At 42.8% G+C, this 71,017-nt stretch overlaps 4 protein-coding genes across 7 annotated transcripts in view; 2 read left to right on the top strand and 2 right to left on the bottom strand.

Moving 5' to 3' along the window:
• ZNF589 (zinc finger protein 589) overlaps window positions 1-5,742 on the top strand; it is a 10,898-nt gene extending 5,156 nt beyond the window's left edge. The window contains 4 exon segments of the mRNA XM_088023356.1: window positions 3,085-3,176; window positions 3,179-3,467; window positions 3,470-3,592; window positions 3,595-5,742. Of these exon segments, the coding sequence (XP_087879482.1) occupies window positions 3,085-3,176; window positions 3,179-3,467; window positions 3,470-3,592; window positions 3,595-3,785 (695 nt within the window). The 3' untranslated portion in view covers window positions 3,786-5,742.
• Window positions 5,743-14,663: 8,921 nt separating this feature from the next.
• On the bottom strand, window positions 14,664-21,866 carry NME6 (NME/NM23 nucleoside diphosphate kinase 6). Of its 4 annotated transcripts, XM_028124360.2 has the most exons (7): window positions 21,393-21,563; window positions 19,804-19,949; window positions 19,316-19,412; window positions 17,499-17,601; window positions 16,518-16,557; window positions 15,941-16,101; window positions 14,664-15,662 (listed from the first exon to the last, which is right to left on the bottom strand). In XM_028124360.2, exons 3-7 carry the CDS (start codon window positions 19,403-19,405, stop codon window positions 15,496-15,498), a joined length of 561 nt encoding a protein of 186 aa, XP_027980161.2. In that variant the 5' UTR covers window positions 19,406-19,412; window positions 19,804-19,949; window positions 21,393-21,563; the 3' UTR covers window positions 14,664-15,495. The 4 variants fall into 4 exon arrangements, with proteins under 4 accessions (XP_027980161.2, XP_027980162.2, XP_027980163.2 ...); XM_028124361.2 differs by lacking the exon at window positions 19,804-19,949 and having other exon boundaries at window positions 21,471-21,866; XM_028124362.2 differs by lacking the exon at window positions 19,804-19,949 and having other exon boundaries at window positions 21,527-21,608.
• Window positions 19,763-36,279, top strand: LOC148165126 (uncharacterized). The gene is made up of 5 exons (XM_088023355.1): window positions 19,763-19,799; window positions 21,431-21,681; window positions 21,974-22,015; window positions 34,966-35,042; window positions 35,912-36,279. Exons 1-5 carry the CDS (start codon window positions 19,763-19,765, stop codon window positions 35,922-35,924), a joined length of 420 nt encoding a protein of 139 aa, XP_087879481.1. The 3' UTR covers window positions 35,925-36,279.
• Window positions 36,280-39,156: 2,877 nt separating this feature from the next.
• Window positions 39,157-47,839, bottom strand: SPINK8 (serine peptidase inhibitor Kazal type 8 (putative)). The gene is made up of 4 exons (XM_028124309.2): window positions 47,701-47,839; window positions 45,709-45,755; window positions 44,802-44,923; window positions 39,157-39,232 (listed from the first exon to the last, which is right to left on the bottom strand). Exons 1-4 carry the CDS (start codon window positions 47,837-47,839, stop codon window positions 39,157-39,159), a joined length of 384 nt encoding a protein of 127 aa, XP_027980110.2.
• Window positions 47,840-71,017: the final 23,178 nt, after the last annotated feature.

Below are 71,017 nucleotides of genomic sequence, written 5' to 3'. Positions count from 1 at the left end.
ATCGAGTCCCGCATCAGGCTCCCTGCTCCTTGGGAGCCTGCTTCTCCCTCTGCTTCTCTCTCTCTCTCTCTCCCCCTCTGTCTCTCATGAATAAATAAATAAAATCTTAAAAAAAATGTTTTAAGTGAAGAATCCTATTTATTAGAAATGTAGAATAAAGATGGAAGAGGGGCACCTGGGTGGCTCAGTTGGTTGAGCATCTGACTCTTGATTTTGGCTCAGGTCATGATCTCAGAGTCACGAGATTGACCCCCTGCCTCAGGCTGTGTGCTCAGCATGGAGTCAGCCTGAAATTTTCTCTCCCTCCTTCTCCCCGCAACTCTAAGAGGAAAAAAAAAAAAAGGGAAGAGAAAGAATTGGCTTTATTCACCACTCCCACCCCTTTCCTCTATTCCTGATCTCAGGGCAGAGCTCTCCAGGCTCCAGGGAATACTACCTTTTGAATGGGTGAGGGTCCTGGTAGGATTGGGTTCAGTAGCTCCTCTGGAGCAGCATGACTTAGCTACCCCCCATTTTGTCCTGAGTCAGTGCAGTTGGGCTGGGTGTTTGGAAATCACCTGATCAGGATGTCTTGGTGGCAGCTTTGCAGCCCTAGACTGCCTCCAGATTTAGTTTAGACGCCAAATTTGGTTAGCTTTTCCCCCAGAAGACTGTATCTGTGTCCAGGGCTTAATTCTCATTGGCTTCTTTTCTACAAAAACCTAGTCAAGGCAGCAAGAGTGTCATTTTTTGCTTAGAAGCTTTTTTTTTCTCCCTTTAAGGACAGATTGAGTAGGATATAAGCCTTTGTATGCTAAGTAGTCAGTTATCTGTGGTTTGTTTAAGAGCACATCCTGAGACCTGTCTTGTGTTTTCTTAGTTTGTAACTGTGGATAAGTTACCTAGCCCCTCTAAACCTCAATTTCCCCATCTATGAAATGATAATAGCAGAATTAAATTTGATTTTCATGAAAAACATTGTACAGCAAAATGCTGGGCCATAGCAAGTGCTATTTATTATGGCAAATACTAATGGTAAAAACAACTCTTACAATCCAAATGTCAGGTCATAAAGCAAAGACCACCAAAACTTACTAAAAAAAAATTCTGAATTTATTTAATTGTCAGATAAAGATATAAATACCAGTAGAAAACCTTTTACTGAATAGTTCACAGAGAAATGTCAGGGATGTTTAAGGACTAGAAAGGCAGTTTTATGGCATTTGTGCTAATAAAAGTATAAAAAATTAGCATTCTGCTAATGGAATGAATCTGGAAAGAGTCTTCAGTTAGGGCCAATAAAGGGTCTTCTGGTCTCCCATGATTTCAAAAAGTTCATGATTTGGGGCATCTGGGTCGCTCAGTCGTTGGGCGTCTGCCTTCAGTTCCGTTCATGGTCCCAGGGTCCTGGGATTGAGCCCCACATTGGGCTCCTTGCTCAGTGGAAGGCCTGCTTCTCCCTCTCCCACTCCCCCTGCTTCTGTTCCTGCTCTCACTATCTCTCTCTCTGTCAAATAAATAAATAAAATCTTAAAAAAAGTTCATGGTTTATCATCTTTAGATGGTTAGAAACAATTGCGATCCAGTTTTGATTATTTCTTAGGTAAGTGCAGCCAAATGGTAAAATTTGTGTATGTGTTGATTTTTGGAAACAGAGAAGAGCATATCTTGGACTAATTCAGGAGGCCAAGAGCCAAGATCACTTAAGTCAGTTGTGCTTACCTGTCTTTTCTGTTGCTGAATCTCCACTCCCTGGTAGCATGATGCATACTAGTCCTTTAACTAGTATCTCTGAATGGATGGGGAAACTCAAACGTAGATTTCACATATGCTCTTTTTTTTTTTAAGATTTTATTTATTTATTTGACAGAAAGAGACACAGCGAGAGAGGGAACACAAGCGGGGGAGTGGGAGAGGGAGAAGCAGGCTTCCCCTGGAGCAGGGAGCCTGATGTGGGGCTCGATCCCAGGATCCCGGGATCATGACCTGAGCCGAAGGCAGATGCTTAACGACTGAGCCACCCAGGCACCCCTCACATATGCTCTATAACCACTGTTCCATACTACCGTCTACATTGGAGGACATCCAGACTGAGTGACTCTTATGTCAATTATTCTTTCTTTCCATAGGAAAAGTCACAAAGGACATTCCCATATAGGTCATAAAGATGGTTCTCTCTTGTTGGGAACAAATGGTTGTAGCTATTTGTGTCAGTGTAACTGGTTATGGCCTATAATATAATTTTAGTATAATTACAGACGCTTACAGAGCTGAAGATGCCCCTGATGCTTACTTGGAGGATTCCTTGTTAGGATAATATGTACAATATTAGGTAGATAATAAGTTTTGCTGTGGGTTTTTTGGGTTCAAGTAAAAGATGTAATATGTAAAAATTGAGTACAGTGCATAATCTGAATCTAATCATGGGAAAACATTAGGAATGCTCTCTCTATATTCTAGACCATGAGGAATGTTCTCTAAAAATAGGGGAAGGAAACTAAAGAAATGTGATAACTAATTATAATACCTAATCCTAGACCGGATCCTGTACTGCAGGGAAAGTGCTATAAAAGGATATTATTGGCTCAACTGACAAGATTGGAATATATATGGAAGTTAGATACAGGTATGATATAGATGTCAAATCTACTGAAGTTAATAACTGTATTGTAGTTATGAAAGAGAATACCCCACTTTTATGAGATACACATCCAAGTATTTAGGATTAAAGGACCATGATGTATGCAGTATACTCTCAAATGGTTCAGAGAATAAATACACATACATAAACCTATACACACATACACACAAATATAACATACACATGTTAACAATAGGTAATTTGGGTAGAGGGTGCCCAGATGTTCTTTGTATTGTTCTTAATCTTGCAACTCTTCTGTACATTTGAAACTATTTCCATATAAAAAGTTTAAAGACGTTGAATGGAAATGTGGGTCCTGTGAAGTTCATCTTGGGGAGACAGACATGAATCATTGTGAATGATTAATGGATTAGATCTTAACCGTAAGACAAGGAAGAAGAGCCCAGTGAGCCTTTCCTAGGACTACTCTGACTCCGAACTTCATTTCTTCCTTTCTTCAGCAGAATCAAAACCGGAAGTTCATCCCTGGCCCTCCTGCCTTCTGGCCTTTGGCAAGCAGCAATTTCTCAGTCCAAGTTAACTACTCAGTCATCCTATATTCCAGATTTACATTCAGTAAGTCCACTCCAACCAGGAGATTCTTGCCGAGAGGATCAGCAGTGGCAATGGCAACGGCAACGGCAACGGCAACAGCGTTCTGATAAAAACCACCGGGAGGCCAAAGCAGAAGATCGAGGAAGAGGAGGTTCTTAACCCTTGTCTGGGAGTACAAATGAGAGGGGGACTTCCAAGGTTTTCCCTAGCTCACCCCAGGGACCATCAGTAAGCTCCCAGGCAGGCAACTGAGTATTGAAGGTAAAACTCAGTCTAGCCCATAGGACGAGCTCTGGGGTGTGCACACGGTTCCTGAGAGGGTAGAAACCTCAGGATTTGGAGCAGTTGAGTTTGCAGAGCGTGGACTAGATTTCAGCCAGAAGACAAACCTATTCAGACACAAGGCAGTCACAGGGGAAACGTGTGTGGGGAGTGTGGGCGAGGCTTCGGCAGGAAGTCACATCTCATCAGACATGAGAGGACACACACAGGGGAAAAGCCGCATGTGTGTGGGGAGTGTGGGCAAGCTTTTAGCCACAAGACAGTCCTCAGCACACACCGGAGGACACACATGGGAGAGAGGCCTTACAAGTGCATGGTGTGTGGGTGAGACTTTAGCCCCAAGTCTACTCTCAGCACACATCAGAGGACACATTCAGGGGAAAAGCCTTATGTGTGCAGGGAATATGGGTGAGGCTTTAGCTATAAGTCAGCCCTCATGAGACACTGGAGGACACACTCAGGAAAAAGGCTTAGGTGTGTGGAGAGCGAGAGTGTGTGTTTAGCAACAAGTCATCCGTCAGCCACACCAGAGGATGCACTCAGGGGAGAAGCCTTGAATTGTAAGGTAATGTGGACAAGGCTTTAGCTGGACATCACTCCTCATCACAGAGCAAAGGACATACTCAGGGAGAAGCCTGTGTACAGAGAGTGCAAAGTGTTAGCTGGAGGTGACCTCTTAAGAAACACCGAGAGTCACATCTGTCCTCCATACATGACCAACCCCGTGCCAGCTCGGAGAGGGCTTCAGGAACAGTCTTCTGACCCCTGACCCCTTCTGTGAGTGTGAAGGTGGTAGAGGTCTAGCTTCTGCGAACAGAGATACCAGGTGATGCTCCCCTTGGAGAAGCGGACTTCACACCTCATCGACTACTTCTTGCTTCCTTCTGCAAGTCCATTAACTTCCACTGACTTCTATGACACTCTCCTGTTCCCTTTTTTTCTATGTCCCTAACCTTTGCTGCATCCTCTTCTACCCCTCCCTTTAGGGATTGCTCAGGGTTCAGTCTCTAGCCTGTAATCTGAGGGACTCCTCAGCCATGTCTTCCTGCTACCCCTCCAATCCCAAACCCAGGTCCCTTTAACCACACCCCAAAGTTCTTCGGTCTCGGGACTTAGATCTCGTAACCATGCTGCTTTGGTCCTCCCCTGGCAGGTGTAAGATCACTAGCAATGCCCACCATCAGCCTGACAATACCAGGTTTTGGGGCTTTTAAGCACGGCCCCTCTAAAGCGCCCCTACTCTCTGGGTCCAGTCTTTTAGCCACAGGCTCATATCTGTCCTCACTATGTTGCTAAAGCTCTTTGAACCGGAGCCACTCTTGCCTATGTTACCTCCCCAGGGCCCAAATGACCCTTCCTGACCCACATGATGGAAAGAAAAAATGTTCGTTTTCTATTAAAATCCACACAGACATCGTAGAGACACCGCACGTGCCTGTGAGACCACTGTCAGATTCAGGAATCACAGGAAGAGATGCAGAGGGGACCGATGTCCAGGCCAGGGCAGATAGCTTCGGGTTCCTTTCGGTCAGGAATCAGTCCCTCCTGTGTCTTCCTCTTTTTTTATTTTTTCTTTTAAAATTTATTTATTTATTTGAGAGAGAGAGACAAAGAAAGAGAGCAGGGGAGGAGCAGATGGAGAAGGACAAGCAGACTCCATGCTGAGCACAGAGCCCAATGCAGGGCCGCATTCCAGGACCCTGACGCCTGACCCGAAATCAAGAGCCAGACGCTCAACGGACCAAGCCACCCAGGTGCTCCTAGCTGAAGTTTTGCTGTAGGGGCAAATGGCTCATTTCTGATGGATGATAAGAGACTTAAAAGGCTGCAGGGCCTGAAATAAAACTGAGACCAGGACAGCTCCTGTGTTCCTACTGGCATTGTCCTTCAACCTCACCCCAAAGTTCTCTGGCTCTGCCCCTTTTGAAGCAATTTTCCTTAGCCCTACAAACGCTTCACCCCCTTTTTTTCTCAGCTTTGTCCCTCAGTATAGACTTCTTCCTTCCTGCCCCAAATTTTCTTTTCTTTTCTTCTCTTAAGATTTTATTTATTCATTTGAGAGAGAGAGAGAAAGCGAGCACAAGCCAGGGGAAGGAGCAGAGGGAGAGGGACAAGCAGACTCCACGCTGAGTGCAGAACCCAACGCAGGACTCAATCCCAGGACCCTGAGATCATGACCTGAGCCGAAACCAAGAGTCAGACGCTTAACTGACTGAGCCACCCAGGCGTCCCAAATTTTCTTTTAATGTTGAAGTACCTGCAGGCTGGGACTGTGGGGAAGAGTGCTTTGTGGGGGTGGGGGTGGGGCAGAGAGGGCGCTAGAGGGGCTACTCACTGTTTCTGCCCCTATCCCAACTTCTGCGGGGATGAGATAGAAGCTTCAAAGTTCAGCTCTAGTTGCTGTAACTGATTCCCTACCCTCTGCCTCCCCGAGTAATGGAGGTACCCTCATTACCCCACCCCACTTTTGCACAGTTTTAACATCTTAAGAGGTCTGTGTTTTGAGGCCACTTTCCCATGAGGCTTTGTGGGAGTGCTCTATTGACTCAGTCCAGGGGTCCTGGTTTTCTGCAGCTGTTTCCATCATCATTCCCACATCCCTTGTCTCTGCTCCTACTTTCCACACTTGAGAGGGCCCTTCATATCCTGTCTCTTTCTCGGTCTTGCGGTGAGAGATGGGAATTAAAGTCCCCATATGTGGCTCCTGTAGTTCAGATGCTGGGCCCTAGGGCGAGCCTCTCTCCAGGGAGTGAGAGAGAAGGGTGGAATGAGGCTCAGGCATATATGAGTCTTAAAGGGATCATGGGCTCTCAGAACCTTAGAATCCAGGACAGGTGAATCCTGGATGCTCTTGGAGAACTGGGATAAATGTGGACTCAGTTTAGGCATCCACGCTGCTCATCTGGGGAAGTGAATCTCACTCTTCACCCTGCCCTTGGATGGTTCAAGGGCCCAGGCTCCCTAGGCCCATATGTGACCAAGAAGAATAAGCCTGAGGGAGAATTTGTTGGATAATGAATGCATGGGAGGGAATTCTTGGGTAGATGAATGTTTGAATTTAGAGATTACAATTCCATGGGAGAGGATTGTGTGCAGTGGGGGGAGGCTGACAGGTGAAAAAATTTTTTGAATGTTGTATAGCTACTGTGAAGAGGAAATTGTCTTTGAAATGTCCAAATTTTGCTGGATTTCTATGTTACCACCTGTTTTCAAGCTGAATCTGTGCTAAAGATATTTTTTATTAATCTGGAATATTTTTATTAATCTAGTATATTTTTATTAATCTGGTGTATTTTAGTCATAAGTGTTTCATTTGATTTTAAGTAAAGTTGCGGAAATAGAAAATGAATTTACTTGATTTCAGGTTAAAACAAATACATGTAGCCATCTTCTGTAAATAATCATTTTTAAACCTTGGAAGTTATTTTCTTACAGAAAATAATGGTCATATGGAGCCAGATCTGTGTCTGCACAACATGTAGTATCTATTATGATTTCTTTTCACTGTCAAACTTCTCTTTGGATGATGAACCAGTTCTTAAAGCCCAGGGTGCCTAGGTGGCTCAATCGGTTAAGCATCTGCGTTCAGCTCAGGTCATGATCCCAGGGTCCTGGGATCGAGCCCTGAATCAGGCTCCCTGCTCAGCGGGGAGCCTGTTTCTCCCTCTCCCTCTGCCCCACCCCTCATGCGCTCTCTCTCTCTCTCTCTCCCTCAAATAAACAAATAAAACCTTAAAAAAAAAGTTTGAACCAGTTCTTGAAGCCCAGCTCTCAATCCAGTGCTCTCTCCTTTCTGTCCCATGGATTATCTATAGTCCATTCTTTTTTTATTGCTGAGTAATATTCCATTGTGTGAATAAGTCATAATTTAACCATTTACCTGTTGATGGACATTTGGATTGTTTCCAATTTGGGCTGTATTATGAACATTCATGTACCATTCTTTGTATGGGCAAATGCTTTCAGATACCTTGGGTAAAAACATAGGAGTGGAATGATTGTGTCATATAATGGGTGTATGCTTGACTTTTTACTATAAAACTACCAAACTTTTCCAAAGTGGTTGTCCCATTTTTTATACTCACCAGCAGTGTATGAGAGTTTCAGTTCCTCCACATTCTTACCAACATTTGCTATGGATAATATTTTTAATTTTAGAGATTCTAATAAGTGTATAGTGGTATTTCATCTTGGTCTTATTTTACATTTCCCTAATGGGTAATAATGCTTAACATCTTTTCATTTTGCCCATATTCTTTATTGGGTGTTTGCTTTCCTATTATTGAGACTTGAGAGTGCTTTATGTTTTTGATTCAAGCCTTTTATCAGATATGTAATTTGCTCTCAAATTAATGGAAGACATAAAGGTAAGAGCTAAAATTATAAAACTCAGAGGAAAACATAGGCACAAACCTTTGAGATCTTGGGGTAGGCAGTGAAATCTTAGATCTCCAAAAGCACAACAAATGAGAGGAAAAAATGATAAAATGGATTTAATTAAAATTTAAAACTATTGTGCTTCAAGAGACACCATTAAGAAAGTGAAAGTAAAAGATGACTTTTTTGGTATGTATTTATTCACTTTTTAAAAAATATTTTATTTATTTATTTGTCAGAGAAAGAGAGCACAAGCAGGGGGAGTGGCAGGCAGAGGGAGAAACAGGCTCCCCTCTGAGCAAGGAGCCCAATGCAGGACTTGATCCCAGGACCCTGGGATCATGACCTGAGCTGAAGACAGACACTTAACCAACTGAGCCACCCAGGCATCCCAGTATCTTGATTGTATTTAGTCACTTTTACCTTGGAACTGTACCTTGGATCTGGACCTTTAACTTCATATGTTAGACGTGACCTTAGTCGTAGATATTGGATCAGGACCTTAGGTCTACACATGTATGTTAGGCATGCACCTTGGACCTGGATTTGTCTAGTTCCTTGGAAATGCTCATAAGCTAGATATTATAAGTGGATGTGAAACTTTTACTTAGACCTTGGAATTTGTCCTGGACTTAGACCCCTGGACCTTGGTCAATATTTAGATCTTGGGCTCCAACCTGTATTTTTCCAGAATCTTGGACCTGAGCTTATATCTGGACCTTGGTCATGGGCCTGAACTTGGATCTTGATCTGGAGCATGAGTGTTATATGGTAGGGCTGCTATAACAAAATACCACAGACTGGATCACTTAACCAACAGAAAGTTAGTGTCTCAACAGTTCTGCAAGCTAAAAGTTCAAGATAAGCTGTTGGCAGGGTTGATATCTTCTGAGGGCTGTGAAGAAGAAATCAATTTTGTACCTCTTTCCTGGATTCTGGTGTTTTTCTGGCAATCTTCAGCATTCTTTGGTTTGTAGATGAACTGCCCCAATCTCTGTCTTTATGTTCACATGGTAGTTCTCCCGTATGTGTGTCTGTGCCAAATTTCTTCTTTTTATAAGGATGCCAGTCATATTGAATTAGGGGTCCACCTACTCCTGTATGAACTTCATCTTAATTAATTCATCTGCAACAACCCTATTTCCAAAAAAGGTTACATTCTGTAGTACTGGGAGTTAGGACTTCAACATATGAATTTTTGAGGACCACAACTCAATAATCCTGTGAAGTGGTATCTTTGGGACATTGACTTGGACTCTGTATATGAACTTGGAATTTGGACTTGGAACTGGATGTTGACCTGACCAGAACATTGAACCTGACCTTAGACCTAGACCTTGACTTTTGGAAGAGTGCCTGAAACTTTGATTGGAAGAAAATCAGACCTGGATCTTGATGGACTTGGACCTTGGACCCAGTACCTGGATTTGGACATGGACCTAAATTATTTTTAAAAAGATTTTATTGATTTATTTTGAGGGAGAGAGAGAGAATGAACGAGGGGGAAGGACAGAGGGAGAGAGAAAAGCAGGCTAGCAGGATCCCCGCTGAGCAGGGAACCTGATGAGGGACTCAATCCTAGGACCCTGGGATCATGACCTGAGCCACCCAGGCACCCCTGGTTGTTGAATCTGAACTTCTAACAAAGGACTTGGACTTTATACTTGGACCATGGATCTGACCCCATGCCTAGACTTCAGATCTGGATGTGACATGACCTTGGGCCAAGTATTTAGACCTGGATGTCCATCCTGAACTTTGACCTTCTCCTGGACATTGAACCTGAAACTTAGACATACACAGGACCTGGAATTTTTACCTGACATTGGACTTGTACATTGGACCTGGATCTCAGATATGATCTTTAGATATGCACATGCACATTGGACCTGAACTTTGGACCTCGATTTTCCCAGTATCCTGCATATGACCTTTACCTGGAATTTGGACCTGAACTTGGATTTTTGACTTGGACATTGGAGCTGGACCTTGTATGTGGACATGGACTTTGAACCTAAACCTTGGAATTCAACCTCAGACCTGGATTTGTTCAGCATTTAGGAACTGACATTAGACCTGGACTTTGGTCAAGGATCTGACCTATGCTTCAGCCTTGGACCTGGGACTCAGATTTCAATCTGCATCTTGGACTTAGGACCATGATCTGGATGATGTAAATGGACTTGGACTTTGGACTTGGACCTTGAACCAGAATTTGTACATGACTTTGTACCTAATCTTTGGATCTAAATCCGGACCTGGTTTTGGATGTTGGACTTAGACTTAAGGCTTTGATTTTACCTGGAACATATACTTGACATTAGACTTGGTCATTAGACAAATACCAGGACTTGAGAGAGAGATGTGGGGGGAGGAGCAGAGGGAGAGGGATGAGCAGACTCCACGCTGATCATGGAGCCTGACACGGGGCTCAGTCCCACGACCCTGAGATCATGACCTGAGCCAAAATCAAGAGTCAGACGCTCAACTGACTGAGCCACCCAGGAGACCCTGAATCTCAAATTTTGCTTTTTCTTGGACAATAGGCCTTACCTTAAAAATAGAAATTGTGCCTACATTTGGATCTTTGACCTGAACCTGCATGTATGAACAAGATTTTGGATCTTACCAGTGAGTTTTAGCAATGAAATTGACTTTGGTCCTGGACCTCACACATAGATGTAGTTCTTAGACTTACGCTTCAGTCCTGGATATGGATCTCAAATGTGAAATCAGATCTTAAAGCTGAACCACATTTCTGGACCCTAACCCTATAATTCAGAATGGATTATACATGACCTTGGAACTAGAACTTGGATTTGGATCTTGGAGCAACCTGGTACTAGATAGTCAACCTGGACTTTAGACATGGATTTAATCTGGATCTTGGACTCATCTTAGACCTGGGAAGTGGACCTAGAATTAGACCTTGGACCTGGTCCTTGAACCTCAGGTTTGGATCTGATTTTGGGTCTTGACCTAAACCTGAATTTTGGAATTGGTTGAGTGTACCTCAACTTTGAACATTGGGCCTTGAATCTAGACTGTGATCCTGGACCTAGATTTGACATTAAACACTAACACTGGACCTGAGACTCAAATATGAACATAGGTGTTGGACCTAGACCATGGACCTAGACTTGGATCTAGATCTTAGATATAATCTTTGGAACTGAACACCTACCTGCTCCTGAACCTTGTAGATTTTGGGTGTGGAATTGGCCTGTAAGTTAGTCCTGATATTAAACCTGGTCCTTGGACATGGACTTGGACTTTGATATTAGAACTGTATTTTGGACTTCAGACTTGACACTGAACATTTTAAACTCGGATCTGCCCTTTGGACCTGAATGTAGGGTGTGAATCTGCATTTGATCTTGGATACTTATGTTGGACCTGGGCTTTGGAAATGGACATGGATCTTGGACCTGGACCTTGACCTGTTATGTTGTAGACTTAATGACCTTGTTCTCAAACTCTGGACCTGGACCTTGAACCTGGAACCTCAGCCTTGGGCCTCGATCTTGGACTTGACCTTTAGATCTCAAACTGGTCCTTGGACATAGACTTTGACCTTGGACTTAAACATCAAATCAATTGTGGAACTCTGTTTGTCTGTGATATTGGACCTGTCCTCAGACTTGGTTTTTTGGAACTTACTTGAACTTCAACCTCTAACCTGAGACTTTGACATCATGTCAAGTCCTCAGACCTACACCAGGACATGACCTTGGACCTGGAATGTTGATCTGAACCAGAATCCTAGACCTAGACTGGGGGACCTGGGTCTTAGACTGGAACCTTACTTTGGAACTCAACTTGTCCTGGACATTGAACTCAGACATGGGATTGACTTGGATATTGGAGCTTACCTTTGACTTTGACTTAGATGTCTAACTTTGGTCACAGAACTTGGACTTAGGGCACTTGTTTCAGTCTCTCTTGTGGGTGTTAACCCACCACCTTAGTATTTTTCCATGGGTGATGGTAGCCTCAGACCTGGCTAGGAAATAGAGTGCTTCCCCTGGCTGCTTACTGATAGCTGGTACTCCTGATCAATTCTCCTTTGTCAGTTTGCCTGGTGTTTTGAGCTGGACTTTCTACTTAGTCCATTTAGTCATGGGAAGGAATAGGCCAGATGGGCTGTCATCTGTTTCCAGGTTAGGGTTTGGGAAATTCCTAGTCTGGATCACCTTGTTCTGTTGTGTAGGGAGACCTAAGATGCCCTGCTGCTGTGTTGTTCCTCTAGTTTGGAAGTCTCCTTCGGAGAACCTTTCAGAGTTCTCCTTGATTGTTTCTTGCATTATTTTCAGGTTTATAGTTGTACTCAGCAGGGAAGAGCAGAGATAAATGGGTCTACATCATTTTGTCTAGACTGAAAGTCACTGGTCATTGCTGTTCTAGGTTACTCTGTTGAGAGTTTTGCTATAAAGGTGAGCAGAGATATGGGACAGTGGCATGAAGGAGATGTGATGTTAAGAAAGGTTTGCTTTTATTTATTTTTATTTTTTAAAATATTAAGTAGGCTCCATGCCTAACGTGGGGCTTGAGCTCATGACCCTGAGATTATGAGTTGCATGCTGTACAGACTGAGCCAGCTGGGAGCCCTTATTTATTTTTTAATGAGAGAAACTACAGCATGTTTGTAAGATCTATCTCCTGATGATGCAGGAAGCATAGGAAATAATTACTGGAGAAATGCCTTGAATAGGTAGCAGACAATAAGCTTTCCTGCACAAAATGGGGAAGCCTTTAAATAGGAGGTTGGAAGGTTTGTCCATTGTTCATCCAAACAGGAGGGAAGCAGAGTACATGAGCACAAAGGCAGGTGGGTGCTCAGTAAGGTCTTGGAAGTCTAAGGAGTTTCTTTCCTGGCTGTTTCTGTTACCTTCCTGAAAGAGGAAGCAGGGTCAACAGCTGGACAGTGAGGAAGAAGGAAGAGGTTGTTGGAGGTTCGGAGAGAGAATATATGAAAGTTACCTAGGAGAGTAGATGAGCAGATGGCCTAGGTTTAGAAGATGTGAGAGAGCAATATAGAAGACTATGATTTAAAAGTAGGATTTAAAGACTTTAGAGATGGAGGGATCCTAAGTGATGTCAAAGACCAGGATATGGATGGCCTAGTGCTATTTACAAAGTAATGATACCTATGTCTGGCACTGTACTGGGCAATAGTGATAAAGGCATGAGGAAACCAGTCTCCTCTGGAGTGGTTACTGTGCAAGCCACACTGGAGTGGGCTGCTGGGAAAATGGGGATGAGCCTGTTAGAGCAGACAACCGGTGTAGGTTTGTTTGTACACAGATGAAGAAACAGAGGTAGCTGAAGGGGAAAGGGGGGCTAAAAAGATTTTGAAAGATGGGAGACACCAAAACATGTTTGAATTCAAAGGGAAGGGACTCAGCAGGGAAAGGTGAAAGTGCAGTAGAGACCAGAAAACCAAAACAGCAAGGTGGGATTCAGAGCACATGGAAGGACTGGCTTAATGGGAAGCAGGACCCTTCCTATGTTGTAACAGGAAGAGAAGAGGGAAGCATATGCAGATACATTTATAGATTCAGATGTGAGAAGCTTCTCTGACTCCCAGACATCTCACTCTAATCCCAGGGTACCAGGACATTATAAATGCTTTGGCCCATTATCTTCCATGCAAGGTAACCCCTCTATTGGCACAGAGGTGCCGCTCTTGCCAAGGTCACAGTAACCTCCATGCTGCCACATTTAGAGGGTATTTTAAAGGCTTCATCATTTTGGACTTTTCAACAATATTCAACATTGCTTCATTCTCCAGAAACACTCTCTTGACTTTCCTGATGCACACATCCTTGTTTTTTTTCTTTCCTTCTCGGGCTATTTCTTCATCTCCTTTGTTAGCTTGTACAAATATTTTTCAAAATTCTATATAAATTCAAGGTTCCTCACTACTCCCCGTATGGTAGATTATCGTAGTAATGGTCCCCCAATGATTCACAGCTGCCAGTATCCATGCCCTTATGAAATCTCTTCCCACATGGACTCTGGGCTTGGCCACGTGACTTGCCTTGGCCAATGGGATATTAGCAAACATGATATAAGCAGAAGCTTAATAAGCTTGTGAATGGGGGGCCTGCCCTCTTGGAACTCTGAAACAATCATGCTATGAAGCAGCTAAGGATAAAAAACCACATTTGACCCACCTGCTGAATGCAGCCACATGAGTGAGTCCAAGTGAGACCAGCAGAATCACCCAGCCAATTCAGAGACACATAAAAATTAATCAGTTTTTTTTTAATTTGGTGTGTGCCACTTACCCTTTTTTTAAGATTTTATTTATTTATTTGAGAGAGAATGAGAGATAGCACGAGAGGGAAGAGGGTCAGAGAGAGAAGCAGACTCCCTGCTGAGCAGGGAGCCCAATGTGGGACTCGATCCCAGGACTCCAGGATCATGACCTGAGCCGAAGGCAGTCGCTTAACCAACTGAGCCACCCAGGCGCCCAAAATTAATCATTGTTTTAAACCACTAGATTTTGAGGTGATTTGTAATGCAGCAATAGGTAACTGTCATCCTCATCTACAACAGAGACATGGCTAACTTTAGTGGCTTTATGCAAATCAGAAAAAAAGTGAGTCATAAAAACATGCCTCTACTGGGCAGACACACCTTTGTTCAAATAAAAAGCGTCCCTCTAGGATGCAGCCTTAAGCCAGGTGCACAGCATGGATTTGGACCCACACTCAGCTCTGTCACTGGGTGCCTTTATGCACTAGACAAGCTTGCACACTGTGTGTGAACCTTCTCGGAGATTTCTACACAATTCTCTCCATTTAGCATAGACCAGAAACTTGGCTTCAGGACAGTTGTTTTTTTAATTTATTTATTTTATTTATTTTATTTTATTTTAATTTATTTATTTGACAGAGAGACACAGCGAGAGAGGGAACACAAGCAGGGGGAGTGGGAGAGGGAGAAGCAGGCTTCCTGCCAAGCAGGGAGCCCGATGCGGGGCTCAATCCCAGGACTCTGGGATCCTGACCTGAGCCGAAGGCAGACACTTAACCGGCTGAGCCACCCAGGTGCTCCTTTTAATTTATTTTAGAGAAAGAGAGAGAGAGCAGGGGGAGGGGAAAAGCGAGAAAGAGAGAATCTCAAGCAGACTCTGCACTGAGCATGGAGCTTGATGTGGGGCTCGAGCCCACGACCTAATCATGACCTGAGCCGAAATCAAGAGTCAGATGCTTAACCGACTGAGCCACCCAGGCACTCCTGTGACAGGTTTAATTACTTCACTTAAGGAGAGCAAGAAAGCACCTCGAGTAGTGCTCCTAGCCTTGAGGATTTAGTAGAACGTTGACTTTTATTGAGGAAGACAGGCCACATGGTGCTTATTAGAGAGTCACTGCATTTTTCAGGCAAGTCAATTAGGCAAATTCCTTGAAAAAGATGAATAGTTTTCAGAGAAAAGAGGAACCATTATTCCTCTGAATCACCCATGAACATTCTGGAAAAGAGGTAGATAGAGAACTAGGTTCTAGAGCAGGTGGCAGTGAGGAGCTAGATCCTCAGGTGGGTGTGGTGCCCAGCAGAGATGGCGCCATGATCCCCAGGCCTCCCTGGTCCCAGGACGTCTCTGAGAAAAGGCTGGGCAATGCCACCAGTCTTCACAGACCACCAGGCTTGCATCAGGCTGGTTCTGGGCCTTCTGGTCCGGCTGCACAGTGGATGCCTCCCTCTGGACTGTAGCGCACAGGGCCACAGCGCAGCTGGGGCTCCTCTTCCTCATACCAGCGCTGTTCACTAAAGTCAGGGAAGAAGGCTGCAATCTCTCTACTGGCTGAAACCACAGAGTCTGTAAGGGGAGGTAAGAAAGAGAAGGGGTTCTCATAGGGAGTGCAGGATGGAGGCAAGGGGCAGTTATAATCAGATTTAGAAACCTGAGCCTCTAGTTCTGTCTGACCCTCAGTCCTGGGGCCACATCTGCTGAGATGGCCACAAAGGACCAGAAATGCAATTGGGAGGAAGGTTCACGGCAGGGTTACCTGGCTCTCAACTCCAAGATATGGCCTAACCACCAACCACAAACTATCCTCCCTTATTTGTGGCTGAGGACAGGGGAGGCAGACTCACCAGAGCCATGGGTTGTGTTGCGGGTGTCAGTGAGGCCGAAACTTCCACGAATTGAATCTGGGGCCACATGACGTGCTCGAAACACTCTGGTGGGTCCCATCAGTGTCCTCCAGAGCTGGATGGCATCCTTGTGGGCGAGGATGTAGGCTCGGATTGGCCCGCTGTGTGCCAAAGGAACACATGTGAGGAACCTGGCTGTGTGGTCAAGGAGGGCACACAGTAAGCAGGGCACGAATAAAAGCACACTACATCCTGAGAGCTACCCTGCTAAATACCAATGCTGCTTCAAGTTGCAGGTGATGGAAGGCCACTATGGGTGTACAGAAAAGGCCACGGAGGTCAGCAGAGTTGCTAAGTAGCATTCAACGATACTCTTCTATAGCCATTGGACCAATAACCATCATGGGACAGGTGCTACCAGGTCAGTGTTGGCTTAGTCATGGTCCCAAGCCATGTTTCTTCAGACACTTAACACTGATTACAACTCTACACAAGGTCAAATGAAATCAACAAATTTAGGGAGCAGGGGAAGGTAAATCTTGGTGGATAAAGATGCCGAAATGAAAATTAGAAGTACCTGGCCATGAACTCCACCAGCCGCTGATAGAAAAAACGCCCTGCAAAGAGAGAGTAACCATCAAGACATGGTGCCCAAGAGAATTTTTTGTACTTCTGCCTCCTTACTTGGAATAATAAAAACTGTTTTATTTAATTTTATTTTTTAAAAGATTTATTCATTCACTTTCGAGAGAGTGTGCAGGCGGGAGGGGCAGAGGGAGCTTCAGGCTAAACGTGGAGCCTGACATGGGGATTGACCCGAAAACCCTGAAGTCATGACCTGAGCTCAACCAACTGCACCACCCAGCACCCCAATAAAAACTGTTTTAGAGAAGGACCTTGGAATCTGACATATCTGGGTTTGAATCCAGGCTCTGCCACTTACAACCTGTGCAGTTTCGGGTAGGTCATTAACTTCCCTAACTCAGGTTCCTAATCTGTGTACTGGAGATATAACAATACCTATGTCATAGGGCACTAGAGAAAATTCAATGAAACCATGAGCATTAGGACAATGTCTGAAAGCGTAAACACTCACTAATAACTACTGATATCATCAGGACATAAAACTAAATTTCTGGTCGGGACTACGAAGTGGAACCCTCCTAGAAAATATATATATTAATAGATTTAAGTAATTCATTTGAATGAGAGAGAGAAAGAGAGAGCACAAGCGGGGGGAGAGCAGTGGGAGAGGGACAAGCACTCTGAACTGAGCAGGGAGCTGGCGCAGGGCTCGATCCCATGACCTTGAGATCATGATCTGAACCGAAATCAACAGACACTCAACTGACTGAGCTACCCAGGCGTCCCCTAGAAAATATTTTTAAAAGATTGATAATCATGAAAAGTTTGTGTATAAAGCAAAGCTTTAGAAGAATGTCTGCAATTTGACAGTTGGTAGGTCAGAGACAGCCTGCCATTGTGCACCCAGCTAAAATCTCTCTTGCACACGTCTTGGGAGAGAGAAGCCTCCCATTCGGAGGATTGTTGATCCTACCTTCATGCTCTTGGTAAAACTTCTGGCATTCTTCTTTTCTCCACAGAAGTTCTCTCATTCGTACAATAAGGAACTTGTTGCTCAGAATCTGCTGATGAACAGCCTGGGTAACGTCAGAGATAAAAATCGGTCAAAGGGACCATATGTGTGAATAGGAGACCCAGGATGACCAAAAGAACCATGAGGACCCATCAGAGCCCAGGACTTGAGGGCCTGTCCCATTGTTGGGTCAGAAGAGCAGGAAGGTGGGGTGAGGTAAAGACCTTTCGTCACGCGGCCAGAGCATGAGCCTCGGGTGCCATCTCTGCCCTTCCGTTCCTCCAGCCCCTTGAGCTGAAGCCCACATGACCCAGCCTCAGACCATCGAAAAATCTCTTGATAGTGGTCCTGCCTTGAGTTTGTCCCACTCTCTCCAAACCATCACACTTGACAGATTAAAAACATAGTAACTTACACGTCACACTCTGGTCAGAACCTTATTCATGGAATGAGGTACAACTATTTTAGCCCAGTGCTCAAGGCTGTACTTTCCTTGACCTCCACCTCTTCCAATTCTCCAGCCTGCCTGTGGCCCCCAGATCCACCACACACATTCCTGCCTCAGTATCTCCCTTTGTAGAACTTCTGCCCTCCTGTGCACTAACCGAAGTCTACCCCGCCTTCGAGCCTGGCCAGGTCCCAACACTTGCGGGCCACCATTCCTGAATGCTCTGGTCTTTCTCTGCACCACAGTGAGCTGACCTAGCAGAGCTGCTCAGTATTTATCGACCCTCCCCCAGTTCCAACAAGATTCTGCACCCTTCTCTCCAGGACTGTGAATAGGAAGTAATATGATTGTTACATTACATGGCAAAAGGGATTCTGCAGGTGTAATTAAGGTTGCTATCAGTGGACTTCGCTTTATTTTTTAAGGTTTATCTATTTATTTTAGAGAGTGAGAGCATGTGTGGGGGAGAGAGAGACAGAGAGAGAGAATCTCAAAAAGACTTCCTGCCGAGCGTGGAGCCCAACACACAGCTTGATCCCATGACCCTGAGATCACGACCTAAGCTGAAATCAAGAGTCAGACGCTCAACTGACTGAGCCAGCCAGGTGCCCCATCAGTTGACTTTGCTTTAATCAAAAGGGAGATTATCCGGAGGAGCCCAATTAATCACATGAGCTCTTTAAAAGCAGAGTTTTATCTGGCCAGGGGCTAAAGGAGAAGTCAGATTTAAAGCGTGAGAAGCACTAAACACACTGTTGCTGTCTTGAAGATGGAGTGAACCATGTGGTGAGGAACGTGAGTGGTCTCTAGAAACTGACAGCAGTCCTCTCCTGAAGGCCAGCAAGGACCTCAGTCTTATAACCACAGGAACCAAATTCTGCCAACAACCTGAATGAGTTTGGAAGTGGATTCTTCCCCCAGACCCTCCAACTAAGGACCTGGTCAGCTGATACCTTGACTTTGGCCTTGTGAGACCCTGAGGAAAAACCTACCTGAGCCTACTGGACCTCTAAATTTTAGAATTGTGAGATCATAAACATTGTTTTAAGCTGCTAAGTTTGTGGTAATTTTTTGCACAGCAATAGAAAACGAATACACATACACTGTCTTGAGGTTTGGTTCTTATTGTATTGGATCCTTATATTTTTAATCTGCCCCAATTCTCCAGTAGATTTTTAGTCTTTTTAGGGTCAGAGCCCATAGCTCCTAGCTTTGCCTCCACAGCATCTTGCACAGGACTGTGCTGTCAGTCTTCACAAGTGGCCCTGTGGCACCAGAAAGAGAAGCAGTGCCCAAGGCATACAGTAAGAGGCTTAGGATTCCTTCTTACCTCCAGAATCAGGGGGTGAGCAACAGCATCAGGCTTGATCAGGGCCAGAGTAAGCTGGAGAGCCTGAGGGCTCCGCAAGATTGAGGTCATCTCACTCCTGCCATCAGAAAGCTGGATTAGGGACCTATCAGTGCTGTGCTCCCCACCCTCCCTACTCCAGAGCCATGCAGCCTTGCAAACCCACAGCAATCTCACTCCCAAAGCCTGTGGCAGTTACATACAAAGGAGTTACCTATTCAGGAGAAATTCAAGTTTAAACTTTACCCATCTCTGCCAATATTCCCTTCACTTCCTAACTTTTCTTTGTGTTTTAGAGGATTTATAATTTACATTGCTAAACATCCTGGCCACAAAGGTACAATAACTGTTTCCTTTCCTAAGGCCTTCTATCCCATAGTGTGCTCTCATCAGTTCTAGAATTGGAAGATTGGATGGACAAGAATTGGGATGTTGCCAGAATACCCCAAAGAAGTCTGCTGGATACGTACCATCTCTTATCTAATCTTACAGATAGGTCAGGATCTCCCAAATCAAATCCTTTAATACACTCAGCTATCCTCAATGGCAAGGCTTGTGGACATGTAACTCCAAGGTCAAGGACCAGTTGTAACCATTTTGGCAGCTGAAACAGTGCCTACGACAAAGGTCAGTTTAATTGACTAATTGAACGTCTACAGCCTTATTCTGTCCATCTTTGTATTTCTAGTGTCTAGCATGGTGTAAGAGCTCAATAAATAATTGTGGAAGTGATATAAGGAACATAAAGGTATTTTTTAAACCGGACTAAGAGAATTTGAGGTCTCTCCCAACTGTGAGATTCTATTCAGATGTAAGAAATTGATCATCTGATCAGGACTAAGAACTAGGTCTCAAAAGATTACCTGGTGGAGCTCCTAAATTTGCCAACAAATATGGAGAAGGCTTCCATGAACACACACAGGGACAGTGTGGACAACACTCTCCTTTCTCTTAGGCTGAAAGTAGCCTGACAATCATGTTAAAGGCAGTGCTAGGGTCTCCCCTACTCATGTCCTTTCTACAGTTTTCAGCTGGATGCTCCACTCAAACCACAAAACTAAGTCTAGTCTAACTAGTGCAAGATCAGCCAACCCTTCCTAATATCCCAGTTGTGAGTAACCCAAAAGCAAATGGAATCTTCAACGTAATCTAGGGAGAGATATCCTTGACACTTCCCTTCCCTCACTCTCCACATCCATGTTAATCACCAAGTTCTGGCAATTTTACCTAAGCAGTATATCTCAAATCCATACAGTCCTCTCCTTCTCCAGGACCACCACCCAAGTCCAAGATTCATTATCAACCTTCCCTGGACTTCTGCAACAGCCTCCTCCATGGCCTCTCAATTTCTACTCCTCCGAGCCTCTACAATCTGTTCACACAACGGCCAGTGAACTGGAATGGAAAATGGAAATCTAATCATATCATTTCCCTCCTTAACCCTTTGCGAGAGATGTTTCCACAGTCCACAATGTGCTTCCTCTGGTTACCTCCTATTCACCTACTAGATCTTACCTCACTTCCCCTATTATATAGCTTTTTGGACATTTTCTTCAGTTACATCTTCACCTGTTAGGTCAACTCTATTAAAGCAGGGGTCTGTTTTGCTCATCATCTTATTCCCAGTACCTAAGCAGAATGAATGTTGTTGAATGAATGAATGAATGAATGAATGAACCTCATCCAGCTATTGCAAGGCGAAGCTGCCAGGGGCTCTCCAGGGAAGGATGTGGTTCCTTTCCTAATGCCAGCTAAGTAATGACTGTCTTGGCCCTTGGTTTAAAACAAATGCTGAGGTTAAGAAACTCGCTCAATTTTAAAGTTACTCCACCAGAGAACCACAAATTTCATAAGTCGCCTGGGTATTAGCCTTCACACCTGAGGTGCCCATTCCTCTGCTTCCGGGAGGACGGTGACCAAGGCCCCGCCCCCCCAGGCTCCGCGGGGACCTGGAACCCCCCAACTCTGTCTCGCGTCCCCATCCCCTACCCTCCACCCCGACACCTGAGGCCCAGCTCCCCAACCCCCCAGGCTCTCAGCCCCATTTCTTGACACCAACCCCTCTCCTCGCTGCCCCTCATTTCTCCGGGCCTGCAGCCGCGCGACTCCTGGCCCTCGTACCAGGACCTAAGCGCACCCCAGATTCAGGGCTGTTCGGGCCCCAGCCCAGCGGGAGTTCTGGTCTGGATTCACCTGGTCCTCCACCGCGGAGCCCGGCCACCAGGCACCGCGATAGCTACCCTGCGCGGCCCCAGCGGGGTCCTTCGGGCGTTCGGCCGGGCAGCCCTGCTGGGGGTCCTTGCCGGGAGGCCGCGGAACTACGGGGCCGCGGAGGCTGGGTGTGTGAGGTCCGCGGGGAGACGGCGCAGTGGGAGCGGCGGGCCGAGGCGAGGCGAGGCGAGGCGGCCTGCAGCCCGAGGGCGGGCCTTGCCGGTGGCCCTCTTCTCTCCCCAGCGCTTGTCCTGGGCCGCACGAGAGGACAGAGCCGTCTTGGGCGGGAACAGCCCCTCCGAGCCGGGGCTCGGGCGCCCTCAGGCGGGAGGGAGGCCGGCGTTTCCGGGCGGCCGTGCGCGGGGGGAGGTGGCCGTCTGGCGGTGGGACGGACCTTGTCTGACTGTCCTTTCTTCCTTTTCTGTCTAGGCTAGTGCCTGGCACGTGTTTGGTGGCCAGTACTTGTCGGAGGTACGTGGAGGGCGAAGGACTTGTGCGCTCGATCGCGATCGCCGAGGCCGCCGTTGAAAGTCTCGAGCTGCGAGCGACACGGAGACGCGAGGGAGCACAGCTCATGTGGGGGTGATGACCCAGGGTTCTTGGCTGGGGTCCAGGTGTCCGTAGGCCGTGAGGGGAGCTAGTCGTAAGGGCCTTGAACATGTCGCTAAGAAATTTGGGGTGCGGTGGGTTACCCAGGAGTCTGTTGAAGCAGTGCAGCGTGAGATGAGAACTGCGGGTATTCTTGGTGTGTAGTCTGAGTATGGAGAGGGAACAGTGTGGCAGGTTGAAGAAGGGTGGTAAATTTTTTTCTTGGGAAGAGTCACTGACTTTGCAAAGAGTGAAAATAAGCCATAACTGTCATCAATGTAAGTATATATGTATTTTTAACTGACTCTGGTGCCAGATATACAGGTGTTGCTCTCCTGGAAGGTTGGAAGGCAGGTCGGTGTTTCTGGCACCTTGTTTCCACCAGGTGTCTTTGGGAAAGTCGAGTCCTGCCTGGCTGGTGAAGGCACAGGTCCATTTCTGCCTTCACAGGATGAGAGTAAACTTAACCATGTGATACTGCCCAGACATCAGGTTTAAGTTTTATTTTCCAAGTACACCAGGTCCAATTTTGTTTTCTACCTTTTTTTTTTAAGACTTTATTTATTTATTTGAGAGAGAGAGAGAGAGAAACAGCATGAGAGGGGAGAGGGTCAGAGGGGGAGAAGCAGGCTCCTTGCTGAGCTGGGAGCCCGATGTGGGACTCGATCCCGGGATTCCGAGATCATGACCTGAGCTGAAGGCAGTCTCTTAACCAACTGAGCCACCCAGGTGCCCTCTACCTTTTTTTTTTTAAGGTTTTATTTTTAAGTAATCTCTATACCCAACAGGGGGCTCCAGCTTAACAACGGTGAGATGAAGAGTGGCATGCTCCACTGGCTGAGCCAGCCAGGCACCCCGTTTTCTACCTTTATCTTCATTAATATACCTTTGAACTAAAGGGACTTTGCCAATTTTTAGACCATGGTCATTAGTTCACCTGTCTTACACACTGGAGAAGGCTTTAGTTCCATATTTTATAGTTGCTTTGACTATCCTCAGCAACAAGCCTACATAATGAAAGTAAGGCAGATGTGATTTTAGGAGGAGACCCAATAAATAACACCCTTTTTCTGAACTTGGGCTCAGGACCAACAGAAATAGAGGAATGGCAGGCAGGTGGAGACCAAATATCAGCTTATCTAATACTGATGGAGTTGATGGAGAACATAATTTAGTGTGAGAACCAAATTCGCCTGCCTTCTAATTCTGTGCTGCCAGAGTTCAATGCCAGGTCTCTTAAAAGCTTTAAAGCAATAGCAACAACAAAAAGAATCTAAATCGTTAACGGCATACAAAATGATCGCAGTATTGCCCCACATTCACTGAATTTAAAAAGTGGACCACCCCTCGCTCGTAGCAGATTTTGTCCCTAGAAACCTGTCAAAAGACTCTGATACTCAGTGGTATGTGAGGGAAGGTGAATAGGCTGAAAAGGTCTTGATTCAATGTCACTGGGACTCAAGTAGTTCTATACCAGTTATTCAGTCTCCTAACTTGTGAGTCTAAACTCAGTTGGGAGAATCACCCATTATGAGGTTAATTATGACCTGTGTTCATTATATCCTGAGGGGCATCTACCTGTGTCTAGTCTTGTCTTTAGCCAGTGGTATTTAAGATGATGCCACCTTCTTGCATTGTTAATTTACAGTAGTGGCAGCCCCAAACCAGGTCTTTGAGATGCCTTTCTTTTTCATCCAGCATATTCAAATTTCTTAATACCATTTCTCTTTTGGGTCCTTTGTTTCTGGCATCCCCAGGCTGCATTGAGAGTGGGCTCTTAGGACCTAGTTTACCCATCCCCACTGTGAGCAGTCCTCAGTTGGCCACTGCTTTCTGCTGTTGAGTTGGTCAGGCCCAGGACACTTGGCTCCTGTGGTTGGAGGGCAGGAGGGTGGTCCTTTACCCCATGAGTTTCAGTTGAGAATCACTCTGGCAGGTTTTTTTTTTGTTGTTTTTTTGTTTTTTTAACCTGAAGCTGATGTTATTTCTTCTAAAGTTTGTTGCTTCAGGGACCCAATGAGAATCGAGACCTCTGCCATTCCTCAAGATACTATCTTCGGCTTCTGGATGGATCACATGGGGAGTAGTATTTCTTTGAGACACTTCTCTTTTGGCAGTTTTTTCCCCCTGTGTTCCCCTACTCCTTTCCAGAAGGCTCATTGAATTTCTGGCATTCTTATTGTTGGAGAGAAGGAAGACCTTGGAGCCAGCTCTTTGCTAGGCTACAGAAAGTAGGGGAGGAACCAGGGCCATGCCCTGGAGATTGTCTCTTAATTGTTTTCCAAGATGTCAACTTTCTTTTAAGAAAATCTCTCTTTAAAAAAAAAAAATCTCTTGTCCTTTGTTTTCATTCTTGTACTGCTTCTAATCTGATGGAGTAGGTTTCTAAAGCTATGCATTTCTTCCTGGACTTCCTAAACATACGTGATTCCTTAAGACTGTGTGCCAGGCACAGGCTTTTCTCATCTTGTCAACCTCTGTGGCTGTGGTTATTGCATTGAGTGGTTTTTCTACTTCAGTCTGAGAAGATGACATATTCTATTTGTAATAAGGGCATTGTTTTTGTTATAAATAAAACCTACCATCTTTTTAAGATTGAAGCTGCATTGTAAATCTCAGAACTATAAAACCCTAGCCAGAGTTATTGACAAACAGACTTGCAAGTGGGGAGTGACCCTTAAACCATGGAGAAAAAAAAAACAACACATGAATTCTTCTGGTTTTAGCCTTTGGCTTTGAGTCTAGCTCAGAGCATAAGGGATGGAATTTGGGACAGCCTTTTCATGGTTTCTGCTGGACTGGGACTAACAAAGTTTGGAGCTTACACACTTGTGTTCCTTAGCATGTGTGGAATTTAATTGCATTTTAAAGCCCCTGGCCTGTCGAACTAGCTAAAAAACATAGTAAAGGACCAAGTACTTCTTTTACCCCAATATCTAAAAGGCGTGTATAGGGAAAGACTTCCCTGTAGTCCAGGCTGTGCCTCAGCAGGGCCTGCTCACCAAGGGTCTTCTCTGCTGCTTAGGCTTTGCAGATGCCCCCACAAGGGAAGGCAGTGGGTCTGTGCTAAGGCCAAGGTCAGTGCCCACACCTTAACTCTGACGTGCTTAAGCCGTAGTGCTTGTGTAAGGACAGTGCCTTTGCTGAGCCATGTGACTGGCATTTCACTAAGGTACTCATTCATCCTTGCCTGTATATAAAATCGGAGTTATAAAAACTCTTGCCAGTGAACAAAGTGGCCAGCATTTCCACATGGCCAACTTGGGAAAAGTGTTTGAAATGCCTCAAGTGCTGGTCCCATCATAGCCTCAACTTGTATGTGATATTTCACTCCCAAATTCCTCACCAGGTTTCTCTTTTATGTTCTCTGCCAAAACAAGAGATCCTAACATTCCTTTGAAAAGGAATCTTTTCATTCATTAATCCCATCCCTCCACCCCTGCCAGAATTTTACAATTCCTGTAAAACTTCCAACACAGAGCAGCAGAACTTGTGGGCAGCTGGCTTCTGAAATAAGGAACAGAAAAAAGGGCAAAGCTACACTTAACCTGGCTCTCTGTCCCTGAAGCTTCAGCCAGGGGACGAGAGTTACCCTAAGAGTTCAGGAGTGTATAGAGGAAATCCTCGTGGACCCAAGGAATCAGTCCAGGAAGCATTCCCTTTCTAATAGAGTTGAAAATAACTCTTTGGTTTCAGCCTGTGTGTTTGGGAATTGGTTAAGAGGTTGGCTTAAAGATGAAAATGAATTCATTTGGGATGTGGTGAGTTTGGAGTGATGGTGGGACATTCAAGCAGAACTAGCTTGGTGGCGGTTGGATAGTTAGGTTTGGGAGTTATCAGAGTGGTGATAGTCGGAAATACGTCAGTGAAGAACCGACCATGGGAAAGAATGCAGACGGAAGACAAGGTCAAAGACCAATCCTTCCCCTGTCAGTAATTTAAAAACTTGTTTATAAAGGGGCGCCTGACTGGCTCAGTCGAAAAATCAGCAACTCTTTGATCTCAGGGTCGTGAGTTCAAGCCCCATGTTGAGTGTAGAGATTACTTAAATAAATACATAAACTTAAGAAAAACTACTTGTATATAAGGGAAAACAATAATTGATTTAATCTAGCAGCAAAAACGATTTATGTATAAGAAAGAGTAGAGAGGGAAGAAGGAAAAACCACAGATTGTGTGAAAGTTGTAGCTTTTGTTTCCTGTGGGTAGACTGCTCATCAGCTAGCAGCCAACAAAGAGCCAGTATTCTTTCCTGGGGCAACTAAATGGATTATAAAATATCAACTTCACTTGCTTCTGGGTTCTCCAGAAGACCTCTAGAGTTCCAGTGAGGTGTATGTGTCAGGTTGTTTCTGGATGAATAATGTCTTATCAGTATCCTTTGTAAGCCCCATCATCAGGCCAGGTCTGCTATTTCCCTTCTCAGAATCTCTGACCTTCTCCCTTTTAATCAGACTCAGCTCTGGTCCACGTTAGCCCTGAGGGTTTCAGTTTCCTTCCGAGGTGGCAACATGAGTTGAATGTTGTTTTGGGGGCATTGGCTGTATAACAGTATTTAAACCCCTGAATATTAGCAGACAGTGCCCAAAAGAGCAAGGGAATCCTAGATACTAATACAAAAATTTGGAACCCATTTTATATCCTGTTTACTCACTGGCCTGTTTAATCAGGAGATTAAGTCCCAAGGGTTAGTTTAGTCAGGTTTAGCTAATGAATATTCACAAACCAAGTGGATCATAACTGAGAGCATTTACTTTTAAGAATAAAAATCCTGATAGAAGTTTCTAACTTTGAATCACCATCTCTGCTCACAACTGCTGAAACATATTTTCCATTAAAAAAAATATTTAAACACTCTCACACTCACTTTTTAGATGAAGTGTGTATTGTTTCTTTTGCCATAAATGTTATAAAACAACTTTCAATCCCCTGAGCTGCACTCCTGCCGTTAGCCATCCAGTTTTCCAAAAACTCAGGCATGATTCTTGGTTTCATTTTTTGCCAGACTCCCCTCAACAATCCCTCAGCAAACCTGTCCACTTAACCTTCAGCTGTACATTAAATCAAATCACCTCTGGCCATCTCCTAGCCGAAGCCAGCCTCATCCCTTCATGTACTGTCTATCCCTTCTGTGGCTTGTTTTTCATACAGCCATCAGATTGATCTTTTAATTTTTATTTTTTAAAATAAATATATATTTTTAGGTAATCTACACCCATTGTGGGGCTCAAACTTACAACCCAGAGATCAAGAGTCACACGTTCCACTGACAGCCAGCCAGGTGCCCCCATATTGATCTTTTTAATGCATAAAGCAGGTCACATCACTCTCCAGCCTAAAGCACTTCCGTGTTTTGCTGCTCTACTGAGAACAAAAGCCAAACTCCTCACCATGGCCCTTAATGCACGACCTGACTTGGCCTTTGCTGACCCCTGTTCCTTCCTCACAAACCGCTCTTCCCTCACTCCTACCATTCCACCACTTTGTTCCCACCTCAGGGCCTCCACAGGAGCTGCTCATTCTGCCTGAAGGCTCTTCTACCCAGTATTGCTCCATTCGCTCAGCATTGAGTCACCTCCTCAGAGAGCCTGGCCCGATTTCACGGCCGAAAGCCACACCCTCGCCCAGCATTCTCTTTCCCATTACCCTTCTCTGGTTTTCCTCAGTACCTGTACCTATCTTTGTTACTCTAGCCCACCCTTTCTTCTGGCTTTATTAATGAGAGGAAAATCCGGCTAGCTGCCCTCCAGATCCACTTGCCTCTTCGCTGCGTGTGTGCGTGTGCGTGTGTGTGTGTGTGTGTGTGTGTAGGCTGCTTTGGAGGAGGAAAGGTGAGTCCCCTGAGCCAAGTGCAGGGGACTCCAGAGTTTTCGGATCTGGGGAAGTGCCCGCAGGAGACGGAGATGGGCCTCGCTCTCCTCCTGATCTTTTGAACCTCCGGGCCCAGTGCTGCCACAGTCAAATCGGGTGTACAATGGAATAGTTAGTGTGAAACCGTGACATGTATCCTCTGGGAGCTGGGGCTTATAGAACCGTAGAACCTGAAGCCTCTATCTTCCTGGACGATCTGCCCACAGCAAGGAAAAAAGAGAAGTTACCCTCACTCTGCCTCCCTAGCCCTAGCAAATTCCAACCCTAGTACGTAACCTTTTACTCTAAATTCTATATTCTGACCCCTAACTGCACCTCTGGCAGTGATCTAACTCTTAACTTGTAACCTAAACCTTGCTCTTCTGACCCTGACTCATTCTCTTCTGACACTGACCTTGTAACTCTGACCCTTGATCCTTAAACTGAAGCCCTAAACCTCAGGCCTTTGCCACAGCCCTAACATCTAATCCACCACAGTCCCTGACCACCACTCTAACCTTAACTCCTCTGATACTACTTTCTAACCCTAACCCAAGCCCTAGTCCCTAAACTTCTAACCCTTTAACCTTAGACCTGGTTTCTAGATCCTGAGGCCCTGATACTTATCTTCTAAACTTGTAATCTGCCCTTAATCCCTAAATCCTGACCTATGGATTCTAACCTTTGAACCCTCACCCATAAACTGCTAACCTCCAGGATCCTGGAACCCCAGACCCCCAACCCTGACTGCACAAATGACAAGGCAGTACTTCACCCTACCATAAGCCACAGACCAGGGGAATTGCAGCAACTTAAACTGCGTAGGTCAGAGGACATAGTGAATGAATGCCAGCAAATTAATCCACCAGGCACAGAACATGAAACAACAGGACTCCTAGAAAACCAGAAGAAAAAAAAAAGCCAGAAAAACCCTAAATACAGGATGTGTTAGACTAGCAGCAAGCCTGAACAAGCCTTCAAATCTCAGAAGATGGGCAATGAAAGTCCCAGTCATTGTGACCATACTTCTATGTCCCAACACAGTAGCCTCAGTCAGCAGGTCATCCTAGACCCATGATGGAAGAGAACTGTCCTTAGTAAGTGGTAAAGCTCTCAGACACAGATGAATGGCTCAGTAAAGCCCTTGCCCTAGGACACAGCAAAAGAAACATGGATGGCTCAATAAAGCCCTTGTCCTAAGACACAGCAAAAGAAACCTCGGCAATACAATGACCACCATAACCCAGGAGATAGAAGTCATAGCCAGCATTACCATTCCCCCAATTTCCCTAGCACAATCACTGGGATTCCAGGAGAAGCCCAGAAACCAGCTAACAACCCAGCTGAACAAAAACAGGAACCTATATGAAACCAGCTCTTTCCCCAAATTCCAGACCCTCACCTAGAAGGGATCCCAGAACTCAGTCTTCCACCATGAACCAAACTTGAAGAAACAGGCACAAATCTTCTTCCCTCATGGAGAGGACAGAAGAAGTCCATGCTCTGATAAAGGTGGAATCCCAGAATCCTCCCCTTTGTCCCATTCCCAACCCCTTCCCCACCACCAGGGTCCCTATGCATACATAAGAGGCAAAGGACAACTAACAGTAGTGATAGAAAACATTTACTAATAGTACTGAGGAGGTGCTTTATCCTGCTTAAGCTTATGTGACTTCTGTATGTACCTTGCCCTTAGGTATAATTTGCTTTAATTTGAAGAATACTGCTGAAACCTAAAATACATATATTAGAAAAGAAGGCTGAAGAATCCATCATCTAAGCTCCATCCATCTCTACAAGTTAGAAAAAATAAAAAAGGCAGAGTTAATAAGCAAGAGATTTTTCAAAATGAAAAAAAATACAAGTTTATTTTAAAATTTTTCTGTGGTTACACATACAGCAAAGTGAACAAATCTTAAGTATGCACCTTCTAAATATATCTACACCTGAGTAACCATCACCTGGATCACAATACAAAACATTTCAAGCATCATGCCGGCAGTTAAAAGCAATATTACAAATGAGATCGGGGAATATTTAAGAAAATATTTTTAAAGATGACAGGAAAAAGCAGGAAAGAAAACCTTAAGAAATGGGAGTAATGAGATAGTGCTTAGATATTAAATGTAAACTGCAATAATTAAAATTTTGGCATTGGAATAGGATTGTCAGTCACGGACAAAACTTTCAGAATGAGGGTCTTGTGTATAGAAGAATAAGTGTTTGAAAAACAGTCAAAATTATTTTTAAAAAGAAAAATGATTGGGTATAGACTTATCTTACAAAATATATTTCTTATAAATATAAGAAACTTCCATCAAATAGTGAAGTATATGTATATATAAAAGTCAATGGTATTCCATGGGAAAGAGTAATGTTCATAAGGTTGAGAATTCATCTGGAAGGAAACCTACACTTTAACCTCAACCACATACATGATAAATTCTGCCTGACTTTAAATGGGTAAAAGTGAAATATAATGATGAAAATGTTGGAATGAAATTTAAGAAAATATTTTTACATCCTTCGTGGTGAGGAGACTTTCCCAAGCAAGATATGGTCTAGAGGCCATAAAGGAAAGGCTAGGCCACTTAAATAAGTAAATAAATGTCATAAAAGACCAAGAATGAACTATAGACTGTATTGTAAACAATTATAGCTTGTTGGCAACTACAATAAATAAATGTCCCTTACCCAATGGCTAATAAATACGACTCTACAAATTGATAAAGTGAAAACATGTCCAGGCAAATTACAAAAGAAGAAATGAGTTGTCTTCTGCTCTTTGGATTAGAGTTCTAATTGTCTTGAATGGAGCGTCCGGAGGAGTCATTTCTTAATGCAGAACTAAAGACTTGTGATCTATTAGGCGAGGGTGTATGACTCTCCCTGACGTTCTTTGGAGCTCCAGTCGCTCCCAATTGCCTGCAGCACATCTGTCCTTAAAATATAGTCCTCATCTCAAATCTGTTATGTCCCCCACAAAGTCCAGCATCTCCCTCAACAATTACCAACTGGATTATAGCATTTATGTAGAGTTCTTGTCTTTAGCCTTACCGTAGCCAGTCAAGATACTGTTCCATAAAATTACTTAGCTTGGTTATTTTCTTCCCTACCCCCTTCAGTGTGGTTCTGCAATTTAAAACACAGCTAGTGCAATCCTTAGTGTTTGTATTCCATCTCGAGTCCCCCCACATCCTGGTTGGTTTTAATTGTTTATGTTTGTGTATGTGAAACATAACTGTGGTTTCAAGGGAGCTGTACCAAAAGATATGCTCAGAGAAGTGCTGCTCCCCCCTCATTCCTGCTATCTTGTTCCCCTTCCCTATTTCTTTCCATCATTTCCCCACCTACTCCCTACAGGGAACCATTCTTTTTTGTTTCTGGTTTACCCTGGGAGCCTGATGCGGGGCTGGATCCCAGGACCCTGGGATCCTGACCTGAGCCGAAGGCAGATGCCTAACGACTGAGCCACCCAGGCGCCCCATTTGGGTTGTTCTCAATTATTTGCAATAACAACGCTTCAGTGAATAACCTTGCACATATATATTTTTGTATAGAGGTGTGTCTTCAGAGTAGTAGATTCCTAGGAGTGAGATTACTGGCTTGGAAGCGAAGTATGTACCTAGGTTTGTTAGGTATTTGCCAATAGTTTTGTTAGGTATTTCTTAGGTATTTCCTTCTGCTATTGATTTCTAATTTTAGTCCATTGTGATTAGAGAATATATTTAGTATGATTTCAATCCTTTCAAATTTATTGAACATTTTTAATGGTCCAGGATGTGGTTTATCCTGGAGAATATTTCATGTGCACTTGAGAAATATGTGTAATTCTGCTGTTGTTGGATGAAGCGTTCTATAGATGTCTAGTTAGGTCTGTGATGTCTGTACAGGGATAGTTACTCCAGTCTTCTCTTTTACTTTGGATCTTCTGCTTAGTTCCTCTATCCAGGACTGAAAATGGAATGTTGAAACCTCCAGCTGTTATTGTGGAATTGTCTATTTATTTCTTTAATTTGCCTCATGTATTTTGGGGCTCTATTTTTAGTTGCAAAAATGTTTATATGTCTTCTTGCTGGATTGACTCTTTGATCATTATAAAATATCCTCTGTCTCTGGTAACAATTTTTGGATAAATTCTACTTTGTTTGATATTAGTATAGCCACATCAGGTTTCTTTTTGTTACTGTTTTGTATGAGTCTTTTTTCATCCTTTTATTTTCAATCTATTTGTGTCTTAGAATCCAAAATGTGTCTCTTGTAGCTGGCATCTAATTGGATCATGTTTTTATTCATTCTGTCAATCTCTGCTTTTGATTTTAATGTTTAATCCATTTATGTAGTTGTGGATAAGGTAGAATTGTCCTCTGTAATTTTGTAATTTGTTTTCTATTTGTCTTATGTCTTTTTTGTTCCTCTGTTTCTCTGTTGTTGCCTTTTCTTGTGTGTTAAATATTTTTCAGAGTACTGTTTTAATTCCCTTGTCATTTCTTTTACTTTTTTATTTGGGGTGAGAGAATGTGTGTGCGCATGTGTGAGTGGGAGGGGCAGAGGGAGAGAATCTCAAGCAAGATCCACACTTAGCACGGAGCCCAACATGGGGCTTAATCCCATGACCCTGAGATCATGACCTGAGCTGAAATCAAGAGTTGGATGCTCAACTGACTGAGCCACTGAGGCGCCCCTCTTTTATTAGATTTTTTAGTTATTTCCTTAATGATTGCCCTGGGGATTACAATTAACATCTTAACATATAAGAGTTTAGTTCATGTTAATTCCAACTTAATTTTTTTTAAAGATTTTATTTATTTATTTGACAGAGACACAGCGAGAGAGGGAACACAAGCAGGGGGACTGGGAGAGGGAGAAGCAGGCTTCCCGCAGAGCGGGGAGGCTGATGCGGGGCTCGATCCCAGGATCCTGGGATCATGACCTGAGCCAAAGGCAGACGCTTAACGACTGAGCCACCCAGGCGCCCCTCAACTTAATTTTAATGCTGTATAAAAGTTTGCTTCTGTGTAACTCCATCCACCTCCTCCTTTGTGGTGGTATTATCATACAGATGTCATTTTATGCATGTGTTCGGGGCATGTTGGAACAGATTCAAGCCCACTAACATGAATTCAGGGGAGGTTTCTACTTTGTCCCTTAATCTCATCTCCTCTTTGCCTCTTTTTTAAAAAAAGATTTTATTTATTTATTTATTTGAGAGCGAGAGAGGGAGGGAGAGAGAATCTGAAGCAGACTCCACACTGAGCACAGAGTGTGATGTGGGGCTCGATCCCACAACCCTGAGATCATGACCTGAGCTGAAATCAAGAGTTTGGTGCTTAACTGACTGAGCCACTCAGGCGCCCCTCCTCTTTGCGTCTTTTTTTTTTTTTTAATATTTTATTTATTTATTTGACAGAGACACAGCGAGAGAGGGAACACAAGCAGGAGGAGTGGGAGAGGGAGAAGCAGGCTTCCTGCTGAGCAGGGAGCCGGATGTGGGGCTCGATCCCAGGACCCTGGGGTCATAACCTGAGCTGAAAGCGGACACTTAATGACTGAACCACCCAGGTGCCCCCTCTTTGCATCTTTTTTTTTTTTAAAGATTTTATTTATTTATTTGAGAGAGAGAATGAGAGCTAGAGAGCATGAAAGGGAAGAGGGTCAGAGGAAGAAGCAGACTCCCCGCTGAGCAGGGAGCCCGATGTGGGACTCGATCCCAGGACTCCAGGATCATGACCTGAGCCGAAGGCAGTCGCTTAACCAACTGAACCACCCAGGCGTCCATCCCCTCTTTGCATCTTAAACAATTTTATCTTCATATTAAATCTCTGTCCACTTCTTTTATTTCTATAGACATTGTCTGGTCTCTCATATCTGAGGAAAAGACATGTTTACACTAACCACCCAGTGCCATCAGATATAAGCAATTTTCTCTTTAGAATTGTAGGACTCTTGTTTTTTTTTTTTTGTAGGACTCTTGTTGCATGGGACCTCAAGAAGACAATTGAGTCCAGTGGTTCCTAATTCTAGTTTTGCATCAGAATTTCTGAGTTTGGGAGGCTTTTCATTCTTACTGCATGTTGCCTGGGGTTCATTTCAGAACTTCTGATAAGAATCTCATTCTATTCTTTTCATTCTTTTTATGCTGTGTCCTAAGAAGTGACAAGAAATTGGAGCAAATGACTATAACTTCTAGATTGTGTCGAGTAAATGTCCTTAGTCTTAAGTGATATCATTAGTCTGCAACTTACAATTTTGGGAAAGCGGAAAAGCATTAAAGCATGTTAAGAAATAAACATATATTAACACAAGCATGTATTTCCTCATCCTTTCTCAGTTTAATGTGTACATGTGTACATATGTGTTTCCCTAGGACCATTACTGTATGTTCTATATAAGGATCTATGCAGTTTGTTCTAGTAGAATCCTCAGTGTGGAATTGTGTGCAACTCTCTAAGCCTCCATTCCTTTGTCTGTAAAATGAGGATGTACTTCTTAAGTTTGTAGTGAGGCTTAAGTAAGTTAGTGCTTGTATAGTATTTAGAAACCATACTGTGGCCAGGCAGTATTTGTGCCCAATATGTTTTCTTTGGATAAAAGTCTCTCTTTTATGGTATGGTTGAAATTGCTGAAACCAGATCCTGGTGTATTGAAATCTGTGTCACTCACATGACGCATATTCAGCTCCATAATGACCCGAGCCCTCGAGTTGTATCTTTAGCTGCTCTTGAGGCACCTGTCCCATCGTTTAGATTTCTGGGGTCATTTGCTCACAATCTGTATGAGAACAGAGAGAATCTATGGCCTAAGTCCTGTAGTTTTGGGATGCGAACACAGAATAGTTGATATTTTTAACAGATTCTGATTAACGAAGAGAAATATTTGCCAGCCAGAATTTCTACTGAGAATCATTTATTGAAGAAGCAAACATCAAGGAGTTTGATCCTCTAACCATTGGTTTCCTCCAGCATCAGCATTCTCCTCCACAGGGGATGATACTGGAAGTGACAACCATTAAGTTTCCCTTGATCGTCGGGGGATTCAGCAAGTTCTATAATTCTTCACGGTAAGTTCAGGAGTTTTCCTGCAAGGGAAGTATCGGCTTAGAGAAATCAAATTTGGGAAAGTTAAGAGAAAAACTACCACATTGATAACTACACCCACAGTCCTGCAGGAGGAATGGCTAAACCATTATTCTGTGAATTAAGGCAGACTAGAGACATTCTAATGTCAATGAAGAACAGGAGCACAGAGTGGAAGTGGGAAGAGAAGAGGAGAGCTAAGGACGCAGATGGCTATGTGAGTCTTTGAACCCCAGGAGAGCCAGGGGGCAGAAAGGTGGAGGATAGAGGCAGTGACATTGGTGAAGTAGAATCTGGTCGGAGGCCTCTGAGGGTGCCATGGGCAGCATAGAAAGTGCTATTAACAGGGTCTGGAGGCTGACCAGCCAGGTTCAAGACTCAGCCCTGCCCATTCCTAGCTGTGTGGCCTTGGGCAAGTCACATCCCTCTGTAGACCTCTCCATCTTTCAATATGAAATGTAGCTAATAGCAACACCTGCCTCATGGTGAGGGCTGTAGAAACATGGGGGAGGAGATACAGGCAAAGCATGGGACCCAGGACAAGGTACACAGCTAGCAGTCGATAAGTGATAACTGTTAGTCCTCCCACCAAGGATATTGTTATTTTCTTTTCGATCTTGTCGAAAACAGTTTCCACCGTGCTTTGGTAAAGGGCTGTGGGGAGGGGCCACTATTCGTTCATTCATTCATTTATTCATTTATTCCCTTTCTCCTCATATTACAGCCAAACATTTTAATGAGTTCAGTATGTCTCTTTTTATTTATGTGTTTGCATAAAATATGTACTGTTTGTGGTTATTTTTAGTTTACATAATGGTAGTGAGGTACTTGAATTATTCTCTTTTTCGCTCAGTGCAATATTGTGAGATCTACTCACACTGCCAAAGTGGACATCTGTTTTATTCTGAAAGCTGCATGGACCTCTATGAAGACACCTTCCACAGTTTACTAGTTGATTTCTGGACTAGTCTCACCCAGGCTGCCTTCAAAATGGCCACCTGCCACCACAAATAATACTGCAATAAACATGTATGTCACTTTACAAAGCTATGAGAGAATTGCTTTGTGATTTCCTAGGTTTGGAAATGCTGGCCCGCTAGATATGCGTGTATTTAATTTCTTACTTTGCCTAGGAAGTGGTCGATTGCTCCTCAAGAGTGGCTGTAACAGGGGTGCCTGGGTGGCTCAGTCGGTTAAGCAGCTGCCTTCAGCTCAGGTCATGATCCCAGGGTCTTGGGATCAAGCCCCACATTGGGCTCCCTGCTCAGCAGGGCATCTGCTTCTCCCCCTCCCTCTCCCTCTGCTCCTGCTGTCTCTCTAATAAATAAAATCTTAAAAAAAAAAAAAAAAAGAGTGGCTAGGACAGTCTTCACTCTTACTACATGTCATGAGAGTACAGCATTGGACATGACCCAGCTTTCTGATTTTTACTCGTATAACAAGTGCAAATTGGTATCTTGTTTCAATTTGAACCCGTCTGGTTATTCACGAGCTTCTGAACATCTTTCTTATGCTAATTAGATTTTATCTTTCTTGTATAAAACCATAGCCTCTGCCTATTTTCCTGTTGGTTTGCTGTATGTTTTCTTGCTGCTTATTTAGACACACATTCTCAATATTAGCTTATTGTTTTTAGGAATGGCAAATATCCTCTGGTTCTGTCAGCTGTCTACTAACTTACCATAGTGTCCTTTATTTATCAGAGATCTTCAACCCAACTGAAATATTGATTGGGAATGAAATGAATTTTTAGAATAGTTTAGAAAAAACTAACAATCATATTACTTAAGTTATGATCTAGGAGCGTGGACAGTCTCTCCGTTATTCATATGATTTTAAATACCCTTAGAGTTTTAAAGTTTTTTTCTTTGGAAGCCCTGAGTATTTTTATTCTTTATAGTTAATTTCCAGATACTTCATAGTTTTTGTTTCTATTTTGAGTGATGTATTATTTTTTATTTTTTAATTGGGTGTTACTGCTGTAAAGAACTCTTACTGATTTTGTGGACTGATCTTGCCTCCAGCACAATTTCAGAATCCCCTTAATAGTGTTAATAGTTTGTGGCTAAGCCCACCCTGCTCCCTGCTCAGCCAGGAGCCTGCTTCTCCCTCTCCCGTTCCCCCTGCTTGTGTTCCCTCTCCTGCTGTCTCTCTCTCTGTCAAATAAATAAAATCTTAAAAAAAAAAAGAATGAAATCTTGCCATTTGCAATGACATAGAACTAGAGGGTATTATGTTAAGCAAAATAAGTCAGAGAAAGACACATACCATATGATTTCACTCATCTGTGGAATTTAAGAAACGAAACAAATGAGCAAAGGAAAAAAAGACAAACAAGAAACAGACTTTTTTTTAAAAGATTTTATTTATTTGAGAGAGAGAGAGAGAGCATGAGGGGGGGAGGGCCAGAGGGAAAAGCAGACACCCCGCTGAGTGGGGAGCCTGATGTGGGGCTTGATCCTGGGACTCTGGGATCATGACCTAAGCTGAAGGCAGATGCTTAACTGACTGAGCCACCCAGGCACCCCCATTAGCTCTAGAGAACAAACTGATGGTTACCACAGGGAAGGTGAGTGGGGGCGATGGGTGAAATAGCTAATGGGAATTAAGGAGTACGCTTATGATGAACACTGAGTAATGTATAGAATTGTTGAATCACTATATTGTACACCTGAAACTAATATAATACTGTGTATAAACTATATTAGAATTTAAAAAACTCAATTAAAAAGACATTTAACATTTAATCCAGGATTACCTGCTACAGTGTGGGTGGACCTCATCCAATCAGCTGAAGGTCTTATTGAAACAAAAGACCAACCTTTCTGAGCGAAAAGAAATTCTGCCAGCAGAAAGCTTTCAGACACCATCTTATTGATATTCTTAAGATTAAAAGCATCTCTTTGAAGTTACAAACTTGAAAAAGACATAAGACCAGAAGTTTAATTGGAAAGGGCTATGGTCCAGATATAAGAGAAGGGGATTCAGCAGGATTTTTTATGAATTAGCCCAGGCAAAGGCATCTGACAGAGGTAGAGGAAATGTAAGGTCTCTTTATAGTTACCCCAAATCATGGAAGTGCCTAAAAGTCTTTATATTTCTCTCTAGTAGAACTAGAGAACTTTCAGGTTATAGACCTTCCCCAAGTGAGTAATATGTATGCTGGTCTATACATCAGTTGAGTCTTGTCAACTTGTTGAGATTGTGTCAGAAGATATTGTCATAAAATTATTACCAAAGTATATAATTTCTTTTTTACCTGCTTTACCTTCCACGTTTTTTATATTTTGTTCCAAGATGACTTTCCCCAGTCTTGTTTCTGTGCTTCATAACTCTACAATGATCTTTATGGCATCAGCTGAGTTCTTGCTTTGGCCCTATGACCCTGAAGTCAAAGACACAATATCTAGGCCAGAGCTAAGCAAGACCTGGTCCATTCACTCTCTGAATAACCTTTCATGTTCCAGTTAGTGTCTTTTATCAATATACCAGAAATTGGGGGGGGGAGCCTGGGTGGCTCAGTTAAGTGTCTGCCTTCGGCTTAGGTCATGATCCCAGGGTCCTGGGATCGAGTGTCCCCTGCTCAGTGGGGAGTCTGCTTTTCGCTCTGCTCCTCCCCTCTGCTCGTGCATGCTCTCTCTCTCTCTCTCTCAAATAAATCTTTAAGAAAAATATCCCAGAAATTGGGTATGGCAGGGAACAGAAAGGTGGACTGGATGTTCTTAACTACTGAATTATTAGGCAGAAATACTCTTATTTCCCCAGAAGATATTATATTTGAGATGGCTCGGAAAATTTGAACATGAAATACATATTAGAAGATGACAGGGTACTAATTAGGTGTGATTACAGCATTGTGGGCATGTAAGGAAATGTCCATACTTCTTAGTAAAATGACCTGATGTCTAAGACGTGCGTTAATATATTTAGACAAAAAAAAAAAAAAGAATAATGAAGGAAATGTGGCAAACACTTTATACTTTGTTGGATTGGTATGATAGGCATATGATATTATATTGTATCTAGTTTTATGTTTGAAATTTTTTATAGCAAAACATTTAAAGCTCTCTACAACATATCAGTATATCTGGTTTACTCCTAAAAATGAAAAATGAGAGTGACTTTACTTACACATGGTCCATCGTACAGTTTAGTTATGTTAAGCCCTTTGTATCTGAAAGAAATTATATTTTGAAATGGTTATTTTTGCTTTATGGCATATTATAAATTATGACTAAATTTCACTTGATAATCTTTAGCTAAGTTTGAGAAGGAAAAACACTGCTTATAGTGAATTCTTATGTAGCAAATATTTAAAAATCCCTATTGTTATAGATCTTTATTTGTCAAAGATATTTGATATGTGAAACATACTCAGCCTTAAATATAGAAAATTAAAAATAATCTTGAATATTTAAGTAGAAATCCAGAGTATCATAAAAAGAATATGCAATAAAATTAAAGTATGAATTTGATGAAAGATAAGACTAAGACATTACTACTGACCTTACAGAAATAAAAATGATTATAAAGGAATACTATGAACAATTGTTATGTCAACAGTTAGATAATCTAGATGAAATGGACAAATCCCTAGAAAAACACAAATTAGAAGAAATATGGACAAATTACTGAAACACTCTGACTCAAGAAGAAATAGGAAATCTCAACAGACCTGTATCAAGTAAAGAGATTGAATCAGTAATAAAAAACCTCTTAATAAAGAAAAGTTCAGGACCAGGTATCTTCTTCATTAGCGAACACTACCAAACATTTAAGAGCAAATACCAATCCTTTTCAAACTCAAGTAATGGAGGAGGAAAAAACACGTGCTAATCATTCTATGAAGCCAGAATTACCATGATAGCAAAGACAAAAACATCACACACACACACCCACACACACCACCACCACCACCACCACCACCACCACCACCACCACCACCACCACACACACACACCACCACACACACACACACACCACACACACCACCACCACCACACACACACACCACACACACACACACACACACACACACACACAACTATAGACCAAATCCCTTATGCATATAGATGTAAAAATTCGCAACTAAACTATAGCAAGCTGAACCCAACAGCATATTAAAAGAATTAGACACTGTGACCAGGATTTATCCCAAGAATGCAGGGTGGTTCAACCCAAAAATATCAACCAATGCAATAGCATCACATTAATAGAATGAAGGAGGTAAAAAGCTCATGTTCATCTCAATTTATATTAAAAAAATCCCTTATTTGACAAAATTCAACACCTTTTCATAATAAAAACACTCAGAAACAAGGAATAGAAGGGACCTTCCTTGACATGATAAACAACACTTACGAAAAACCCACAGCAATATCATACTCAATGGTGAAAGACAAAGATTTCTTTCTAAGATCAGAAACAAGACAAAGATACCCATTTTCACCATCAATATTCAACATTATGCTGAAAGTTCTAACCAGGGCGAGAAAAAGAAATTAAAGGCATCCAAAATTTCATTTGTCAATTTTACCTCAATAAAGCTGGGGTAGGGGGAGAGATCCAAATTGGAAAGGAAGAAGTAAAACTATCTCTATTTGAAGATGACATGATTCTACATATAGAAAATCCCAAAGAATTCATATAAAAACTACTAAAGCTAATAAATTCAGCACTGTTTCAGGGTACAGATCAACACATGAAAATCAGTTGTGTTTCTATATAGCAACAATGAATAGGCTGAAAATAAAATTAATAAAACAATTCCAGGGGCGCCTGGCTGGCTCAAGTTGGTTAAGCATCTGCCTTCGGCTCAAGTCATTATCCCAGTGTCCTGGGATTGAGCCCTGCGTCAGGCTCCCTGTTCAGTGGGGAGTCTGCTTCTCCCTCTGCTCCTATACCCCCCACCCCCGCTCATGCTCTCGCTCTCTGTCTGAAATAAATAAAATCTCTAAAAAAAAAATTAAAAAAAAAATTCCATTTACGGGGGAGTCTGGTTGGCTCAGTTGGTAGAGCATGCAACTCTCCTGAGGTCATAAGTTCAAGTCCCATGCTGGGCATGGAGCCTACTTAAAAAACAAAGAAACAACAACAATCCCATTTACAATAGCATCCAAAAAAATAAAATACTTCTGAATAAATGTAGCTCAGGAGGTGAAAGACTTGTACACTGAAAACTAAAAAACAGTTCTGAAAGAAATTAATGAAGTCCTGATAAATGGAAACTCTCCCATGCTCATGGACTGGAAGACTTAATGTTGTTGAAATGTCCATACTACCGAAAGCAATCTACAAAGTCCATGTAATCCCTATCCAAATACCAATGGCATTTTTTTTTTTTTGTAGAAATGGAAAAGCTTACTTTCAAATTCATATGGAGTTGCAAGAGGTCCTGCGTGGCCAGAACCATTGAAAAAAAGAAAAGTTGGAGAACCCCAAAATCCCAATTTCAAAAACTTACTACCATGATACAGAAACTGTGTGGCACTGGCATTAGGATAGACCTAAAGAACAATGGAATGAGATTGAGAGTGCAGGATAAATTCAAACATCTGTGACAAATTGATTTTTGACAAGGGTGCCAAGGCCTCTCAGTGATAGAAGGAATAGTCTTTTCAACAAATGGTGCTGGGACAACTAGATAATCACATGCAAAAGAATGAAGCTGGACCTCTGTCTCACACCATAACAAAAATTAACTGAAAAATAGATCTACAACCTAAATTTTTTTTAAAGATTTTATTTATTGGGGTGCCTGGGTGGCACAGATGGTTAAGCGTCTGCCTTCAGCTCAGGTCATGATCTCCAGGTCCTGGGATCAAGCCCCACATCGGGCTCCCTGCTCAGCAGGGAGTCTGCTTCTCCCTCTTCCTCTCCCTCTCCCCACTGCTCCTGCTCTCTCTCTCTCTGTATCTCACTGTCTCAAATGAATACATAAAAAAATTCTTAAAAAAAAAGATTTTATTTATTTGACAGAGAGAGAGATAAAGCACAAGCAGGGGGAACAGCAGAAGGTGAGGGAGAAGCAGGCTCCCCCCTGAGCAGGGAGGCCAGTGGGACTGGATCCCAGGACCCTGGGACCATACCTGAGTTGAAGGCAGATGCTTAACTGACTGAGCCACCCAGGCATCCCTACAACCTAAATGTAATAGCCAAGACTATAAAACTCTTAGAAGAAAACATAGGGGTAAGTCTTCATGCCCTTGGATTTTACAGAGGCTCCTTAGGTATGACACTGAAAGCAGAAGAAGCAGCTGGAAAAAAAAAAATATATATATATATACATTGGACTTGATCAAAATTCAAAACTTTGTGCATCAAAATACATTATCAGGAAAGTGGAAGACAGTCTACAGAATGGGAGAATATATTTACAAATAATAATATTTAGTATTAAGAATATATAGAGAACTCTTACAGTTCAAAAATAAAAAGACAGAATGAAGTAAAAAAAATGGGCACCTGGGTGGCTCAGTCGTTAACCGTCTGCCTTCGGCTCAGGTCATGATCCCAGAGTTCTGGGATCGAGTCCCACGTCGGGCTCCTGGCTCAGTGGGGAGCCTGCTTCTCCCTCGGACCCTCTCCCCTCTCATGCTGTTTCTCGCTCGCTCTCTCTCTCTCAAATAAATAAAATAAAATCTTTTTTAAAAATGGGGCAAAAGACTCAAATAGACATGTCTCCAGAGAAGGTATACAGATGGCCAACGAGTACATGAAGATGCCTAACATCATTAGTCATTAGGGAAATGTAGATTAAAACCATAGTGAGATATCATTTCACATCCACAGGATGGATATTAAAAAACGTTGGGGAGAAGGTGAGGAAATTGGAACCCTCAATGTGGCTGGCAGGGATTTAAAATGGTCCAGTCCCTGTGGGAAACATTTGGTGGCTTCTCAGTAAGTTACACATATAATTACTACAGGACCCAGCAAGTTCCGCTCCTAAGTTTATACCCCAAACATTGAAAACAGGTGCTCAAGTACATACCTTCACATAAAGGTTCATAGCAGCACTATTCACAGTAGCTAAAATGAGGAAACAACCCAAATGAGAACTTGTTGCTTCAAAATACTAAAGACAGTCCTTCAGGCTGAAGTGAAAAGACACTAGACACTAGAACCTCAAATCCACATGAAGAAACAGAACCAGTAAAGGTAACTATATAGGGAAAAAGAAAAGATAGTATAAATGTATGTTTTGTCTATAATTTTTTCTCCTCTCTGATTGAAAAGGCAACTACATAAATTTTATGTAATAAAATAGCAATAATTACAAATCTATATTGATGGGCATCCATGCATGAAGGTGTAATTTGCATGATAATAATATACAAAGGAGGGGATAGAATGGAGCTATCAGGAGCAAAGTTTTTAAAAATACTTTGGTAATTAATGTGGTATCAGTCCAAACTAGATTATTATACATTAAAATCCTTTCATTCCCCTATTAACCACTAAGAATATATTTCAGAAAATACTAGTCAGTGTGAGTTCTTTGAAAGTCATCTATCTCTCAAGTATCTCCTGGTTTTAGCCTTCTATGGGTCTGTGATGTTCTAAATTCCCCAGACTGTACATTCTGATTGTCAGCTGTCTGTACCGGTGATGGAGGCTGACACTAAAGTTGTTCACCTCACACGTTTTTTATGGGTTCTGTAAATTTTGGTATTTATGCAGCAAGGCATGCAGGAAAGTCCAATCCTGCCCAGCTTGACATCTCTTACTGTGACCAGGATTATTTTAAACAATAAATCTTATTTTATTTTTTTAGTTTTTTAAAGATTTTATTTATTTAATTGACAGAGAGAGAGACACACACAGTGAGAGCAGGAACACAAGCAGTGGGAGCGGGAGAGGGGGAAGCAGGCCTCCCGCCGAGCAGGGAGCCAGATGTGGGGCTCAATCCCAGGACCCTGGGATCATGACCTGAGCCGAAGGCAGTCGCTTAACTGACTGAGCCACCCAGGTGCCCCCGTGACCAGGATTATTATTTCTTCTTTTAAGGAGAAGACAAGAGGAAGGAGAGAAAGAAAATTTTATCTACACATCCTGTCTGCTTTTTCTCTCTCTTGAAATATTGGACTTAATCTCTAAAATTTAGTCATCCAAGGGTGTTGCTTTTTCCTTAAAGGAGAAAGCAGATGTCAGGGAATCCTCCTCCAAACTCTGTAAGGCAGCCTCCTTGATGAAAACCTCTGTACCTTGCTGTTCCTCTTGAACCAAAGCATTGGCCACTTCATGTCTAACATATGGTGGGCCCAAAGACCAAGCCGTGAAAGCTAAAGTGTGAAAGCTAAAAGAAAGTTGGAAGCTAAAGAAAGTTGTTTGAGAGGATAATACCGATTCAAGAATCAATAAAGCGACAGCTGGGAAGATTCTTCACCCGGCACCTCTTCCTCTTCTTCATCAGGCTTTTGTTCTTTGGCTTGAGGGGCTTGAGGGTAACCCTCATCTGCAGTCACATGATCTGAATGCTGTGGCTTGTTGCTGCTGAGAACTTTCCACTTGATACTTGTCAAGGCCAGACAGAACACTCTAGACTCAATGGGTTTCTGTTTCTGTAATTGTGTGAATGGGATCACTTCTGAGAGCATAAGGGAAGATGGAAGAAATGGAGGAACAGATCATGGAGGAGTCACTGGAGAGAAGATCTAACCAGTAGGAAGCGTTCTGAAGAGGTTACTCCTATCTTGGCTACCTTTAGCCTCCTGACTGGGAGAAAGAATAAAAAGACTTACAGGATTTGGGAGCAGAGATGGCATTCACCACTGTAAGTAACCTGGTCACTGCCACATATGGGTTCACTTGGCTTGATGTAAGAGAAAATCCAGCACTTATTTATATTCCCAGTGCACTCCGCCTGAAAATGAGACACAGATTACTGCTTCAGATGCCTTCCTCCAGGACCTCTGGCCATTGTCACTGGTAGTGGGATAGGGGGCTTGAAGAAGGAATGCTAGACCAAGCATCCAGGGAACAGTCTTTAGCAGCTTTGGGGTTTGACCCCTGGAACGTACCCAACAATATGACTATAATATAATATATACTATAATGTAACATATAATCTGTGAACTCCCCAGTCTAAGATGTAAGTTCCTCTGGATGAAAATCCCTGCCCTACCAACCACAAAATGTGATTGTTAGATTACAGAAAGGAACATGTCCTGAAGGTTAGACTTTTCTTATGAACATTACTGAGTGACTTGTGTGTGGTGCTTCAGACAGCAGTGATGTCAAATTTATCACAGCAGAGGTAGGGTGTAGAAGGAAGGGGACAGAGAGACTATTTGTGGGGCTTTAGTGTGGGGGAGGCAGGATGTACATTTTAGCCTATCTCGGCTGAAAGAATGTCCACTGCAGCACAGGACTGACCTGAACTTGAGCCATGACTTCATCATCCATTTAATGGTTCAAAATACTTGGCTTCTATCCCACAAGAGAGTATGAACTGATTGGAATAATGCATGGGAAGAGGGCTCAGGAACATATGAAATGTGCTACACACAGTTGATGACCCAGCTTTTACTGTGGTGTTATTCCCACACAAGTCCCCTCTGCCCCCACCTCTCAGAAGAAAGCTCTGGGGACTATCCAGGAAACTGGCTTACTCCCCATTATTCTTGGGAACCAAGAAGTAGAGCTCACCTTTGTCTCTTGTAGGCGAGCCCCTGTGCCTGTAGGAAGAGGGAAATCTGGAAGACAAAAACACATTCGGAAGAGTTGCTGCTCTGTCTTCTGACCTTAGGGAAAAAAAGCTAGGGTGAGGGAGACCCTGCTTGGCACACGGGAAGCAACAGATCCCATCAGAAGGTAGAGATTAAATTAATCATCAGTGGCCCATGATTTAATCATGAGTGCCTTTGTGGAATTGTATAAAATATTTAGACAGGAGAGATTCCATTTTGAAGCTCTATTTTCCTTTCTAACTAATGAACTCTTGAACTGGGCCGGAAGGGGTCATTGTATTACAAACAGTTGCTTGTAAAATCCAACAGAACAACAGGTCCTCAGACCATAAAACTGTTGACATGACCTTTATGAAGACAGAAACATTGACTAATGCATTCCAGGAGGAGTTTTGTTTGATAGCACCTATAAAATAATCGACTAGGTAGTCACCAAAAGCAGCTCAACTGGTTAGCACTGAATTCAGTTCTTTTCTCCTCTTTATATCCTGTAGTTACCCTCTTTCTTTCTCATAAAACCCCTCTTGCTTTCCCATGTGAGCAGGACACTTTTCTGGTTACTCTGGAAACTGTGCTTGCCAAATGGCAATTCCGAGACCTCAGATAGAGGTCTTTTTCAGTTTTGCCTCTTTTTCTCAGTTGACACTGTTATAATGGAACCTCCATAAAAATCCTAAACCAAAAGGTTTGGAGAGCTTCCCAGTTGAACACACTGAGGTGCTGGGAGGGTGGTATGCTCAGAGAGGGCACAGAAGCTCTCTGCCCCTTCCCATATACCTTGCCCTATGCATCCATTTGGCTGTTCCTGAGTTGTGTCCTTTATAATAAACTGGTAACAGTAAGTAAAGCACTGTCCTGAGTTCTGTGAGCCATTCTAGCAAATTACTGAACCTGAGGAGGGGGTCAGGGGAACTCCTGACTTATAGCTCGTTGGTTAGAAGTACTGGAGGCCCAGTCTTGTGACTGCTGTCCCAAGTAGGGGCAGTCTTGTGGGACTGAGTCCTTAACTGTGGTGTTTGGATGGATGCCAGATAGAAGTGCCATAATTATATTAAATTGTGGGATACCCAGTTGGTATCCACAGAAAATGGGAAGATTGCTTGGTGTGGAAAACCCACACGTTTGGTGTCAGACGTGTTAGAGTAGAAAGAAATAGTTTTTTCTTCAGTAGAAGAAGAAAAGGGGTTTTCCCCATAAGATATTAGAGGCAGGAAGAACAGTTTTCAATTTGTTACAGAGCCTCTTAAGATGTGAAAAAAATGTTTTAAGTGAGAGAAAGCACCAATAGAAAGTAAAAAATTGAAAGTAAATGAGAATTTCAGAGTCCAGATGGAAACAGGAGCTGTTGAGTGTAGAGGCTGCTTTTAGGCAACAGGCTTGAGCAATAGAAATCTGAAGAAGGCAAGAGGGCCCACAGTGACCACCGACAACCAAGTTAACACAAACAGGCTCGTGAAGCAATCCACATGAAATAGCCATAGGCCCTAACTGACCAATTACAGCCACGCACAGTTCCTCAGATTACCAAAAAAAGGGAAAATTCCGTAAGTCCCCATACTTCCTCATTCCGCCATATAACTATAGCCCCTCACCACCACCTCCTGGCAGTCTGTGCTTTGCTGTCCTGCCTGATACTCCCTTTGGGGTTTGAGAAATGTAAATATACAGATTCTGGAAATGAATGTTTTTAAGGCTTGAATGCCTCGGTAGTAATCAGGTATTTTGGAAAGTTCGTGGTCCTGGGTTTGGAAGGTCTGGATTTGACTCCCAGCTTTGATACCAATGACATTGAGGGAATCCTCTCTTCCTCTGGGTTTCAGTTTCTACATCTGTAACATAAAGGAATTAGTATTAAACAAAACTGAACAGCACTTCCACTCCTGCCTCTGCTTTTCCTGTAATACTGGATATACCCCGGGAAACGTGGGCAGAGCAAGGATACATAACTCACCAACTGCAAGGGCAGCCCACACAGAAATGGCCAGGACAAGGGTGGCATTCGAGAAAACCTCCTTCATGGTGGCAGAAGAGCTATGAAAATACGCAGCCTTTGATGGTAGGAGAGAGCAAGTTCCATGTGAAGTACGCATTCTCACAGAGATCCCACATTGACCAGGAAATGAAGTCTAAATCCTTCAAGTATGTTCTTTCCCCAGGCCATTTGGAATGAATTTTGTCTGATGCAATTAAGTGGCTTCATTTATTTCTCTAGAACAATTGGACATTAGAAGAAAATGATCTCAAAATGGAATTTTAGAAGATGCCAGAAAAAGAGCTAGTAAAGACTATCTGCAGGGGATCATTTGATAAAGAATAGGCACCAAGAACTTTGCGATTAAATGTTTAAAAGTTGGTATTTATCTCTGAGGTAAGAAGGGCAGTCACTAGGAAGTTCAGTGACACGTGTTAAATCAACAGACAATAAAAGGAAGGAACAAAACAACATTTCTTAATCCTTTCTTAATCTTCCATATTATTACTTTGGTGTTAATATTTAGTAATCAATATCAGTATTGAAGGGAAAACCGTAGAGTATTTACCAACAGCTTACTTGCATTATTGAAAATATTATAGTACAAGGCAGTTGACATTATTTATATGGTTTTGATACATTTTCCAGGCAAATTATATATCTAGGTAATTTCTGCCCAAGACCCTCCCTGAGTAAAAACAAATAATAAATAATATAACCCTTTTCCTACTCAAAAGTTTGCAAATTAGTATGTCCACTTTACCTGCTGGGACTCCCATAGTTGCTGTGAGAAACAGGCTGGACGAGATATTTTTTATTTCCAGTTGGTTGATAATGAAATTACGACGTGTATGGGAATGGTTGGGTGAGGGAGGGAATGTCTTTTCAAGGCTGAGATGCCTGGCAGCAGAAGAGAGTGACCTTTGTTTTTAAAGATTTTTTTATTATTTTTGAGTGAACTCTACACGCAATGGGAGGCTCGAACCCACAACCTGGACATCAAGAGTCACACACGCCACTCACTGAGCCAGCCAGGCACATTCCTGAAGTTAGGAATGTGGTCACAACTCATACCTATTTCTTCCAACTCCAAATTCTGTCATGCTTAAATTTCGTGAATTTCTATTTCAGTTTTTTAAGGGTGGTATGTACTGTCCACTACCACTCCAGAATTTAGTCGTTCTTGCCAAACCTGGACCTAGCAATGTAGAGATGTGTCCTACCCAAATACTGAATTCTTATATTTTTATCTGTATAGCAATCGTTGTATCTAGGACAGCTTTGGGTGTGTAGACCGTACTATAAATTGCCACAGCCTCATATGCTGTTACTTATTTCATCAGTAGTCAAAACTCTGTATTCAGTTTATTGAAACCTTTAATTTAGAAGGTTTCTAATACTAACTCACAGAATCTTAAAGTGGAAAGTTACCTTATATGGAATCTGCCAGGTTCAGCCTTGTTGAGTAGAGTTGAATCCTGGGATGGAGTGCTCTTTCCATGAGCACTAAACGATAGTTCTTTCTACCACTTGGAACAAAAGTCCCTCAAAACACCAACTTTTGGGGCTCCTGGGTGGCTCATTCGTTAAGTGTCTGCCTTCGGCTCAGGTCATGATCCCAGGGTCCTGGGATTGAGCCCCACATCCGGCTCCCTGCTTGGCGGGAAGCCTGTTTCTCCCTTTCCCACTCCCCCTGCTTGTGTTCCTGCTCTCGCTACCTCTCTCTCTGTCAAATAAATAAAATCTTACACACACACACACACACACACACATACAGACACACACCAACTTTAAAGGAAAAGTTCAGAGGTTATTGGGTATCATAAATTCTGTAGGTCCCAGTCCTGGATGAATGGCCTTAAATAAGGACATGCCACATAGTTCTGGGAGGTGCAGTATACTTTCTCAGTACTGTTTTTAGTTAGTTAGTTTGTTTATTTTTTAAGTAGGCTCCACACTTAGCATGGAGCCCAACGTGGAGCCCAACCTGGGACTTGAATTCAAGACCCTGAGATCAAGATCTGAGCTGATATCAAGAGTTAGAGGCTTAACCAACTGAGCCACCCAGGTGCCTCTACTTTCTCAGTACTGTTCTGATTGACCACAGCATGTACCATAATAGTCTCCAAAATTTTTGCTTTCAATCCCTCTGAATTTGGTGCCCACTTAGATTTTTTTGAAAAGATTTTATTTCATTTGAGAGAGAGAGAGAGCAGGAGGAGCAGAGGGGGAGGGAGAAGGAGAGGAGAGAACCCCAAACAGACTCCACACTGAACACAGAGCCTGATGTGGGGCTCGATTCCACAACCTGAGACAACCTGAGCTCAAACCAAGAGTCAGACACCCAACCTACTGAGCTACCCAGGCACCCCCACCCCACTTAGATATTTTTTAAAAATTCTCTCTCTCTTTTTTAATTTATTTGTTTATTTGACAGAGAGAGAGAGAGAGAGAGACAGAGCACAAGCAGGGGGAGTGGCAGGCAGAGGGAGAAGTAGACTCCCCACTGAGCAGGGAGCCTGATGCGGGACTCAATCCCAGGACCCCGAGATCATGACCTGAGTGGAAAGCAGATGCTTAACTGACTGAGCCAACCAGGCGCCCCCACTTAGATATTTTTTAAGTGGCATGTAAAATATTTCACCCTAAGTTTAAATGGTTACAAATGATTAAATGCAAACGTTTTAAAATAAAAATGTTGAAAGTGAAAGTCATTCTTTAGGATGTATCCAGTGGAATCTACATCCTATGGTGATTTGACATAACCAAACACATGGATGAGCTCACAGTTTGAAATTTTACATACTTTTCTTCCTTGAATGAGTAGAATTTTCATTCTACTTTCCCTACAATTTTATACACAATGTTATGTTACAAATGTTTACTGGTCAGGCTTTTCTAATTTTCTTCAACAGAAATATGCAATGAATTGATGTTTTCAATTTCCTGTGACCATAGGATGTAAAGTGTTAATAAAATTCTTTTGGGTTGAGTTATCACAAACAGCAGTACACATTGATCAAAACAGCATATATTATAAACTTTGATATTTAACATAGAAGTAAATTTTTATTAAATCTCTCTCTCTTTTTTTTAAGTTTATTTATTTAAGTAATCTCTATGCCCAATGTGGGCCTCTAACTCACACCTCCAAGATCAAAAGTCATACGCTCCTCCAACTGAGCCAGCCTGGCGCTCCTAAGTATATGTCTCTTAATGAGATGCATGGTGCTGATGTTTTTCAGTTATTTGTGTATATACCCTCGAATATTACTTGTTGCTGGAATTACTCGGGATCCAGCATCAGTTCTATATTTACCCTTTGTTTTCACAGATACACACTGAAAAATCATGTTCACATTAAAGAAGTAGATGGGGGTGGGGTGCCTGGGTGCCTCAGTGGGTTTAGATCTATTTTAATTATCAAAACAAACTCATGAGTTAGATACAGTGTTATCCTCATGTCACTGATCTGGAAAATGCAACACTGTCAGATTAAATAACTTGCCAGTCTTCACATATCTGATGAGTAGCAGAGCTGAGATTTGAACTGGCTCTGGGGTCTTTCACTTCTACACTCCACAGGCTCCCATATTAGTAGCCTCATTATATTTTTTACCGAGTATATAAGAACCTAGATGTTTGCTGATTGCAGCTTTGTAGCAAGCTTATTCTTGTTTCTTTATTCTTACGGCAGATTCAGACTCACAGGAGTGGGATGCTGCTTTAGAGAAAGGAAAGAGGGAGAGAAGGAAGGCTGGGAGAAACGGAGAAGGGGGAGGGAGACGAGGGAAGAGGACAAGGATCATGGATTTCCGGGTAGGTTGAAACAAATCAGCGTTCTACCAGCAAAGTAGGAGTGTGCGTTAGTAATTTCAGTCTTTCCCTCAGTTTGGCGAGTAGAAGGTGATAGGGCATTGTTATTTTATTATTATTTTTAAAGATTTTATTTATTTGAAAGAGACAGAGAGAGAGAGCATGGGGGTTGGGGAAGAGGCAGAGGGAGAGGGAGAAACAGACTTCTGGCTGAACACAGAGCCCAACATGGGGCTGCACGCAGGGCTGGACCCTTGGGCCCCAAGATCATGACCTGAGCCAAATTCAGATGCTTAACTGACTGAGCCACCCAGGCGCCCTGCCATTGTTACTTTAATTTGCATTTCTTCACCCAAATGTATGTGAATATTTTTCTAGGAGGTTGTGTCTTTTGGGGTTGGTCTTCGTGAACTGAAACTTCATACCTTTTCCCCAGTTTTCCCTTAGTCTTTCCTCAGAAAATCATAAGAATTACTACTTCTGTGTAACTAATCAAATTTTATAATCTGCAAAGTACATTTTTACTAGATCGATTATGTGCTAATTGTGTATTAATTGTGTTTATAGAACATATTATCACACAAATAGTTTTACATGGTATTTAATCAAGTAATTCCATTTCATTATTACATAGTTTCTGCTTTCTTATCTTCTTTGATATGGTTGTCCCTGCCCCTAAATTTTAGATGTAGTCATGTAGATTTTTTTTGCAAAATCTTATTGCTTTATATTTTTAATTTAAATATTTAAGTTGTCTAGATATTTTAAATTTAAATATTTAAGCTCAGATTTAAATATGGAGTAAAATAGGACTTATGAAAAATATTTTACACATACAGAGCTATGATGATGAAGCTCTTGTCACCAGCTGTCTCAGTCAGTGGAGCATGTGACCCTTGATCTGGCATTGTGAGTTCGAGCCCCACGTTGGGTATAGAGATTACTTAAAAATAAAATATTTTATTTTTTATTTTTTTTTATTTTTTTAAAGATTTTATTTATTTATTCATGAGAGACACAGAGAGAGAGAGGCAGAGGGAGAAGCAGGCTCCCAAGGAGCAGGGAGCCCGATGCAGGACTCGATCCCAGGACCCTGGGATCATAACCCGAGCCGAAGGCAGATGCTTAACCATCTGAGCCACCCAGGCACCCTTAAAAATAAAATCTTAAAAAAAGAAAGAAAAGAAGTAAATAGATCTTTATAAGCCAACAAATAGCTTTAATAGTTTTGAAAATGAATGAGGAAATAGGAAAACAGATCAATAAAACGAAGGTGAGAGTCCAATATTGGGAGTTTTATCTTCTAAGAAAAGGAAGCAAGTAGATGGCTTAGTCTCTTCCTGGGACGGTGTGTCAGATGGTGCATATAGAAGTCTGCTGTAGGCTAACTGAACATTAAAAAAGAAAATGTTAAAAAGAAAAAAAAAAAGAAGTCTGCTGTAGGGAGCCATGCAGGAGGCTGTTTGACCAGGCAAGGTGGCAGAAGAGGGAGCTCCAGACCAAAGCCAAGAGGATGGAAAAGCTGAATCACAGCACTTCCACGAAGTAGGGGGACATGGGTGATGCCCAAACAAAGCACAGAAACACGCTTTATGTATCCAGAAAGTGAAAGATAACGTAAGCAACCATATACGGGTTATTTTAGTAAACCAAGCAATAGAAAGAGACCAATTCTCAGCTCAGTCACAAAATAGCCTCTCCGTTCAGGCTTCCTTCCGGGATAAGTGATTGTCACCATTAAATACTCCCCTGGATCACCCATGCACCCGCTACCCAAGTCAACTCTTCACTTCCATTTAACAATCAACTCGTTCATACCACCTGAAGGAGTTGATGAAAAAAACAGAATAAAAAACAAGAATAAAAAAATAATAGCAGGGGTAGGAAAATATGTTTAGGGGCAGAAATAACAATTAAAAATTATCCAAAAGGATCATTTGAATCTCTGAAACCTCCAGACTTACATTGTTACATGTCCAATTATATACTGAAGTAAAGAACGTGGGCAGCTTCTCAATGATCACAAGCACTTTGGGTGAGAGAGACACTTATTGTCTCCTTAATTGTATTGGGCTCTGAGACAGAAACAAACGAGAATCTCCCAGCATATGCCATCAGAGTATGGGAACTCAAAGATTTTATTCCTTTTATATAAGCAGTATGTATAAAACCAAACATTTTTATAAAAGATGACACAGGAAAATGTAGAATTCTAAAATACTTTTAAAACAGATATCCTGGACACCTGGGTGGCTCAGTCGGTTAAGCGTCTGCCTTCGGCTCAGGTCATGATCCTGGAGTCCCGGGATCAAGACCCACATAGGCTCCCTGCTCAGCGGGGAGTCTGCTTCTCCCTCTCCCTCTGACCCTCCCCTCCTGCTCGTGCTCTCGCTCACGCATGCTCTCTCTCTGTCAAAAGCAAATAAAATCTTTAATTAAAAAAAATAAAATAAAACAGGTCCTTAGAGATTACCCTAAATGAAATCAAAGTAGTTAGGAACAGAAGGGTCCAGCGTATCTGAACTCCTTTCCAAGTATAACCCATCCTGCAGAATAACCCATTCTCTCTGCATTCTCAGAAAGTGATAGTGATGTAGGAAAGATGTTATTAGGGTTCAAAGCTGACGGCAAAGAAAGAATTCTTGAGACATCTTTGGTGCAAAAGTTGGTTTTATTAAAGCCCGGGGACAGGACCCGTGGGCAGAAAGAGCTGCACCGGGGTCATGAGGGGTGGCCTGTTACATACTTTCAGGTTGGGAGGGGGTTAGGGAGAGCGTAAGTCTCATAGGAATTCTGGAAGCAAGGTTTCCAGGACCTTGAGGGGGACTAGCTCTTGTTGGGGAAAGGTCATTTATTACCGTCTAATAAAACCTTAGTCATGAGACCCTTCCGATGTATATCGATAGGCCGTATGCTTGGAGGATGATTACCAACATGTATCTTGGGGGGTTTAGAGATAAAGGAAGTTTCCAAAGGAATTTTTATATGTTAAAGTAGACCTACAGGATCCTGGGCGGTGGAGGGGAGGGCCCGCGGGGGAGTCCGGCTAGGATTATCTTTTGCCCTTTACAGAGTATTAACATCGAGGCAGTTGGGTCCCTAGAGGAATGTCACTCTGCCTGTTTCAAGGACTTGTCAGTGGTCTCTAGGTAGTAAGGAAATTTAATCATTTTTCTTCTGCCTTTGTTTCCCACATCAGTAGGACACAGAATGCCCAAATGTGTGTGTGTGCTTATTGAAAGGAATTTATCCCAGTCCCAAACCACACATTTAATGGAACATTTAACATGATGAGAGATTCTGAATCAGAAAATTGTTGAAGTTTGGGACATAGAACACAGAGGCACAGAGCTAGGAAGCCTATAGTTTAAGATATTTGAAGACCCAAATATTTAAGCTATTCAAAGAAGTGGGTGAGAGGTTGGGGAGAAGACAGAGAGGAAATGAGCAAATGGATAGTTGGAACAGCACAGGCTACTAATAATAGAATCAGAATGTGAAGAAGTCCTGGTTTTCTGTCAAAGAGAGATACTTGTTATATGTGTCTGAAAGAGGACTTCAAGCACCTGCATTTTGACCTCAGTCCTCCTTTCTAATTGATTCAGTTCTTTCTAGCATTATCTCTTAACTTAGGCCAAAGACCCTGTGAGCGAAGCATCCCCCATGAGAACTGAAACTACTCCCCAAGCAATAAGAACCACCCTGAGCCAGCAAGACAATGATGGCGACTGACCCCAAGACGAAATCGACCTGACCTTCACTACCCACCTGCACGTACCCAACAAACTTATATAAACCTGGAAGTATTTTCGGCACTTTGGAGACCGTCTTTGAGAGGCTAGTCTGCTGTCTTCCAGGTGTCGGCCTCCCTGAAATAAATTCCTTTCTTGTTTCACCACTGCTGGTCTCTCTGCCTTTGGATTTTGTCAGCAGTGAGTGGCCACACTTGGTCTGTTTGGGAGCCCGGAGCCAGGTGCTCGTGCACCCCTGCGGCCCGGTTACATTTCTGTTGAAGGATGTTTTTTCCAGTGAATCAATGCTTCACTAACGCTACATGAAAGACTAAGTAATAAATAATAACAAGGTAATGAATAATGATAAATAGCGAAATAGTGATAAGACTATCTAAAAAGTATAAGAGAAGCCTATAGAAATATCTATATTGAAGAAAGAGAGAACAAACTGAGGGTTGCTGGAGGGGAGGTGGGTGGGCAATGGGCTAAATGGGTGATGGGTATTAAGGAGGGCACTTGTGATGATGAGCCCTGGGTATTATATGTAAGTGATGAATCACTGAATTCTACTCCTGAAATCAATATTATACGACATGTTAACTAACTAGAATTTAAATAAAAATTTAAAAGAAAAAAAAAGAAAGCAGGGTAGCAGCCCTTGAATAAGAGGAAAGGAGCTGAAGAAAAATCAACAAGCAAGGAATGTACAGACAGGAATCCAAAACTGAAAAAGTGAAATATAACAAAATATCAAATTATCATTAAATGAAAGATAATGGCTCACCATATAAGTTTAACTTCCAAAGGAATTGGTTTGGTTAAAGTGCTCCCGGGGAAATGAAGTGTGTGTGTTTATTATAGAAAACATGTATTTGTCTAAGGCAGTGAGTCACTGAATGCATGTTGAGAGCCAAGGTGATGGCAGATTGTGCGAGAGAAAGCACAATACAGCATAAACACACCAGCCCGCGTGAAGCCTGCATGAACATAGTGCTGTCCATATGGCCTCTGGACTTAAAAATTGAGGAGACAGTCTCCCTGAAATCTATATACACTGTCATTCTCCAAAACTTGACAAATTTCTTGTGCAAACAACACAGCTCTGGCCACTGTGATTGGCATGACTCTGACTGGGCACAGCTTTTTTTTTTTTTTTTTTTTTTTAGCTTCTGAAGCTTTAACATAGATATGATTTCCGATAGGCTTTTACAAATACTGAAAGTAGCTGCCAGGCCCTTTTCTTTTAAGGATCTTTGGAGATTCATAAGAACTACAGATTTGAGGGCGCCTGGGTGGCTCAGTTGGTTAAGCGACTGCCTTCAGCTCAGGTCATGATCCTGGAGTCTCGGAATCGACTCCAGCATCGGGCTCCCTGCTCAGCAGGGAGTCTGCTTCTCCCTCTGACCCTCCCCTCTCTCATGTGCTCTCTCTCTCTCTCTCATTCTCTCTCTTTCAAGTAAATAAATAAATAAATCTTAAAAAAAAAAAAGAACTACAGCTTTGAAGATTGCAGTTTCCATCCAAGGAGGACGAAAATTCAGTGACTTCCCCAAAATAATTAACATGAAATTACAAGTCCTGATTATCCTTATTTACTTTTTCACAAAATGCTCCCTAGAGTTTTAAAAAGACACAAAAGGCATTTTTGTATTTAGATAAGCCTTTTAAAATATAACGTAAGACCACAAAGCAGTATGACAGGTTTTCTTTTTTCTTTCTTTTCTCAAATAATATATCTATTAAAGATTTTATTTATTTATTTATTTGAGAGAGACAAGCACACTCCACGCGGAGCATGAAGCACATCGTAACTTTGAGAGTCTCTGAGCTCACCTCTTTCCGGAGCTGTGATTGTCATGCCACCTGCCACAGGAATGACTGACTTCAAGGGAACATCACGCTAATTCTCTGACAAAGATTTGTCCAAGGTATTATTATTGTAAACGATTACTAGCGGTTAATGAAAATGCCCAGCAAGACGGTCAAAATTAACTAGAAGAGAAACTTGCCAGCGGTTTCCAGGGTGACGGGAAGCAGATATCCTCAGACGCTGTAAATGAGTGTGGTGAATCTAATTTCACTTTCCAGAGAGAATTATGGTTCCTTTGAGGAATCGATTTCCCTGAATGTGTAATTCCATATACTTTTCTTCACAAATTTCAGATACTCAGGCATTTATAATATAGAGTAAAATAGAAACACTAAAAAATAGTGTATAATGGGGCTGCCAAGGAGGAAGAAGTAAATAAGAACCCCCTTTCCCCCCACTAATGTCATCTTAACAAAGAGGTAGTGTTTAATTAAATCCAAAACTGTTAAGAGGAAAATTAATATAACCACATTGAAGTAGCTCCTGAATTAAACGTGAAGGAAGTTTTGGGGAGATTGATGTGTGGGGAAATTGTTCCTTCGTGGAACTGTGGTTCTGAAGAAGCTAGGAACAAAGGCAAACGTTGTGTAGACAGCCCTATTAAATATTTTAGATATGAAAAGAGGGAGGGTTTATCTTACTTTCTGGTGCCCATTTGTCTTCCCTGAGTATCCAGAGAACTTTCTATATCTTGTTCCTGAGAACCAATTAACATGATGTCATCATGTCAAGATAATCAAAATCCCTTCAGATTACATTGTGATGTAGAACAGAAAAGTTGCGGAAGCCCCCTGGAAAGAGTGAATGTGAATGCTTTCTTATCCAGGTGATTGAAAATTGCTTTTAATCCTCCTTCCTGATAGAGATGAAAGGCAACACATACTTTAGACTGATGGCCACATTCCGGGGTTCGTGCTAATCTGTTCCTACAAGGTTAATCCATCTGCAGGGCTGCTGCACATGGAACAGCCCCATAGGTGGGTTTATCGTGGTTGACTCTCATCTGCCGTGATCCATCTTGTTTTTGCAACAGCAGTGTTTTGGCTTGTGACGGGGCCCTCATTCCCCTTTGTCTTTGAGGCTACAATTCTACCTGGATGCAGTACAGTATTTTAATTAGTTAAGTTGGTTTCAGGAACATTCACTTGGCTCTTCTTACCATAGTGAATTTTACTTCGCAGGTCATACAGCCAAGGCGCGTGCTCGGCCAGCAGCCAGGTGGAGCCATCGTGACTTCATAGTCCGAGGTCAGAGAAATGACCATGCGGTAAGTTCACAGAACTATTGGATCCAGTATAAAATGGACTTGAGTTGGGTATCCTCTGGTCTCATATGCCTGAGTTTAACATGAAGGCTGTGATCGATTTTTTCTTTTTCTTTTTTTTTTTAAATCGAAGTATAGTGGACATATTACAGGTTAGTGTCAGGTGTACAATGTGGTGATTCAACAATTATATACCTTAAAAAATGCTCCTCACAAGTGTAGCAGCCATCTTTCACCATGCAAAGTTAATACTATTGACTATATTCTCTATGCTGTACTTTTCATCCCCAAGACTTATTATTTTTATAACTGGAAGTTTATACCTCTTAGATTACCCTGGTAATCGGGTTACCTCCTTATCTATACCCAACAGCCCTCCATAGATCTGGGTATCCTTCTTTTTCCAGTGTAGAGGGACTTGGGCCCATGGCCATAGGTCCCATTGGTAAAAGTCTCCGTGAATATGTTTATTTATACGTACAGAGGCTCTGTTGGTTCCATTCTCAAGGACACCAGGTCCCAAGGTCCCCATCCAAGCAGTGGGCTCTGTGAACTGGTTTAGATGATAAAGTTGCATAAGGGCTCACAGTTATCTGCTTAGCTGCTGACATAAGTCTTCTGCAATCCCATTCTTTATCACTTCATCTGTAGAAGGTAAGCAGTGCCATCCCTGGCTGCCCATCTAGTCTCATACCTAGGGAAAAGGCCGATTTGCCACTGACACAAATCCTGGTGGATAGAGGCCCCCAGTTTGCAAAGCCAGACTTTTTTCCTGTCATAGCAGTCACACCCATCTTGGCTTCTGACAGTGAACTCTTACCATCTCCCTCCTATTATATGGAATCCTATTGTCCCCACTCACACTAGGGAGCCCACTTTCTTCGTCACATTCCTGTCCTCACCAAGACCTTCGGAGGACAAAATCTCACCACTGAGCTTCTCAGTGATGCCGGTGCCTATCTGACTAAAGCATCCTGTATTGCTTTTGTGAGAGGAGTAATCTCTAGGTCCTCTCCAGGACCATACGCAGCTGGGTTATAGTAATCACAGTCAGCTGCAGGACCATTCTGGTGGGTTCTCTGGAATCACATAATAATTCAAATTTTTTAAGTTTTATTTATTTAAGTAATCTCTACACCCAATATGGGGCTCAAACTCATGACCCCAAGATCAAGACTCACATGCTCTTCTGACTGAGCCAGCTAGGCGCCCCTAATAATTCAATTCTTGTCTGTCCTTTTGCTGAAACTCTGACCCTCACAATTTGCCACAGCAGTTCCAGCATTTCTGCCTCAGTTACTGTGGTGTCATCATGTCACATTTTCAAAGAGCTCTCCCAGCAGGGTCAAGGGTCATGTGTCTTTACAAGATGTCAAGTCCTGAGTCACTGTGAGTGCCCTCATATCAACAAACACTTCCGTGCCTGGCCTTTTCCATGGCAAGTGAAAACTCTCACAATGCCCTCTGCTCCTATTCCCCCAGTGCCCATCAATACAAATGAGACACAGCATACCACTCATTTGGTAAAACAGCTACTTCCTCACCAAGGCCCTGCTGAGACCTGAACCTAGTTACAGGCCTGGGGGTCATGAAGGGGGCAGAAGTGGAATTTGAGGTGGGCAGACAGCATCTTGTGAGGAAGCCACTTCAGGAGGCCTTTGTATGACCAGAGGATAATGGGACCCTACTCTCCCCTTGCAAAGGTAAGGTGACTGCTTCCATAGACCTAGAGATTTTTTTAGGGGGAATCTAGGGATTCAGTGGTCTCCGGAAGATCCAAATATATGTTCCTGTCCTTGGTATCGGTGTCTTACTCCTTCAGCTTTAGTGTCCTAATTTAGCAGAGAAGACCCGCAAGGTCTGTGCATTGACGTTCTTTTAATTCCACTACCCTTATAATGAAATCTGGCCTTAATTTTCACAGTTTGCCTTCTTGCTACAAGAAATGAAGGACCGCAGGGCGTCTGGGTGGCTCAGTTGGTTAAGTGTCTGCCTTTGGCTCAGGTCATAATCTCAGGGTCCTGGAATCAAGCCAAGTGTCAGGCTCCCCGCTCAGTGGGTAGTCTGCTTCTCCCTCTCCCTCTGCCTCTTCCCCCCATCCCCCACTCATGCTCTTTCTCTCTCTCTCAAATAAATAAATAAAATCTAAAAAGAAAAAAGAAAAGAAACAAGGGTGTATTTAAATGCTGCCATGGCGGGATTCTGGCTCTCAGAACATGTCCATAGGTTATGATTGACCACACACCCAACTCTAGCACCTTCCAATCACTTTCCCCACATATAGTTCAAATTCTAGAACTAATGTGTAAGTTAGTGCTTCACTTTCCATCTGTACCTCATCCCAATCCACCAAATGTCTTTCCAACATTCCCCATGTGGCACTTAACACTAGCAAAACAGTCCTCACTGTCATCTGACCAACAGTTGACTTGTCACTATACCGAAGGTCTTAGAATTGGTTCCCCCAAAGAAGATCCTGAGACAAGGACTTAAATGGCATGCTTTATTTTTGAAGATAGTCTCCAGAAAAAAAAGAAAATGAAGTGGGGAAATGAGACAAGGAAGGTAGAAAAGCCATCCATTGTGGCATTAATGAGCAGGTCTATGCTCACTGCCACTGAGGGACTCTGAGAAGCTGTCCTTCAGTATGGGAGGCTGCAGCATTTCCCCACCAACTCCCATGCCCCACTGTTGGAGGGGGACCCTCAGAAACTTTATTCCCCTATTTCTGGTGCCTGTCTACGCAGCCAAGCAAATTCATGTGATACCCACATATGGTCCCCATGTGGTTCATGTCAGGTGCAAAAAGCCTCAGGCAGAGACAAGACATGTCTCGTCTTGGGATGTAAAGATGACAGCACACTGGGGAAGCCCTCTTGCTTTACAGTTGCAGGTGAACTTGGGTGGGCCAAAGGGGGACAGAGGGGGTGACAACGGTGTATGTATGATACACATCTCAGTGCGATCAGTGGACAAATCAGAGGTTTCCATCTCCAAAAGGACCATCAGTGGAACTGCTCTATTCCTCTTACGGGGGACCTGAGAAACTTGCCATATTGCTTAGAGCAAGTTCAGAAAATCACATTTTCTCCAAATCCTTATTAATTTTAGGAAAAGATGTTTTCTCATTGGGAAGTGTCCAACAGGATTCTTTCCAAGATTATGAGATCATATACGTTAGCCATGGGCATTTCCACCCATATGGTGTAAGAGTTGCTGATTTGCTTTCACCAGGAAAGCAAATGGTGAAACTGACCAAACTGAGATGAGAGAAACAGATAATTATGGCGAGAAAAGTATGGGTTCTCCTAAATTAGTTTTCTGTATGAAAGAAAGTATATCAACCATAAAGTACAATTATAAATTTTTTAAAGGCTGATATTAAGAAAAAAGACCTTGGAAAATCGTAAGTAGCCAAAAGACAGTTTAAATACCAGTTTGCTATGGGTGGGCAGAATTTTCCACTAGAAAAACAGTGAAATTAAATTTCAGTGGCGGAGTAGATGCCACATGGAGAAATACGGCAAAACCGTTTTCCTCTTCCATAGCATAGAGGCATCACTTCCCTTTGCACCCAGGCGGGCTCACCTGAGTGTCCATGGGCTGCCACACACACCATGTCCTGGGTGTGACCCTGGGCCAAAGAAAGTCACGAAGCCCAGTGGAACGGGCCCATCTTGATGGGCAGAGCTACTGAGTCTCACTGTACAGGAGGCATACATAATTGTCCCCGTTTCGCCAAACTTAGACTTTTCTCTTTCTCTCCCCAGAAACAACTACTGATTAGCACTCAAATTTTTACGGATCGTCTATAATTAAGCACTTTCCTAATTTGCCCAGAGCAGAAAAAGTCCATTTTTTTTTCTAAGGCTGTTCAGTAATGGGTTAATCACTTGGGAAAGCCCCATGGAGGAATCATCTTGAACTCCATGTGATCATTAAATATTTTTCTGGAAAATGTAGATCTGTTCAGAAAAAGACAGGAAATAGGTGGGGATTGCACAGCAATAAATACTATATATTCTTCGATATTTTGTCTACCGAGAAAAAAATATTTAGTTCTACTGTATTTTTTCTCATGAAAAGATGGGAAAATATGAAGCACAACTAACCTCTTCCAATTTATAGATCTGGACCTCCGACTGTTACTTCATTCTTTGTTTATGTTGGATGCGACTCATGTTTATCTGGCCCTTTGGCTTATTGCTTCTGAGACAAATGAGCGTGTTTGGAATATGTCTAAAATTCACATACCCTCAAGAGAAGTAATTTTTCCCTACCTTTATCAGCATCAGAGAAATGTAATTAAAAACAAAATCTCCCAGGGGCACCTGGCTGACTCAGTCAGAAGAGCATGTGACTCTTGATTTCAGGGTCATGGGTTTGAGCCCCACATTGGGTGTAGAGATTACTGAAAAATAAAAATCTTAAAAAAAAAAATCTCCCAACCCAGGAAACCTCTCCATTAAGATAGAAAAAAAAAAAAAAGAAATTTCATTATTGAATAAGCATCAAGCCAGAATGTGATGTGGATCATAAGCAGTCACGAAGAGATTACAAAGACAGAAAGGAATCTCACCCTTTTATATGGTCGAGCAGATACAACCCATTACGTACATGTTCCCAAGATAGACAATAAATGACTAGCCATCCAGAAAGAAGACTTGACAGCACGATTTATTACATAGTTCATCCTAACTTCACCTGGTAATGGGGTGACCATCTGTGTTAGTTCATTGGCTTTATACAAAGGAAAAATAAACTCTTATCTTCATGACAGGAGATCATTTTTCTTTTTTTTTTTATGCACATCACAAAAATACTCTAAGCTTTGGATTTTATTATTGCAATGAACAGCTGAGGCTGTAACTATTGAGCACTAGAGACAGATCCTCCAGGAGATAGTTTTTCAACTGGGAACAAGGTATCCACTGAAGGTAGGCTCCTGCCCTCCCACAGAAACTGCGAGAGAGGGGTGCTATCTCCCTAGTTTACATTTTAAAGGGATGGCTCCCAGGTGTTTGAGAAAGACATTCCTGGGTCATAAAGCTGACAAGAGTCTTATTTATTTGTTTGTTTGTTTTCCAGTATAGTTAACATACGGTGTTCTATTAGTCTCAGTTGTACAATAGAGTGATTCAGCAATTCTATACATTATTCAGTGCTCATCACAGTAAGTATATTCTGGCAAGAGTCTTATTTAGCTTCTAAGAAGATTTTATACCCTTCGAAGAGACAGAGAAAGAACCTACAATTGCAAAATTTCTCAACTGAATGCTCTAAAAAAAGGGAAGGGAAGGAAATTTCTTCCTTTATTTTCAACAGGGAAAATTAAGCCTCATTTCTCATTCGTATTTGTCCTTACATCAGGCAGGAGCCCTTCCGTGTCAGCTCGTGGTTGTTAGCAACCGTGGTGTGCAGGGTACTTGCCGTTCTCATCAGCTTAAAATGGATTCATCCATTCCTTCATTCATCGGATTATAATTAAATCTTATGTTTCCAGAAACAAGCCTGGACTTTGTTGGGTCAGAAGTGAGTTAGACAGATTCCTTTTATCAAAGAAATTATATTCCTTTGAGGGGGAGAGACAATAAATAGATAAACAAATAAATTTACTTAATTTATTTACAAGTGAATTACAGGGGCTGTTGAGGGATGAAGACAAAATAGTGAAAAGGACCACACTTGTTGGAAAGTGTTATTTTAGGAAAAGTGTTTTTTTTTAATTTTAGGAAAAACTTTATGTGGAGATAGTATTTGAGCTAAATGTGAAGGAAGAGATGGGGTTCTATAAGAGAAGAGGAGGGTCACAAGCAAAGAGAAATTGAGAAAAACTTTGAGATTTTGGGCCTGAGCAAGAGAATGAATGTTAAGTGACAGTTACTATGCATGGGGACACAGGGAAAATGTACATTGGAAGCTTGAGATGCCTTTTAAACATCAAAGTATAAATGTTAAGAAGACAACAGGCTACGGAGTTTTAAACTAGCATTAGATGCCTGGGAAGGATATATAATTGTGGGAGTCATCAGGATATAGACATCATTTAAACCAGGAATCCAGACATCTTTTTCTGCCTATGATAGAGTGGATGGTGAAAGCCTCATGCTCCCACAAAAACCAGATTAAAAGGGAAATAAGATTTTAAGAAATGAATCTGTATGACATCATCAGAGAGCTGCCTAGGGAACTAGGATTTGAGCGGGCAGATGGCAAAAGGAAGTGAACCAGAACGAGAGGCAAAATTCTTTATCTGATTTTTGCCTATTGGCACTGGGCTGTTAATAGCGGGAGGGAGCCTGAAAACCCAGGCCCACGGAGGTCTGGGCAGCATGGTTGCTAAGGGTCATGGAAGTTAGCAAAACAAAGTGGCAAGATTGAACTTTGTGAATGACAAGGAAGCCAGGATTCGGGTGGCCAATATTCCAGGGAAAGGAGGCAGGAGGATGAGACCCTAATGTATGATTTGGTTTCTCCTTCCTCTTGAGGCATTTGTCAAATTCTTGGACTGCACTGAGTAGGGGAATAAGAAGTTGGACAGAAAGCCTCAAAATATCTCAGTCTTTCAGGGCTAGAGAGGAAAACATCAAATTTCAAGACCCAGCAAAGCATAGGGACCCTTATGATTATTTGTTTAAGATTTTATTTATTTATTTGAGAGAGGAAAGAGTGAATGAGAGAGAGAGTGCGCACAAGTGGGGGACAAGGGCAGAGGAAGAGGGAGAAGTAGAGTCCCCACTGAGGAGGGATCCCCGACTCGGGGCTCGAACCCAGGACCCCAGGGATCCCAGGACCCCAGGGATCATGACCTGAGCCAAAGGCAGATGCTTAACCAACTGAGCCACACAGGTGCCCCCACAGGGACTCTTATAAATGCACTACACTTTTGGTTGGGACATCTCAAGTTGCACTCCAGAAGTCACCAGGTGATCCAGAAGTAGATGGAATTAAAATACAGCAAATCTGCCACCTGTCATCTCAGTCCTTTAGCGGATTAGGATAATCTTCCCCTGTCTCCATGAGGAAGTGAATAAATGTATTACTTAAATAGATCGATGGAACATAATACTGAATCCAGAAATAAACCAACATATAATCACCTGATTTTCAACAAAGCTGTCAATGAACTGTAATAGAGAAAGAACCACCTTTTCCACATGTGGTGCTATGTCACATGGAAATCCACACAGAAAACTTAATTCACAATGACCTACAGACTTAAATATGAAAGGCCAAAACAATAAAGATCCAAGCAAAAAGTAACTTGGTGGTAGGCAAATGTAGCTGAAAAAGGAAAAGAACAGGTCGTGAAAGAAAAAATGGATTAACTGGACTTCATTCAGAACTTCTGTTTATCAAAGTCAGCACCGAAGGGCACAGGGGAATGGGGGCAGTAATGGAACGTGAGTACAGTAGTGCAGGGTTAACTATGTGAACTCACTAGCTCTTGGGCAGAGAAACACTGGCTGTGCTAGGGGAGGAAAGGGATTATACCCCAAAGAAGCCCCAGATCCTAGTTGGCTTGTACCATCAGGATCAGAAGGCTGAATATTCAACACACCTCAGCTCTCTGAGCCTCAATGTTTCCTTCTTCTAGGAAGGAAATAGAATAGAAATGTCTTCATTGGTCACTGGGAGGATTTAATGCTTAGAACAGTGGCAGGCAGGTGGGAAGTTTCCAAAAACTGTGGAAGCTCCTGGAACATCTGATGGATGAATGAAGTGACAGACCATGAGCTCTCTTTGTGCAGTTCTCGCTCTTCTGAGGAGGAGAGTCCCAGCCCCACCACCGGGCCCACGGTTCTCCTGTTAGACTACCATAGCTCTGCCTCAGCTGTCCCTCTCCCTGCCTGGGTCTGCACTGGGCGCCCAGGTGTGCATAGCAGACACCACAGGAACCACCTGCCTTCCATGTGCCCAGCACCTCACCCGAGACGGTGGCTCTGACATGTGAGGACCTCGAGGTCTGTGGGCCACATGCCTTCTCCTGAACCCACCCAAGGGCACCAAACACATGATTATTTAATGAACACAAGAAGTTTCCTTTTCTGCAGCCCTCCATGCAGCTCCTAAACTCAATGCATGCAGAACCAATGTCTTATTGCCCAGACCCATGCCTCTTGCAGAACACCTGATCTCATCACTTCGCCTTCTACCTGCCCAGCCTCAACACCTGTCTGTGGACCTCTGTGTGTGGACCCAGTGCTCTGCACAAAAGTGTTGGAACCTGTAGATCTGTCTCCCCCTCTGCTATGACTCTTGGTCCCAAACCTCACTCCCCATTCCCAGTATTCCTGCCTTGGTCCACAGCAGCCCTGTCATGCCCCCAGGATCATTGCGGAGCTCACCCCAATCCTCTGGCCATTCTACATACTGCTCAGCATGCACATGATTACCGTGCAATGCCGCCTTTGAGATCTCCTGCCCAGACTTTACTCCCATCCCGTGTTTCCAGGTGCTCCCATTGCTGCCCCCTGTGCCTGCCCCACTGGCTCCTGTGTGGCCTTAGGAGATCCATGACCATCCTGTAAAATGAGATTCAGTATGGGAGATTCATTCTATGCTTGGGTAGAGTGCAAGGTGGCAAAGGAGCCTGCGGTGGCTCAGGGCTTGGTAAGACAGAGTGCAAGGACTAAGACATGTCATAGGGTGTTGGGGAAGGGAGGGAGTAGCAGTCCTCATGCCCTGGATTTGCTGACTCTGCACTGCTAAGGCCCATTCTGGCATGAAACAGCCCTAGATTCCTCACATGGATGAGGAGGAGACTCTCATGTTGCATGACCTCCCCAGGACATAACTGGGTTGGGGCAGGGCTCCTTGCTGACCCAAGGCTTCCAGACTTTCTTGATACTCACAGATGGCCCCACAGGCTGGCAGGCAGGCAGCCTGCCACTGCCCACCCATGCTAATGTCTCCTCCACTATCTTTGTTCCCCTTTGGGGGCTTTCCCTGAGCACCATCAGTGGCACCGCCCAAGCAAGGACACGTGTGGTGCTTCTTCCTGATATTCAGGATGGATGGGTTCTCTTCTGGGACAAAGATACACAAAACCAACCAATGGCCATTGGGGGAATAAACTTTTCCTTTTATTCCGCTCAAATCCCTACAGTGCAGAACGATGAGCAGGGGATCTGCTCAGCCTCCTGAGTTGCTTTGCCTCCAAGTTTCTGCTTCTCTTTCTCTCTCTCTCTCGGACTTTCTGTCTCTCATATTCTTCCTGTAGTCATCTCTCTCTCTCTCTGAATTTGTCCTCTTCTTATCTTTATAATCTTTCTCATATACATATTCATTCATGCAAGCAGTAAAACAAATATTTACTAAATACCTCCTAGGTGCCAGGCACTGTGCCAGGTCTCTGGACTGATCAGACAAAACTTCAAGAGGCTGGGAGCCCAGCAGAGAGCAAGAGAGGCTCTGCCCTTGCCTCCCTGGAGCATGCCAACCTAACCTTACTTCTACTTTCTGTCTCTCTCTTCTAGGTGAGTCAGGGAGATCAGGGAAAGTGAAGCCTGAGTCCTCTGCCTGGTGAGCCCCAGTGCTCAGAAAAGGGACTACAGGGGCGCCTGGGTGGCTCAGTCAGTTAAGCGTCTGCCTTCGGCTCAGGTCATGATCCCAGGGTCCTGGGATCGAGCCCCACATCAGGCTGTCTGCTCAGCGGGGAGCCTGCTTCTCTTCTCCCTCTGTCTCCAGCTCTGCCTACTTGTGCTCTCTCTCTCTATCAAATAAATGAATAAAATCTTTAAAAAAAAAAAAGAAAGAAAAGGGACTACAAAGAGTAAGCACACATTCTGTATTTGCTGAGTAAATGATGCATTACGGACCTGAACCTGTGACCAGAGGGATGTAGTTTAAAGACACAGGAGACTGTGACTTTAGAGGTTTGGGGAAGCATGGGTCTCAGGGGCATAAAACATGAATTGCAAATCTTGGGTGCCATCTGTTCTCTCCCCTGCCCCACCCCAGATCTGTGGTGTCTCTGAGAAAAGAGATTTTGTACGTGCCTGGTACGCTGGCTTTTGTGCCTGGTATGCTGGCTTTTGTGTCTGCTGCCCAGAGGACACATCTCTCTCTCTCTTTTTTTAAGATTTTATTCATTTGAGAGAGAGAGAGAGAGAGAGATCACAAGCAGAGGGAGGGGCAGAGGGAGAGGGAGAAGCAGGTTCCCCGCTGAGCAGGAGCGCCATATGCGGGGCTTGATCCCAGGACCCTGATACCAGGACCCAAGCCGAAGGCAGACACTTAACCGACTGAGCCACCCAGGTGTCACCAGAGGATACATCTCTTGATAGCCTGGCTCTGGTGGCCATTGGGGCTTGTGTTCACAGTTTCAATAGGAAAGAAGCGAAGAAAGAAACAGTTCTCAATGGGCTGGCACCCCAAGGCTCAGCACAGAGGAAGCAGATGGAAACATCCATATTCTCCTGAAAGAGATATATTTGTACATGTTGGGTTTTTAAAAAATATATATTTATTTATTTATTTATTTATTTATTTATTTATTTATTTATTTATTGAGAGAGAGTGCTGGAGCACAAGCAGGAGTGGCAGGGGCAGAGGGAGAGAGAATCTCAAGCAGACTCTGTGCTGAGTGCTGAGCCTGACGTGGGGCTTGATCTCATGACCCTGAGATCACAACTGGAGCCCGACTGCACCTATTTGTACATGTTTAAAAGCTGCTGCCTAAGGGTCAGAAACTTCCAATCAGCCTGAATCTAGTGCTGACTGAGATCCTCCTCTTTGGGACACTGACACGTCTTGGCACGTCCTCCAACTACTAGGAACCACTAAAAAGAAAGTAGGCAACTTGGACAATCACCAGAGTTTGAGAGACAACCAAGAGATAGGGCAGTGTCGACTGATAAGTTTCGTCTCCCACACGAGGCCACTCGCCAAGACTGGGAGAGGTGGCTGTTTTATCTAATGCAGAAAAACCAACACAGAGAGTCAAGGAACATGAAGAAACAGAGGGATGTGTTCCAGATGAAAGAACAAGACAAAACCTCAGAAAAAGATCTTAATGAAACAAAGATAAGTGATTTCCCTGATTTGGAGAAGAAAGGACGAACAGAGGGAGAATGCCTTGCTTACTTTCAATGTCAATTTAATGCACATTTGTTGTATAAAAACACAGGGACCCATAGGCTGGAGGCAGGCAGAATGAAGAACCCTGAAGTAATTATAGGAATACTTAATCAGAGAGAAAATAAGAAACCAAGAGAGAGAGATCTCGAGACACAGTCAGTTTGAAATCACCATTCTCACCCTATAGAGGGTTAAGAGCAGGCAACAGCCTGAAAATCAGTTCTAACATTCAATGTCCTGGACCATGAGAGTGGGAAGGAAGCTTATCACCAAATTCCAGTCCCGTGTGTTGTTTTGTTTTGTGGATATTTTGTCCTTTTATTGATTCCACATTGGACAGGTTTTTAAAATTTTAGAGAGGGTAAGACAAAGGATGTATTAGAATTGAGTACCTTTGGGCAAATCTAATTAACATAAATATATTCAAATCATTTGTGCATAGAGTTATGTATGCTATATATATACATATATATACACACACCATATATGTAACTATAACTCATTCTGGGACACTTAAGGTTTTTCCCACAAGTGCTGTAGATACTTACTTAGTTTTTGTTTTTCTTTAGGAATTTTCTGAATTTGAGGTTTTTAAAAAATACTCCAGTATAATTAACAGTGTTAGATTAGTTTCAGGTGTACATTATAATCATTCAACAATTCTAAACATTACTCAGTGCCCATCATGATAAGTGACCTCTTGTTCCGCATCACCTTTTTCACCCATCCCCCCACCCATCTCCCCTCTGGTAACCATCAGTTTGTTCTCTCTATTTTTTGGTATCTTTTTTTCCTTTGTTCATTTGTTTTGTTTCTTAAATTCCACATATGAGTGAAATCGTATGGTATTTGTCTTTCTCTGACTTATTTCACTTAGCATGATACCCTCTAGATCCATTCATGTTGTTGCAAATGACAAGATTTCATTCTTTTTTTTTACAGCCAAGTAATATTCCATTGTGTGTGTAAATATTCTATATATGTATATATACATATCTTCTTTATCCATTTGTCTATTGATGGGCACTTGGGCTGCTTCCATATCTTGGCTACTGTAAATAATGCTGCAATAAACATAGGAATGCACATATCTTTTTGAATTAGAAGTAGAATTACTGGATCATAGGGTAGTCTATTTTTAATTTTTTGAGGAACCTTCATGCTGTTCTCCAGTGGCATGCTGTTCTCCATTCCCACCAGCAGTGCACGAGGGTTCCCCTTTCTCCACATCCTTTTCCACACTTGTTTCTTGTGTTTTTTTATTTTAGGTGTTCTGACAGGTGTGCAGTCCCATGTGTCATTTGCCCATACATGAATATGTTTGAAGAAAAGCTTAGGATGTATATCAAGGTCTAATAAATTTGAACATACATTTTTGTTGGTATTAAAGGTAGTGAATAGTCAGTCAGTCAAGAGCTTGCTCATTCATTTGAATTAGGTAAACCAAAAAACAGGTTTTAATTTTATAATTAGTAAAATGGCATACATAGTTCAGGGAAACTGACTTAGTAAGGACTAGAATTACTGATA

Source organism: Eumetopias jubatus, unplaced genomic scaffold, assembly GCF_037043125.1.
Source record: "Eumetopias jubatus isolate StellerSeaLion01/CBP00866 unplaced genomic scaffold, mEumJub1_p1.0 scaffold_1, whole genome shotgun sequence".
Lineage (NCBI taxonomy): Eukaryota > Metazoa > Chordata > Mammalia > Carnivora > Otariidae > Eumetopias > Eumetopias jubatus.
Note: the sequence above shows the minus strand (reverse complement) of the source record. Positions and strands in the feature narration are given on the sequence as shown.

Excerpts from the sequence above, each read along its gene's own strand:
- NME6 (XM_028124361.2), bottom strand. The coding sequence starts at position 19,405 with ATGACCTCAATCTTGCGGAGCCCTCAGGCTCTCCAGCTTACTCTGGCC. Across the intron at positions 17,602-19,315 it reads CTCACCCCCTGATTCTGGAG|GCTGTTCATCAGCAGATTCT; the intron begins GTAAGAAGGAAT and ends GACGTTACCCAG. Across the intron at positions 16,558-17,498 it reads GTTTTACCAAGAGCATGAAG|GGCGTTTTTTCTATCAGCGG; the intron begins GTAGGATCAACA and ends CTCTCTTTGCAG.
- LOC148165126 (XM_088023355.1), top strand. The coding sequence starts at position 19,763 with ATGTTGCCAGAATACCCCAAAGAAGTCTGCTGGATAC. Across the intron at positions 21,682-21,973 it reads GCGGAGGCTGGGTGTGTGAG|GCTAGTGCCTGGCACGTGTT; the intron begins GTCCGCGGGGAG and ends TTTTCTGTCTAG. Across the intron at positions 22,016-34,965 it reads GTGGCCAGTACTTGTCGGAG|GGGATGATACTGGAAGTGAC; the intron begins GTACGTGGAGGG and ends TCTCCTCCACAG.
- SPINK8 (XM_028124309.2), bottom strand. The coding sequence starts at position 47,839 with ATGCGTACTTCACATGGAACTTGCTCTCTCCTACCATCAAAGGCTGCG. Across the intron at positions 44,924-45,708 it reads CTCGCCTACAAGAGACAAAG|GCGGAGTGCACTGGGAATAT; the intron begins GTGAGCTCTACT and ends TCTCATTTTCAG. Across the intron at positions 39,233-44,801 it reads CATCTCTGCTCCCAAATCCT|ATACAAAGGGCTTAACATAA; the intron begins GTAAGTCTTTTT and ends AATTTCTTTCAG.